The sequence below is a fragment of the Triticum aestivum genome, chromosome 1A (assembly GCF_018294505.1).
Source record: "Triticum aestivum cultivar Chinese Spring chromosome 1A, IWGSC CS RefSeq v2.1, whole genome shotgun sequence".
Classification (NCBI taxonomy): domain Eukaryota; kingdom Viridiplantae; phylum Streptophyta; class Magnoliopsida; order Poales; family Poaceae; genus Triticum; species Triticum aestivum.
This window is the reverse complement of record NC_057794.1, coordinates 235820898-235892986: the sequence shown is the minus strand read 5'-3', so window position 1 is coordinate 235892986 and position 72089 is coordinate 235820898.

Sequence of the window (72089 nt, the reverse complement as noted above, 5' to 3'; positions counted from 1 at the left end):
AGACATGCTAAATGGGTTGAATTCATTGAGACTTTCCCTTATGTCACTAAACACAAGAAGGGTACAGAAAATGTTATTGCTGATGCATTGTCTCATCGTTATACTATGCTTTCACAACTTGACTTTAAAATATTTGGTTTGGAGACCATCAAAGATCAATATGTGCATGATGCTGAATTTAAAGATGTATTGCAGAATTGTAAGGAAGGGAGAACTTGGAACAAGTTCGTTGTTAACGATGGATTTGTGTTTTGTGCTAACAAGCTATGCATTCCAGCTAGCTCCGTTCCTCTTTTGTTGTTGTAGGAGGCACATGGAGGAGGATTAATGGGACACTTTGGCGTAAAGAAGACGGAGGATATACTTGCTACACATTTCTTTTGGCCAAAGATGAGACGAGCTGTTGAGCGTTTTGTTGCTCGCTGCACTACATGTCAAAAAGCCAAGTCACGACTCAATCCTCATGGTATATATGCCCCTTTGCCTGTACCTAGTGTTCCTTGGGAGGATATATCTATGGACTTTTTTTAGGTTTACCTCGAACAAAGAAGGGGAGGGATAGCATATTTGTTGTCGTGGATAGCTTTTCGAAAATGGCACAGTTTATACCATGTCATAAAAGCGATGATGCTGTTAATGTTGCTGATTTGTTCTTTCGTGAAATTATTCGCTTGCATGGTGTGCCAAATACTATTGTTTCATATCGTGATACTAAATTTCTTAGCCACTTTTGGAGATGTTTATGGGCTAAGTTGGGGACTAAATTTCTTTTTAGCACTACTTGTCACCCCCAAACTGATGGACAAACTAAAGTAGTCAATAGAACATTGTCTACTATGCTTAGGGTGGTTTTGAAGAATAATAAGAAAATGTGGGAAGAATGCTTGCCTCATATTAAATTTGCTTATAATCGTTTATTGCATTCTACTACTAAGATATGCCCTTTTGAAATTGTGTATGGTTTCCTACCTTAAGCACCTGTTGATTTGTTGCCTCTTCCATCTTCGGAGAAGATTAATTTTGATGCTAAAGAATGTGCTGAATTGATTTTAAAAATGCATGAGTTAACTAAGGAAAACATTGAGCGTATGAATGCTAAATATAAACTTGCTGGAGATAAGGGTAGAAAACATGTTGTGTTTGCACCTGGAGATCTTGTTTGGTTACATTTGCGTCAGGATAGATTTCCTAATTTGCGTAAATCAAAGCTAATGCCACGTGCTGATGGTCCTTTTAAGGTGTTAGAGAAAATAAATGATAATGCATATAAACTTGAGCTGCCTGTAGATTTTGGGGTTAGTCCCACTTTAACATTGCAGGTTTGAAGCCTTATCTGGGTGAGGAAGATGAGCTTTCATCGAGGATGACTTCATTTCAAGATGGGGAGGATGATGAGGACATCAATACCATTGTTACACCCACAGCCCCTGCTGCTATACATACTGGACCAATTACTAGAGCTCACACACGCCAATTGAATTATCATGTACTTTCATTTCTTGGTAACAATTTTAATGTTCATGAGAATATGATGCTGCCTAAATTGGATACATTTGTTTTGCTTACAAATGAAGGGCCTAGCTTGGACAAGAAATATGAACCTTGGAGCAAGTTCAAGCATGGAGATGATGGCATGCACAAGGGGAACAAGAACGGAGTTACAAGTGATGATTTCGGGACTTTGAAGCCACCATAATGAGTGCATGAAGCCTTGGACGAAATATACAAGATTCCACTTCATAAATTTCATCCAGAGGCTATTCTAGGTGATGCTTCACCTTATTTTTGGGCCAGACCCATGTAATTTCGAAATACTTGATTATAGGCAGTTTTTAGAGTCCGTATGTGTGGGGAAACAAGAGTTAGGGTTGGTTGCGGACCCCTCCTCCAAGGGCCACGAAATTCCCCCCTCTCTCCTCCATATATACAGCCCTTAGGCATCGTTTAGACTTTGGGTTTTGTTTAGATTAAAAGTTCGCCATAGCTGCAACTACGCGTACTTCGTTTGTGTTCAACGACCAAACCAAGACGTCACAGAACCCCACCTTGATCAATAAAGCTTTCATCTTATATTCGCAATATCCAGATTGCAATCTCAGTTTCTTGCTTGTTCTTTGTTTGCTCGCAGGAAATAGACCCTTGTGGTCAGGTTGATCGTGCTCCGGCGTGGTCAATAACCCCTCGGAAGTTGGTTTAGCGATCGCTAAGGAGCGACGTCTCGCACGTTCGTAGTCAGATCATCAAGGTCGACTCCCACTGAAAACGATAGCCACCATCTCATCGAAACATCGGGACACCTTCACCTCTATCAATATCTCCATGTATTGCCTCTCTCAAGCTAGATGATTTGACATGTATCGAGTGCAACAATGATTTTAGTCTTGCTAATGAGATTGCCCCCATAGCATTCGCGCATATATTTGGAGATTTTGACATAGTACTTGTGAAGCATGCTTGTCTTACCTCTTTGCACCATATACCTAGTGCCATGAATATAGCCATTGTTGCATCATATTATTCATGCACTTGCGCTTCTAATGGTTATGTGCACGAGAAGAGAACCATCATGATGGATGATGTGTTTATCTACCATGCGCATACGTTCTTTGCTTTGTTTTGTGCATGTGTATGATACTTGGACTTTGTGTCGACTTCCACTTCACGTGAGTTGACCATTCGAGCTCTTGAGAGCGAGCCTCATACATTCGACCACAACTTGCTTCTACACTGCTTTTGCTTGCACTTCGGCATTGTGAAGGACGCACAAGGACATGCTTTCAAGGTGATATCATTCTCTTTTGAGATACCCCCAAACCATGGGCATGCATATGATGGATCATACAATTTGTGTTGCTTGCACTATGAGACTTATTGGCCATCTTGGACCACTTGCTTGCACACATGTTAGAGACCTTGCCTCGACTTGCCACTTTCACATTTCCATGCATCATGATATATATGCCTTGTATGTTGCATCCAATTCTTGGATTACTTGCTCCTATAATATGTTTGGTTGCAACAACATCATTTCTTCACATATGCCATGTCCCATTGCTTGTCACATGATTGACTTGATTGCCTCACACATGATGAACAATTGCTCTTTCTATTGTGTTGAGTGCCACACGATTTTCACTACACCCTATGCATGTTATGCTTGGATTGTCTTGCACTTGACCCATGTGTTTAGACATTTCATTTTATTTGGTGTCGTGAATGCTTGTTATGCATACCAGAGACCATTTGTTGAGCGTTTTATGCATGATTGCTATGAACTTGAGGTAGATGCTTCTTCTCTTATCACACATATTTGCATCACTACCTCACACTTACATGCTTCACCCCATGATTTCTTTGCTTATGCTCAATTTATGTGCTTACATGCCATGTCATAATCCTTTGTCAAACCATATGCTTTGCATGATGACGATACTTGTTGGGTGAATCACCACTTGAATGCTTGGTTTTGCACTAACGCTAACCACATTTGTTTTTCCAAGTGTTTGTTGTCCTTGCTTCTTTTGAAGTAATCACTAGACGGTGCGACATTGGAGAGTGCCCATTGCGATCTTGAAGATGATTAGTACTTGGTGAACGTCCACTTCTACACGGCGAAGCCATCTCTTTCCCATGGTGATTTGGTTTTTGATCCGAGGTTGGATCTTTCCCAAGGGGGGAAGATGATGCAGAGCATCCTATGGACATCACCATGTCAAGAGTCCGTTTGGCAAGTGACACATGCGACATCTACTTCACACACATAAAGGTGAATCATCTCCTTTACACGTGTTCACTTGACCCCTTCGAGGATGGTATACTACTTGACATTCCTCTCGTGTGCATGCATAGGTATTACCGGAGCTTCACGGATGACGAGGAGGAGTGCGGGCGCCAAGGAAAACCTACACCATCCGCAAGGGAAGCATGGAAGAGAAGATGGAAGAAACAGAGCTGCTACAAGCTATAGCCACCGGACATCCGGTACCTGACGCATCCCGAACGGCCAGAAGAACTACAGCTGACGCATGCTACAGCGACCGAGCGACCGACGCCCACTAGACGTCCAACAAGTCCCAGCGCCCGGACATCCGAAAACCTCCGGAAATCCGGTGCTTCTACACCCGAGAAGAATCAGCGGACTTCCGACGCACGCTGGACGTCCAGACCGTCCCGAGCCACCGGACGTCCGACCCCCACCGGTCGACCGATAACTGCCTGTGTGCAGCCGCGGGCCTTTGGCCTTGTATCCCTTCCCACTTACCCTTTCACCCACTTAGACTATAAATACCCCCTACCTCCTCCTAGCTAGGGTTAGCAAAGTGATTGTATGTGAGCTTTGCTCCTACCTACCTCTACTCTTGAGCGAGCGAGAGAGAGAGAGAGACTACTCCATTGGAGGCCAAGACCTTCCTCTAGGAGAAGATCCCGAGGGATTCAAGACCTCCTCACAGAGAAGATCCTTCTAGGATTCAAGCCCCCATCTCCTTTGGATTTGGGATGAACTTTACCTTGTATCTTTCGCTTTGTTGTTCGTGTACCTTGTGGATCTTGTGTGTTTGATTGTCTAGTGGATGTGTGATTGGACTTGTTCTTGACTGTTTCCCCTTGTGATTTCTCCCCGTTCTTCCCCGTGTTCTTCGAGGGAATCCACTCCAATCATGAAAGATCGGCCTACAGCGGGTTATAGCCCCGCATCAGCAGTCCAGATTGGTTTTGAACCACAGCTGCACAAAAACGTTGAGGCTTATATGGATGATATTGTGGTCAAGACCAAGGACAGATCAACCCTCATCCAGGATTTGGAAGAGAAATTTGCTAACCTGCTCAAGATCAACTTGAAACTAAATCCGGAGAAGTGTGTATTTGGCGTTCCATTCAGCAAGCTACTTGGGTTCTTCGTGTCCCATCGTGGGATTGACACCAACCCCAAGAAGATCAAAGCTATCGAGCAGATCCAGACACCCAGGACAGTCAAAGATGTGAGGCGTCTGACAGGGTGCACTGCTGCACTTAGCAGATTCATCTCCAAGTCTGCTGAGCGCACCCTGCCATTCATCAAAATTTTGAAGAAGGCAGGGCCCATGAAGTGGACCCCGGAAGCAGACACAACTTTACAAGATTTGAAGACCTACTTGTCCTCTGTGTCCACTCTGGTTGCCCCTAAATCACAAGAGCCATTGCTGCTGTACTTAGCGGCAACTAATCAAGTGGTTAGTGCTGCCATAGTGGCACAATGGGAAGTAGAGGAAACAGAGAGTGAGCAAAGCTCAGCAGGACCGGATGAGGATCAGGACAAAGAGGAGCACGGCAAGGATGCGACAAGGAAGAAATTAGTGTAGTGCCTAGTGTACTTCGTTAGTTCCCTGTTACAGGGGGCTAGGTTGAGGTACTCTAGTGTGCAAAAGTTGATTTTTGGCCTCATCATGGCCTCAAGGAAACTGCGCCACTACTTCCAAGCCCATGAGATCACGGTTGTCACCGGCTTCCCGCTGCAAAGGATACTCCGAAACCCTGAGGCTGCTGGCAGAATAGTGGAGTGGGCTTTGGAGTTATCTAGCTTTGGCCTGAAATTTGAGAGCACATCAACAATTCAGAGCAGGGCATTGGCAGAGTTTATTGCAGAATGGACGCCAACCCCTGATGAAGAAGTACTGCAAACAGTTACCCCCGGCAAGGAAGTGCCCCCAGAATGGATTATGTATTTCGATGGTGCCTTCTCCTTGCAAGGTGCAGGGGCTGACGTGCTTCTCGTTGCTCCCACGAGGGAGCACTTGAAGTACGTCGTCCAAATGCATTTTCCCCGGGAGGAGGCAACCAACAATACAGCAGAGTATGAAGGGCTCCTTGTCAGGCTCAGGATTGCCACATAATTGGGAATCGAGAAGCTGGTCATTCGAGGAGACTCACAACTTGTGGTGAGACAAGTCAACAAGGATTACCAAAGTCCATTGATGGAGGCATACATTGAGGAAGTGAGAAGATTGGAGGAGCGCTTTGACAGATTGCAAACATAGCACGTACCCCGTGCGGAAAACAGCATAGCTGATCATCAGTCAAAGTGCACTGTGCAAAAGCTTCCTATGGAACCAGGAACTTTTGTTCTCCATCTTACTCAGCCCTCTGTATCCCCGGCAACAATGGCCCGAAAGAGGAGGAAGTTGGACTCCGGTAAGCCTCTCCCGGTAGAGCCTCCCGGGGCTCCTGGTAGGGACCCTGCCAGAAACAACTCCCCATCGATTGTAGGGTTGTGCCCTCCTGCCGGGCCACTGGTCCCCAGGGTCGAGGAACACGCTCCTGCAGATGAGGAGGTGCCGCTAGTCCTTGTTTCCGAGTCCCAAGCTCCAACTTGGGCAAGACACATAGTCCATGTCCTCCAAATTGGAGAACTTCCCAATGAGCAAGATGAAGCTGAAAGAGTAGCCCGAAGGGCCAGTATGTATCAGTTTGTCGATGACACTCTATACAGAAGGTGGCCCAACGGTGTGAAATTGAAGTGCATCTGCCGGGAAGAAGGAAAGGAACTGCTGACAGAAATATACAAAGGCATGTGCGACTCCCACATTGGATCAAGGGCATTAGTTGGGAAAGCATTCCGGCAAGGATTCTATTGGCCCACTGCCCTCCAATAGGCGGTCGAGATAGCCACCAAGTGTGAAGCCTGCCAGTTCCATTCCAAGAACATCCATCTGCCTACACAAGCTGTTCAGACAATCCCTTTGTCATGGTCGTTTTCTGTCTAGGGGCTCGATATCCTCGGCCCTTTCCCCCGAGCTGCCGGGGGCTTTGAATTCTTGTTCGTTGCCATCGACAAGTTTTCAAAGTGGCCGTAAGTAGATGTCGTGAGGAAGGTGACTGCCCAGTCAGCTATCAAGTTCTTGAAAGGATTGGCGTACCGCTTCGGGGTCCCTGCACGGATCATCACCGACAACGGAAGGCAGACTCCCTTCTCCCTAGTTTATGGGGCAGAAGCAGTTATCCCCATGGAACTCATTTACAGGTCACCTCGAGTGCTTGCCTACGATGAAGTAGTGCGGGAATAGCACCGGTGTGACGATGTTGTGCTTCTCGAGGAGAAACGTCTCTGGGCTACTATGTGTGTTGCACGCTATCAGCAAGCCATGTGTCGCTATCACAACTGTAGGGTTCATGCCCAGTGTTTTCAGGAAGGCGGCCTTATCCTTAGGCACGTTCAGTCCGCCAATGGTACAAACAAGTTGACGCCAAAGTGGGAAGGCCCTTACTGGGTAGTTCGAGTCACCAGACCTGGCGCAGTCTGTCTGGAGACCGGAGATGGCATTCAATTGCAAAACTCATGGAATATTGAGCATCTCTGCAAGTTCTACCCATAAGGCACGGCTGTCGGGCCCTGCCCGGCAGCCACCCTTTTGTACATGCCTTGCCTCAGTTGCATGTAACCCCTTGTACAAAGCTAGGCGAAGACCTTGAGCAACAGAGAAATGAATGAAGCGCTGGGGGCGACAAGTTTCATGCATGCATAAGCATTTCATGAGCATTGCATGTGCATATAGATAAGATCGCATCTTGCATCACTCCATCTGCATAAAACTGCAGGTTCCTGCCGAGAGCTTGGCCTCTGAGGGAAGCTGGAAAGATGAACCAATACTGCGATCTCTGGCAAGCCAAATAGATGAGTTCTATCTCTTGTACATACGTGTTCTTTAAGCAAAGGCTTGTGCAGAAGAGAACCTCGCCGCTTTTTGAAACTTAGGTGCTCCCATTCCTCGGCTCGAACATTGCTTCGGTCAGGATGGTCGCAGTGGCCTTTGATGAAAAAAGATTGGCGGGGGGTTGGTCCCTCATTACAATTTGTGCCCGGTAAGCTCAGTTTCCCGGCAACAAAATAGAGGGTATCGGCAGGATAGCCTACCGGGGGGAACTCGTTTATTTAAAAATATAGAGGCATTCCACCTCTACATGGACATATACATGCACGAGTCACGGACAAGGTTCGTCTTTTTCATTAATATGCTGGTTAAACAAGTACAAACCTTATAGAACACAAACATGGATACAAGATATTACATTATTTGAACTAAAATTTGGCAAGTGCCTACAGATTTAAGATTGAAAAAAGATAAGTGCTCCATAAACTCCTCTCCTTGTCCCTCTTGTCCCAGGTATTGCGGTGGGAAGAGAAGAGGGCGGAAGGAGAGCATCAGCAAACATTGCTCCCATCCCGTCAGGGTCTGCCAGGTGTAGCCTGACAAGATTAGGGGTGGCAAGGCTGTGAAGGAGGAGGACAGAATGAGCAGCTCGGTGGTGTCCTGGTCATCGCCTCGAGGGCCCGTTAGAAGCCCTAGCACAAGCACCAGCAGGGAAGGCCGTCGGGGCTCGGTGGAAGACTGTTGGAGGAGGCGAAGGTACCAGGAGGGCGGCCCCTTCCCCAGCGATCAAGAGGCCAGTGATGACAGTGCTAGGGAAGGGAGGGGAAAGACGGGAACAAGAGGCAGCAGGTCGCCAGTACGAGATGAACGCGTCGGTGCTATCGTATGCCGACTGAATGGCCTGCCTCCCGCCTCCTCCGTCTCCCCTAGCTTCATCTTCATCAACACTGCTCTAGGAAAATGCCGACCTCACGGTCCGACGCCTTCCTCGGAGAAGCAGCCAAGGGCCAAGACAGCCAGGGGTCTTGGGGCACGCCGCTCCCCACTTTGGTGGGCAGGAAGGTGCACCACCCCTCAACATCAGCCCTAGGGCCTTAGGAAGGGGTAGTACTGGGATTGCCAATGATCCCCGGCCCTGCTTCCCGGGCGAACATCAAGGGCGCCGAGGACCTGGTCGTCAAGCTAACAAGTGGCAGCAGCTCGAGGCAAGATGCCACATTACCAAAAGGATGACCGACAGTGACAGACGAGACAAGCATTTCCCCACAATGGGGGAGCTTGATATCTCCCGCACCATAGACGACTCGTCCGCCGCGTCTTCTCAAGGCTTGGACCAGACTCACTCCCCAAGCAACAGCACAAGCATTCGGTGTTGCCAACCTCAAGCTACTGCCTGGGGCCTGGCCCTAGGCCCTACTCCTCAGCATGGCCAACAGAAAGCAGAGGATGGGGGAGAAGGGATGCGAGGGTGAATGCCTCCGCTCTTCCCCCGTCCCTCCTTTTATAGGCGGGTCGGGGAAGAGAGTTGATCCCTCAACGGATGACCGCCGTCCTCCTCCACCAATTCAAGAAGACCGGGCCCCCGCCTTGATGCTCTCCCACACCATGCGCCTCTGTTACCTACCCCGCACGATGCATGCAGCATACGTGGCTGAGTATAAGGGCGTGGTGGGAAGAGTGAATTGGCAGTTACTCCCGTGTGCATTAAAGTCATTCAAAGGCCATTACAAAAGTGGCCCCACCACGATTGGCTTTACACGACGCGCGGGAAAACCGGAAACTGGCCCGGACACAAGTTAATGAAGAAGCAAAGAAGATCCCAAGGGGCCAGCCACTTCCACGCCCATGCATGTGCACTTATTAGGGCCAACCCCGATGATGCCCGATAGCGCGCTTGGGACAGGCCCGGGGGCTTCTGTCGGTACAACAAACCTTGGGTTCGTTGTCCAGACTATGCACAGGCGCGAGATCAAATTATAGCACCAAGGTCAGACTGAAGCACAAGGGATTAGTTCTTCAAGGGACTAGCGTGCAGCACAAGAGGACCAAGACCAGCCAGATGAGCAAGATATTGCTAAGGGAGAAACCTCCCTTGACGGGCAGGCGAGCCTGGCAAGGATGGGGTCACCCCCGGAAGCAAGCCTTCAGGTCGTCCCGGCATGCCTGCCGAGGCTTGCGGAGCCAGAACCACCTCACCGCGCCACTCATCACAATGCACGTCGTCGATCGGTGCGGTGTCAAGCTCCGAAGTGACTAAGTGGCTGCTATTTGCCACATGGCAGCCACTTCCTGCAGAAAATCCCTACAAGCGACACTCGTCTTACGATGTGTCAAGCAAGCAGGTGCAAAGCTGGCAAAATAGCCCGGCAGAGCCTGCCGGGCAAGCTACGATGTGACATTGGGTGGCACATTTAATGCACCCTGTCAGCCTGCAGAGTTAGGTATGATAGCACTGTTTGCTATCTAGTCAGTGCATAATGACTGATTTGCCACTATGGTGACCCCTTTGTTTATAAAAGGAGGCCCAAGGCAACCGTGGAAAGGGTTGGACACTGGGTTGGCTAATCCATCCCCACACACACTCATACGCATGTAGACGTTTTTGCCCCAAGGCAACCCTGCCGGGCAAGCATGTTGCGCTCACCACCATTTTTCCACAATCAATCCACCAAAGCAGGAGTAGGGTTTTACGCCTTGCGGCGGCCCGAACCTGGGTGAAGACTGCCCATGTGATCTCTATCGTGCTGCTCCATGCTCCTCGGCTCTTTGTGCAACGTGCCATCCCCCCACCGAACCAGCAAGGGACCCTTGGTCCCATAGGTGGCCATGGTTTCCCGTGACAACCCCTAAAAATGAATGTCTTCATTTGAAGACTTTGGTTTTCTTGAAGATTTTGAAAATGAGGAAATTGGTGTGACCTTGAAGACTTTGATATTGATGCCAGGATTATGAAGCGTGAAGACTTTTGTTTTCATAGTTTCATTTTCTCTTTCTTGAGCCATAGGAAACACCATACTGTTAAAGGGGGTCGAGGTAAAACTAAGGAAACATTTCAAAGTGATGCTCATCTCATCCTACACATACCCAATCCTTTCGAGTGAAGCCATTGGAAATCTCATATAGTTCAATCAATTTCTTCAGTGACAGAGACGAAAATCTTCTGGTCTCTAAGGAATTTGTTCTGACTAAGGAGTTAGGAATTCACCAATGCGGATTGCCTACAAGTGAGGAACATGATAGCCCTCAGGAATTTGAAAGCTCAAATTTTCGACCGTTTTTGTGCTACACGCCAATTGTCCCAAAATATCTTATCCACCTAACAGTCATATCATTGAAAGGCATTTATGTCTTATCATGTCGGGCTGTGATAACCCACAAGTATAGGGGATTGCAACAGTTTTCGATAAGTAAGAGTGTCGAACCAAACGAGGAGCTAAAGGTAGAACAAATATTCCCTCAAGTTCTATCGACCACTGATACAACTCTACGCATGCTTGACATTCGCTTTACCTAGAACAAGTATGAAACTAGAAGTACTTTGTAGGTGTTGTTGGATAGGTTTGCAAGATAATAAAGAGAACGTAAATAAAAAGTAGGGGCTGTTTAGATAAAGAAACAACAAAGTAAATATAGCGAGTGTGGAAAAGTGGTGGTAGGAGTTGTGAAATTGCCCCTTAAGCAATTGACTACTTTACTAGACCGATAGCAAGTATTATGTGGGAGAGGCCACTGTAGCATGTCATCCCTGACTTGGAATTCTATGCGCTTACGATTGGAACTATTAGCAAGCATCCTCAACTACTAATGTTCATTAAGGTAAAACCCAACCATAGCATTAAGATATATTGGTCCCCCTTCAATCCCGTATGCATCAATTTCTATGCTAGGTTTAAGCTTCTGTCACTCTTGCCCTCCAATACATAGTCCTATCAACATACAACTAACCCTAGGGTGTGATCCACGCGCACAATCATATGATGGCCACCAAAGGACAACAACATAACCACAAGCAAATTAAATCAATCATAGCAATTCATCAACCACTGATAGGACAACGAAAATCTACTCAGACATCATAGGATGGCAACACATCATTGGATAATAATATGAAGCATAAAGCACCATGTTCAAGTAGAGGGTACAGCGGGTTGCGGGAGAGTGGACCGCTGTAGATAGAGGGGGGAAGGTGATGGAGATGTTGGTGAAGATGGCGGAGGTGTTAGTGTAGATCGCGGTGATGATGATGGCCCCCGGTGGCACTCCGGTGCCACCGGAAGCGAGGGGGAGAGAGCCCCCCTCCTTCTTCTTCTTCCTTGACCTTCTCCCTAGATGGGAGAAGGGTTTCCCCTCTGGTCCATGGCCTCCATGGCAAGGGAGGGGCGAGAGCCCCTCCGAGATTGGATCTATCTCTTTGTCTCTCTCGAACAAACAGGAACTGGCACTGGGCACTAGATCAATATGTTAGTCCCAAAAATAGTATAAAAAGTTGCCAAAAGTATATGAAAGTTGTAGAATAATGTCATGGAACAATCAAAAATTATAGATACGACGGAGACGTATCAAGCTGCTCCCCGGCTATAAATAGCCACCCCCTACAACCATTAGTTGGATGGTTGCTTCGAGAGAAACTGACTAATGAGTTATCTCTGGGCCCTCTTGGTAATGAACATCATATGAAGTCTTGCAAGCAAAGTGACTAATGAGTTAGTTACAAGATGATGTATTACAGAACGAGTAAAGAGACTTGCCGGTAATGAGATTGAACTAGGTATGTGGATACCGACGACCGAATCTTGGGCAAGTAACATATCGATGACAAAGGGAATAATGTATGTTGTCATAAAGATTCGACCGATAAAGATCTTCGTAGAATATGTAGGAGCCAATATGAGCATCTAGGTTCCACTATTGGTTATTGACCGGAGAGGTGTCTCGGTCATGTCTACATAGTTCTCGAACCCATAGCGTCCGCACGCTTAACGTTCGATGACGATTTAGTATTATATGAGTTATGTGATTTGGTGACCGAATGTTGTTCTGAGTCTCTAATGAGATCACAGACATGACGGGGAGTCTCGAAATGGTATAGAGGTAAAGATTAATATATAGGATAATAGTATTTGGACACTGGAAGTGTTCCGGGTAGTATCGGGTATTTATCGGAGTACCGTGGGGTTACCGGAACCCCTGGGGGAAAGATATGGGCCATATGGGCCATTGGAGGGGAGCACACCATCCTACAAGGGGTGACCCCCCCCCCCCAAGGAAGGAGGCCAAGTGGGGAAGGCAAAGAGGGGGTTCGCCCCCCCCCCTTTCCTTCTCCCCTTCCTCTTCCCTTTTCGCCCCTCCGGAAATAAGGAAAGGGGGGAGGCCGAATTGGGGAGGACCCCAAGTAGGATTCCTCCTACTTGGGGCGCCCCATGGATGCCTCTCCTCCCCTCCCACCTATATATACATGGAGAGGGGGCGCCTAGAACATACAACAACAATTGATAGCCGTGTGCCCCCCCCTCCATAGTTTACACCCCTGGTCATAGTTTTGCGGTGCTTAGGTGAAGCCTGATGCCGCTTGAAGCTACGTCTGTATTTCCCCAAAGAGGAAGGGATGATGCAGCATAGCGGCGGTAGGTATTTCCCTCAGATATGAAACCAAGGTTATCGAACCAGTAGGAGAACCAAGCAACACAACGTAAACAACCCCAGCACACAAATGACAACTTCTCGCAACCCAACGTGTTAAAGGGGTTGTCAATCCCTTTCAGGGTACGGCGCCTCAAGTGGCAAACGAACGTAAGATAAAATTCTAGTAAATTGATAGATCGAACGCCAAACAAAACAAATAAAGAAAAATTGCAGCAAGGTAATTTTAGGTTTTTCGATTAATAGATCTGAAAATAAAAGCAAATAAAATAGATCACAAAGGCAAATATATGAGAAAGAAGACCCAGGGCAGTAGGTTTCACTAGTGGCTTCTCTCGAGAAAAATAGCAAACGGTGGGTAAACAAATTACTGTTGGGCAATTGATATAACTTCAAATAATTATGACGATATCCAGGTAATGATCATTATATAGGCATCACGTCCAAGATTAGTAGACCGACTCCTGCCAGCATCTACTACTATTACTCCACACATCGACCGCTATCCAGCATGTGTATAGTGTATTAAGTTCATGGAGAAAGGGAGTAATGCAATAAGAATGATGACATGATGTAGACATATCTATCTATGTAGCGATAGACCCCATTATTTTATCCTTAGTAGCAATGATACATACATGTCGTTTCCCTTTCTGTCACTGGGATCAAGCACCGTAAGATCGAACCCACTACAAAGCACCTCTTCCCATTGCAAGATAAATAGATAAAGTTGGACAAACAAAACCCAAATATCGGAGTAGAAATACGAGGCTATAAGCAATCATGCATATAAGAGATCAAAGGAACTCAAATAACTTTCTTGGATATAAAAAGATAGAACTGATCATAAACTCAAAGTTCATCGGATCCCAACAAACACACAACAAAAGAGTTACATCATATGGATCTCCAAGAGACCATTGTATTGAGAATCAAGAGAGAGAGAGATGAAGCCATCTAGCTACTAACTACGGACCCGAAGGTCTACAAAGAACTACTCATGCATCATTGGAGAGGCACCAATGGAAGTGGTAAACCCCATCTGAGATGGTGTCTAGATTGGATCTGGTGGTTCTGGACTCTGCGGTGGCTGGATGAATATTTCGTCGACTCCCCTAGGGTTCTAGGATTTTTGGGGTATTTATAGAGCAAAGAGGCGGTCCGGGGGCACCCGAGGTGGGCACAACCCACCAGGGCACGCCTAGGCCTCCTGGCGCGCCCTGGTGGGTTGTGCCCCCCTCGGGGCACCCCCCAGGCGCAGCCAGGGCCTGTTATGTTCCTTCTGCCTCATAAAAATTCTCTGTAAAGTTCCGTGGCATTTGGACTCCGTTTGATATTGATTTTCTACGATGTAAAAAACACAGAAAAATCAGGAACTGGCAATTGGCACTATTGTCGGATTTCGGGTTCCGGCAAAACCCTCGAGGTTCGAACTCTGGGGTGCGCACGAAGATCTCTCCCCCTCCCAGCTCACGCCCTCACCACGATCTCAGAGCTAAGCACGTCGAACTCGCAGAACAAAGGACACAGAGTTTATACTGGTTCCGGCCACCGTTGTGGTGTAATACCCTACTCCAGTGTGGTGTGGTAGATTGCTCTTGGGCTGAGGATGAATGAGTACAAGGGAAGAACAACCTCCTGAGGAGAGGTGTTCTTGAGCTCGATGAGCTTGTGTGTTTGAGGATGGTTTGAATGTCCCTCCCCGCTATGGTGGTGGCTAGCCCTATTTATAGAGGCCCTGGTCCTCTTCCCAAATGTAGGCGGGAAGGGATCCAACAACGGCCAAATTTGAAGGGAGACAACTAGTACAAGTTATCCTGACAAAAGGTGGTCTTCGCCTACCAAAGGCTCTGGTGGTGACGCCGTACTGGGCTCCACGGTGACCTCCGTCCTGCCGTCCTGCTGGTCTTGGTCTTGTTGCACCAATATGGAAACCTTTGCCTGCTGCCTCGAGGCTCCTCGCCTGCGCCTGTCCCTTTAGCACCAAAGAGGAAACGAGGACACCGCACGTGCTGGCACCTACCTGGTGTCCACCTGGCCTTGGTCGTCATGGCTTGCGTCATAGGGACCTCGCGAGGTGCCCCCCGCCTTGATCTCTCCACCCCTCGCGAGCCATCCTGGTGAGGCCGCCCCCGAGGAGGTCTTGCGTCGTTCGCCTCGCGAGGCTTGGCCCCTCGCGAGGGTCTTCAGTGTTTGCTGCTGAAGATGTGTCGTACGGGGCCGCTGGTGGAGCCACGTCGTGGGCCGCAGGCAGGCAAATCTAGGGACCCCCGTTCCCAGGACGCCGACAACTATGTCAATAGGTTAGTACCTGATATAAAATGATTATAAAATATCCAAGATTGGTAATATAACAGCATGGGACAATCAAAAATTGTAGATACGTTGGACACGTATCAGCATCCCCAAGCTTAACTCCTGCTCGTCCTCGAGTAGGTAAGTGATAAAAACAGAAATTTTTGATGTGGAATGTTGCCTATCATGTCATATCATATTCTTTTCTTTATAGCATGGACAATTGGACTTTTAGTTGTTCAAAGCAACAGTCTAGTTTTGACATGATAATTTAGATACTCAAGCATATCAACAAGCAACCATGTCTTTCAAAATATCAATGCTAAAATAAGTTATCCCTAGCCCCATCATGCTCAAACATTGATCCATTCATGAAACACACTCGAATATTAGCTACACCCAACACTTAAGTACGATCATATTGCCTCCTAGTTGGTGCTTTTATAAGAGAAGATGGAGACTCAAAATAAAAATTGCATAAACTAAAAGAAAGGCCCTTCGCAGAGGGAAGTAGGGATTTGTAGAGGTGCCAGAGCTCAAAGCAAAAAACTTAGAGATAAAAACATTTTGGGAGGTGTATCCATCCCACCAACGAAAACGACTTAGAGTTCCCAATACTTTCCATGCATAGATATATCATAGGTGGTTCCCAAACAGAAAATAAAGTTTATTCCTTTCCACCATACTTTCACTTTCCATGGCTACTCGTATCCACGGTTGCCCTCCATACCAACACTTTCCAAGGAATTTATTATTTGACAACATAAAGTAAATTCAATTTTTTTGCATTTCAGGACTGGGCATCCCTAATACCTTTGCCTTACTCTCGTGCAATGACAAGTGAATAAACACTCATCTTGAGAATAACACATCTAGCATGGAAAATATTAGCCACCCCTCACCGCTTCGCGAGTGAAACGAACACACAAAAGAGAAGTTTATTTTGAAAATTAGAGATGGCACATACAAATTTGCTTAAAATGGCAAGAGAATATCGTATATAGGTAGAGATAGTTGACTCATATGGAAAAACTGGGTTAAAGGTTTTTGGATGCACAAGTAGTGATCATACTTAGTGCAAAATGAATGCTAGCAAAAGATTGGGAAGCGACCAACCAAGAAACAGATAATCTCATAAGGAAGCATTAAGAATAAATAACTCTAAATAATGCACCACAAGTAGGATATAATTTCATTGCATGACTATTGACTTTCGTACTTGCATAGGGAATCACAAACCTTAACACCAATATTCTTACTAAAGCATAATTACTCACCAACATAAATCACATATCACATCATCATATCTCAAAACTATTACTAAGAATCAAGTTTATTTTGTCCAATGATCTTCATGAAAGTTTTTATTATATCCTTCTTAGATATCTATCACTTTGGGACTAATTTTCATGTGTTGCTTTTGACAAGCTCCAACAAATATAAGTGAAGATCATGAGCATAATAAATTTTTCTTTCTCTCTAATTAGTTTAAGTGAAGCAAGAGAGAATGTCTTGAAAATTTTACTAACTCTCAAATAAACCTAAGTGAAGCAAGAGAGCATTTCTTCAAAAATACTAAAGCACACTGTGCTAAAAAAGATATAAGTGAAGCACTAGAGCAAGTCCATTGCTCATAAAAATTTATGTGAAGCATAGAGAACAATTCTAACAAGTCATGACATAATTTTGGCTCTCTCAAATAGGTGTGTCCAGCTAGGATTGATGACTTAAAACACAAAATAAAACAAACAAAGACTTATATCATACAAGATGCTTCGAGCAAAACACATATCATGTGACGAATAAAAATATAGTTTCGAGTAAAATACCGATGATTGTTGGAAGAAAGCGAGGATGCCACTCGGGGGCATCCCCAAGCTTAGTTGGTTGCTCATTTTGGATAATAGCTTGGGATGCCGGGGCATCCCCAAGCTTAGGCTCTTCCATCCTTCCTTCATCCATCGTAAGATAACCCAAAACTTGAAAACTTCAATCACACAAAACTCAACAAAACCTTCGTGAGATCCATTAGTATAAGAATAATAAATCACTACTATAAGCATTGTATCAAACCAATTCATATTTTTTCTATTATATCTACTGTACTCCAACTTTTCTATGGCAAAAACTCATCAAATAAAACCATAGACTCATCAAAATAAGCACACAACACAAAGAAAACAGAATATGTGAAAACAGAACAGTCTGTAGCAATCTGACTATTTCGAATACTTCTGTAACTCCAAAACTTCTATAAAATTAGGACGACCTAATAAATTTTTATATTGATCTACTTCAAGTGGAACGGGTATTTTATCGCTCTCTGGTAAAAAATGAAAATTAATTTCATGAGCATAAAAGATTTTGTTTTTCAGCAAGATCAAACAACTATCACCCAAGAAGATCCTAAAGGCTTTACTTGGCACAAACACTAATTAAAACATAAAAAACACAATTGTAACAGTAGAATAATTGTACTAACACTCAAGAACAGGAAGCAAAAAGCAAAAATAAAATTTATTCATTGGGTTGCCTCCCAAAAAGCGTTATAGTTTTACGCCCTTAACTAGACATAAAGCAAGGATCTAAGTATTGTCATCTTTGGTTCGAGATCCATAAGATGCCCTCATGATTGACTCATAAGGTGGATTAATTCTAGTTCTAGGAAAGTGTTCCATACCCTTCCTTAAAGTAAATTGGAACTTAATATTGCCTTCTTTCATATCAATCATGGCACCGGTAGTGCGTAAAAACAGTCTAACAAGAATAATTAGATAAGACGGATTGCAATCAATATCGAGAACAATAAAATCTATGGGCACATAATTCCTATTTGCAAGAATAAGAACATCATTAATTCTTCCCATAGGCTTTTTAATAGTAGAATCCGCCAAGTGTAAATTCAAAGAACATTCTTCAAGATTAGTAAGACCAAGCACATTACATAAAGATTTCGGAATTGTAGAAACACTAGCACCCAAGTCACACAAAGCAAAACACTCATAATTTTTTATATTGACTTTGATAGTAGGTTCCCAATCATCATGAATTTTCTAGGAATTGAAACTTCTAATTCCAATTTCTGTTCAAGAGCTTTCATCATAGCATCAACAATATGTTTAGTAAAAGCTTTATTTTGTTCATAAGCATGGGGTGAATTTATCATGGATTGCAACAAAGAAATACAATCAATCAAAGAGCAACTATCATAACTAAAGTCTTTGTAATCCAAAAGAGTGGGCACATCACTAGTTAAAGTTTTGACCTCTCCAAACCCACTTTCATCAATTTTCTCAACAAGATTTTTACCCTCTGAGATATTGGGACGCCTTCTACCTAAAGTTGACTCTTCTCCAGTCCCTTTTTCATCAATATTAACTTTACTAAACAAGGAATCAATAGAAGAAACACCAATCATTTTAAGATCTTCATCACTTTTTCCTTCTAACGAGATTGGTTTAGCGGCCATTTGATTTACTAAGGTAGCTTGTGCATCAAATATTTTTCCTAGCAAACTTTCGGCAAAAGCATACTTAGATTGGAGATTGCAAACTTCTCTACTGATATCATCAAGTTATTTTGTAATACCATCAAGCACAACGGGGTGCTCCTTAAGTTCTTTAGTAAAATACTTATTATGCTCAAATTGTGTAGTCATATATTCCTTAGTAGTTTTCTCAGTTTCAAGCAAAATATTTGGATAAGGAACATCATAATATTTTCTTTGAGGTATCATCACTACATAAACAAGAGTGCACACAAAAATAGATCCGGCAAGAAAACGGCAAACGGAAAAAGATAGGCGAATAAAACAGCAAATTTTTGTGAAGTGGGGGAGAGGAAAACAAGAGGCAAATGGCAAATAATGTAAATTGCAAGGAGATGATATTTGTGATTAGGAACCTGGAATATATTGAAGATCCTTCCCGGCAACGGTGCCAGAAATTCCTTTTGATGTCGCTTGAAGCCACATCGGTATTTCCCCTGCGGTGGTAGGTATTTCCCTCATATATGAAACCAAGGTTATCGAACCAGTAGGAGAACCAAGCAACACAAGGTAAACAGCACCTGCACACAAATAACAACTTCTCACAACCCGACGTGTTAAAGGGGTTGTTAATCCCTTTCGGGGTACGGCCACTCAAGTGGCAAACAAACGTAAGATAAATTTGTAGTAAATTCATATATCAAACGCCAAACAAAATAAATAAAGAAAAAATGCAGCAAGGTATTTTTGGGTTTTTGGATTAATATATCTGAAAATAAAAGCAAATAAAATAGATCACAACGGCAAATATATGAGAAAGAAGACCCGGGGCCGTAGGTTTCACTAGTGGCTTCTCTCGAGAAAAATAGCAAACGATGGGTAAACAAATTACTGTTAGGAAATTGATAGAACTTCAAATAATTATGACAATATCCAGGCAATGATCATTATATAGGCATCACTTCCAATATTAGTAGACCGACTCCTGCCGGCATCTACTACTATTACTCCACACATCGACCGCTATACAACATGCATCTAGTGTATTAAGTTCATGGAGAAACGGAGTAATGCAATAAGAACGATGACATGATGTAGACAAGATCTATCTATGTAGAGATAGACCCCATCGTTTTATCCTTAGTAGCAACGATACATACGTGTCGTTTCCCTTTCTGTCGATGGGATCAAGCACCGTAAGATCAAACCCACTACAAAGCACCTCTTCCCATTGCAAGATAAATAGATAAAGTTGGCCAAACAAAACCCAAACATCGGAGAAGAAATATGAGGCTATAAGCAATCATGCATATAAGAGCTCAAAGAAACTCAAATAACTTTCAAGGATATAAAAAGATAGATCTGATCATAAACTCAAAGTTCATCAGATCCCAACAAACACACCGCAAAAGAGTTACATCATATGGATCTCCAAGAGACCATTGTACTGAGAATCAAGACACAGAGAGAGAGAGATGATGCCATCTAGCTACTAACTATGGACCAGAAGGTCTACAAAGAACTACTCACGCATCATCGAAGAGGCACCAATGGAAATGGTGAACCCCATCTGAGATGGTGTCTAGATTGGATCTGGTGGTTCTAGACTCTACGGTGGCTGGAAGAATATTTCGTCGACTCCCCTAGGGTTCTGAGATTTTTGGGGTATTTATAGAGCAAAGAGGCGGTCCGGGGGGCACCTGAGGTGGGCACAACCTACCAGGGTGCGCCTAGGCCTCCTGGCGCACCCTGGTGGGTTGTGCCCCCTCGAGGCACCCCCCAGGCGTAGCCAGGGCCCGTTGTGTTCCTTCTGGCTCATAAAAATTCTCTGTAAAGTTTCGTGGCATTTGGACTCCGTTTGATATTGATTTTCTGCGATGTAAAAAACATGGAAAAGCAGGAACTGGCACTTGGCACTATGTCAATAGGTTAGTACCAAAAAATGATATAAAATGATTATAAAACATCCAAGATTGATAATATAATAGCATGGAACAATCAAAAATTAAAGATACGTTGGAGACATATCAAAGCCCTGCGAGAATCACTTCACCATCACCGTCACCACGCCGTCGTGCTGACAGAATTCATCTACTTACTCGACACCTTGATGTATCAAGAAGGCGAGGGACGTCATCGCGCTGAACGTGTGCAGAACTCGGAGGTGTCGTACATTCGGTGCTTGATTAGACGAAGCTAGAAGAAGTTCGACTACATCAACCGCATTGTCAAACGCTTCCGCTTTTGGTCTACGAGGGTACGTAGACACACTCTCCCCCTCTCGTTGCTATGAATCTCCTAGATAGATCTTGCGTGAGCGTAGGATTTTTTTTTTGAAATTCCATGCTATGTTTTCAACAGTGGCATCTGAGCCAGGTCTATGCGTAGATGATATGTACGAGTAGAACACAAAGAGTTGTGGGTGGTGATCGTCATACTGCTCACCAATTTCTTATTTTGATTCGGCGGTATTGTTGGATGAAGCAGCCCGGACCAACCTTACATGACCATGTTCATGAGACCGGTTCCACCGACAGGCATGCAACTAGTTTTGCATAAAGGTGGCTGGCGGGTGTCTGTTTCTCCTACTTTAGTTGAATCAAATTTGACTGTGGTCGGTCCTTGTTGAAGGTTAAAACAACAAACTTGATAAATCACTGTTGTGGTTTTGATGCGTAGGTAAGAACGGTTCTTGCTAGAAGCCCATAGCAGCCACGTAAAACTTGTAACAACAAAGTAGAGGACGTCTAACTTGTTTTTGCAGGGCATGTTGTGATGTGATATGGTCAAGACATGATGTGATAAACATTATTGTATGAGGTGATCATGTTTTGTAAGATATCTGACAACCGGCGGGAGCCTTATGGTTGTCTCTTTATTATATGAAATGCAAACGCCATGTAGTTGCTTTACTTTATCACTATGCATTAGCGATAGTTGTACAAGCAATAGTTGGCGAGATGACCACAACGCTACGATGGAGATCAAGGTGTCGAGCCGGTGATGATGGAGATCATGACGATGCTTTGGATATGGAGATCAAAAGCACAAGATGATGATGGCCATATCATGTCACATATTTTGATTGCATGTGATGTTTATCTTATTTACATATTATTTTGCTTAGTAGGGCAGTAGCATTATAAGATGATCCCTTAACTAAAATGTCAAGGTATAAGTGTTTTCCCTAAGTACGCACTGTTGTGAAAGTTCGTCGTGTTGAGACACCACGTGATGATCGGGTGTGATAGACTCTACGTTCACATACAACGGGTGCAAGACAGTTTTGCACATGCGGAATACTCAGGTTAAACTTGACGAGCCTTGCATGTATAGACATGGCCTTGGAACACTAGAGACCGAAAGGTCGAACGTGAATCATATAGTAGATATGATCAACATAGAGATGTTCACCATTGAAAACTACTCCATCTCACGTGATGATCGGGCATGGTTTAGTTGATTTGGATCACGTATCATTTAGATGACTTGAGGGATGTCTATCTAAGTGGCAGTTCTTAAGTAATTTGATTAATTGAACTTAATTTATCATGAACTTAGTCCTGATAGTTTTTGCATATCTATGTTGTAGATCGATGGCCCATGCTACTGTTCCCTTGAATTTTAATGCGTTCCTAGAGAAAGCTAAGTTGAAAGATGATGGTAGCAACTACACGGACTGGGTCCGTAACTTGAGGATTATCCTCATTGCTGCACAGAAGAATTATGTCTTTGATGCACTTCTAGGTGAAAAGGCCTGCTGCAGGAGTAGTTGCTGATGTTATGAATGCCATGCAAGCTCGATCTGATGACTACTTGGTAGTTCAGTGTGCCATGCTTTATGGCTTAGACTCGGGACTTCAAAGACGTTTTGAACGTCATGGACCATATGAGATGTTCCAGGAATTGAAGTTAATATTTCAAGCAAATGCCCGAGTTGAGAGATATGAAGTCTCTGACAAGTTCTATAGCTGCAAGATGGAGGAGAACAGTTCTGTCAGTGAACACATACTCAAAATGTCTGGGTATCATAATCACTTGACTCAGTTGAGAGTTAATCTTCCAGATGATAGTGTTATTGACAGAGTTCTCCAATCACTGCCACCAAGCTACAAAGGCTTCATGATGAACTATAATATGCAAGGGATGGAGAAGACAATTCCTGAGCCCTTCGCAATGCTCAAAGTTGCGGTGGTAGAAATCAAGAAGGAGCATCAAGTGTTTATGGTTAAAAAGACCACTAGTTTCAAGAAAAAGGGCAAGGGAAAGAAGGGGAACTTCAATAAGAATGGAAAGCAAGTTTCCACTCTCGGGAAGAAGCCCAAAGCTGGACCCAAGCCTGAAACTGAGTGCTTCTACTGCAAAGGGACTGCTCACTCGAAGCGAAACTGCCCCAAGTATTTGGTGGATAAGAAGGATGGCAAAGTGAACAAAGGTATATTTGATATACATGTTATTGATGTGTACCTTACTAATTCTCGTAGTAGCGCATGGGTATTTGATACTGGTTCGGTTGCTCATATGTGTAACTCGAAACATGGGCTACAAATTAAACGAAGATTGGCTAAGGACGAGGTGACGATGCGCGTCGAAAATGGTTCCAAGGTCGATGTGATCATCGTCGACATGCTACCTCTACATCTACCTTCGGGATTAGTTTTAGACCCGAATAATTGTTATTTGGTGCCAACGTTGAGCATGAACATTATGTCTGGATCTTGTTTAATGCGAGACAATTATTTATTTAAATCAGAGAATAATGGTTGTTCTATTTATATAAGTAATATCTTGTATGGTCATGCACCCTTGAAGACTGGTCTATTTTTATTGAATCTCGATTGTGGTGATACTAATACAGGAAAAGGTGTTCCGTATTTCGATGAGATAGTGGCTATCGTTTTGGAGGAAGTCGACTTTGACGATTCGACTACGAATGTGCGAAGACGTCGCGCCTTAGCAATTGCTAAACCAACTCCGAGAGGTTATTGATCACGCGGAGCACGATCAACCTGACCACGAAGGTCTGTTTCCTGCAGGCAAACAAAGAACAAGCAAGAAACTAAGATTGCAATCTGGATATTGCGAATATAAGAGGAAAGCTTTATTGATCAAGGTGGGGTTCTGTGACGCCTTTGTCTGCTCGTTGAACACAAACAAAGTACACGAAGTTGCAACTATGGCGAACTTTAATCTAAACAAAATCCAAAGTCTAAACGATGCCCTAAGGGCTGTATATATGGAGGAAAGAGGAGGAAATTTCGTGGCCCTTGGAGGAGGGGTCCGAAACCAACCCTAACTCATGTTTCCCCACACATACGGACTCTAAAAATAGCCTATACTTAAGTATTTCGAAAATACATGGGCCTGGCCCAATAATAAGGTGACGCAGCACCTAGAATAGCTTCTGGAGGAAATTTATGAAGTGGCATCTTGTATATTTCGTCCAAGGCTTCATGCACTCCTTATGGTGGCTTCAAAGTCCTGAAATCATCACTTGCAACCATGTTCTTGTTCCCCTTGCGCATGCCATCATCTCCATGATTGGTCTTGCTCCAGTGTTCATCCCTCTTATCCACTCCAGGCCCTTCATTTGTAAGCAAAACAAATGTATCCAATTTAGGCAGCATCATATTTTCATGAACATTAGAATCATTACCAAGAAACGAAAGTACCTGATAATTTAATTGGCGTGTGCGAGCTCTAGTAATTGGTCCAGTATATGTAGCAGTAGGGGCTGTGGGTGTAACAGTGGTATTGATGTCCTCATCAGATACACATATTCATAATATTGATGCCAAAAGATGCAAAGTTGATAATGATAGTGCAACATATTTGTGGCACTGCCGTTTAGGTCATATTGGTATAGAACGCATGAAGAAACTCCATGCATATGGGCTTTTGTAATCACTTGATTATGAATCATTTGATACTTGCAAACCATGCCTCATGGGCAAGATGACTAAAACTCCATTCCTCGGAACAATGGAGCAAGCTAATGACTTATTGGAAATAATACATACCGATGTATGCGGTCCGATGAGTGTTGAGGCTCGCGGCGGGTATCGTTATTTTCTGACCTTCACAGATGATTTAAGCAGATATGGGTATATCTACTTAATGAAACACAAGTCTGAAACATTTAAAAAGTTCAAAGAATTTCAGAGTGAAGTGGAGAATCATCATAACATCACGGAGGCGAATATTTGAGTTACGAGTTTGGCCTTCATTTAAAACAATGCGGAATAGTTTCACAACTCGCGCCACCTGGAACACCACAACTTAATGGTGTGTCCGAACGTCTTAACCGTACCATTGGTGTCAAAACCGGTGGATCTTGGGTAGGGGGTCCCAAACTATGCGTCTAAGGCGGATGGTAACAGGAGGCAGGGGACACGATGTTTACCCAGGTTCGGGCCCTCTTGATGGAGGTAATACCCTATGTCATGCTTGATTGTTCTTAATGATATGAGTATTACAAGAGTTGATCTACCACGAGATCGTAGAGGCTAAACCCTAGAAGCTAGCCTATGGTATGATTGTATGTTGTCCTATGGACTAAACCCTCTGGTTTATATAGACACCGGAGGGGGGCTAGGGTTACACAGAGTTGTTTACAAGGGAGGAGATCTACATATCGTATTGCCAAGCTTGCCTTCCACGCCAAGGAGAGTCCCATCCGGACACGGGACGAAGTCTTCAATCTTGTATCTTCATAGTCCAACAGTCCGACCAAAGGATATAGTTTGGCTGTCCGGAGACCCCCTAATCCAGGACTCCCTCGGTAGCCCCTGAACCAGGCTTCAATGACGATGAGTCTGGCGTGCAGTTTTGTCTTCGGCATTGCAAGGCGGGTTCCTCCTCTGAATACTCCATAGAAGATTTTGAACACAAGGATAGTGTCCGGCTCTGCAAAACAAGTTCCACATACCACCGTAGAGAGAATAATATTTCTACAAATCTAATATGCTGACACATTTTGACAGAATGACATCATGCCATGGCTCGGTCTTTATTTGAACCGTTTTTCTCAACCAGCGCTGCACATATTGCGAGGCGGTTTTCTTGACACGTCTTGTCAAAGCAGAGATCGTGTCCCCCTTATTACGGGATTCTCATCAATACGGACGTGGGTAACCCAATCGTGCATGTTAGTATGACTCCTCGATTTTAGGCAAGTCCCAAACGGCCACGAGGAGGACGCTTGATATGCATCCTCTTTATAAAGAGGCTGAGGCCTATCCTTTTTCCCTCTCGTGCTCAATCGAATCCTTCCCCCGCCTCGAGTTCCAACACCCAAGGGTCGGGTCAAGCGCTTCGGACCTTCAACCATGTCCGGACCCAACCTCCAAGGTCGGTGGATGCCTTCCTCTATCACAGAGGAAGACATCAAGAAGCTGAGAGAGGCGAGGTATCTGACCGCTGAAATCTCGCACAGAGTGTTGTGTTCATCTCTCACTTCCTCTGAGGGCTAGGCCTCGCTCTGGATCCCTTTGTTAGGGGGCTCATGTTCTATTATGGACTGTATTTCCATGATCTGGCCCCGGATTCCCTCCTTCACATCTCGTCGTTTATCGTCGTGTGTGAGGCCTTCCTCCGCATTACCCCACACTTCGGCCTGTGGCTCAAGACCTTCAATGTGAAGCCGAAGATGATCGAGGGGCGGCACTCAGAGTGCGGAGGTGCCGTAATAAGCAAAAGCGCTGATGCTCCATGGCCAGAAGGTTCCTTCCCAGAGGTGTCCAGTTTGTGGCAGCGGGAGTGGTTCTATATCACAGCTCCCTGGAGTTCCAAGTGGGTGGCCGCTCCTGCCTTTCTCTCAGGCCCCCCACCACAACTGACGTCATGGATCAACAAGGGGCTGAACTGGGGGGCAGTAAATGATGTGCCGGTATTGCAGAGTCGCATCCGAGATCTCCTTGAGAGAGATGTCAGCCTGGTCAAGGTAATGCAAGTCATGCTAGTTCGTCGACTCCAGCCTTGCAAACGTCGACCCCTCCGTATGTGGGAATTCAACCCGGAAGGACCGCAAACTATTCAACACTTCCTCGGCATGACGCTCGAAGAGATGTACAAATTGTTCTTCAGACCCCAAATAGAGTGTCCGGACACCACCGAGGATGCGGGCCTGAGCTGTAATCTCCTCGACACCCAAGTAAGTAATCTCATGGCCGAACACACTGTCTTTCTATTTATCATAACATCATTATGAGAAGTCGCTCTTTGACCAAGACTGGATAACAAAGGCGAAGATGATCAGGTGTTCGGCCCCCCTTCCCGAAGACTTGGCCAATCCAGTACTAGACAGAATGCTCGAGCTGGCGCCTTGTCAGACGCCCTCAGGGGAAGATGAAGGGGGATAAAGAGGCTGAAAGCAGGCCTCACACATCATTCATCCAAACTGGAGGAATTAGCACCTCCGCGAAGGAGGACAACCAGGGAGAAGGATCTGAAATCCCCTCTCCCCAAGGAAGGAAGAGGACCACCTCTGAAGACCCGGAAACAAAGGTTTCCAAATGGGGGAAGAAATCTTCACCAGAGGGTCCTGCCTCGGAGTCCTGCCTCGGAGGGTATCCTTGCCGCGCAGTGTCCACAAGGGGATCAGCCCTCTACCGAGCTGTAAGTGAAAAGGTACTTAATAGTAAAAATATCTCATTACTTTTGAAGATAATAACCGAAGCGTATATCTTGCAGTTCGGATCGTAGCCCTTCTCGACAGAGTTCGTCTTCAGGGGATCTTCTTCCGGAGATGATGGAGAGCGAAACACCTCCCCCAGCCACCCCGCCTCATGAGGCAGGCGACCCTGAAGTGTCGTCGCGGAGGGTTTCTCCTGATCCGCCAAGGCCAGAGGGTAATCCTTTGGCCACCCGAAGTCCTCAGTATTCGGCTCCTAAAGAGAGCAACAGAAAGAGTCCGGAACCGTACAGTGTGCGGTCGGACGCACTGAAGGATCTTCTGGAGCAAGTGGCCATCTCAGAAGCACATCGTACGCTAATGGGCACGGTGATTGAAAGGATTTCATCTGCCGAAAGCGGGTTACATGAAGCTTTTATGAGTCTGCTGAAAGGCTTTGAGGTACGTGAAATAGTGTATGTTTTTAACAGTATCGCACACGTTAGGTGTGCCCTATGCAAATAGTAGCCCTTGAGACTCTGGTTGCCGTCGAAAAACGATGGCAAACAGAGGATCATAGTCCCAGGAAATAATCAGATTGCCTTCATGTGCAGGTGGCTGAAGGTCTGATGGCTAGCCGGACTGATGAGTTTGCCGAGCTAAAGCGGCAACTTGATGTGGCAGATGCCGACATCGTGCTTGTCAACAAGCGTCTTGACGAGGCACAGGGTATGTGATTTCTCTGGTGATCAACACATAGTAAGAGGAGCGTGATGCCAGTATCGTTAATATGTTGTGCCTGCAGATGGAGCTGCCACCGTGGAGACCCTTCGGGCGGAACTTGCCCGAGCCAAGGGACAAGCCAGGAATAGCAATGCGGCCGCTCTAAAGGCGGTCGAAGAGCTAAGGGCCGAACAGGCCGCGCATTGCCAAAGCAAGGAAAGAATGGCCGAAATGGCCGTTGAGCCGAAAGATGCCGCCGACCGTTACCATCTTCTTGAAAAAGAAAGCCGAGTGAAGGCGACGAACCTGGAGAAGGCCATGGTAGCAGCCAAGGAAACCCGCTCCAAAATCAGAGCGACGAAGGAGGAACTGCGTCAAGCTGGAGATATCGCGGCTGGGAAGCCCTTTTTGTTGCGGAATAAGTTCGGAGATCCGAAGTATGCCCCTCTTAACCAACTATGGAGTTCTGCAGACGCATACGTGGATTTGGCAGCCAGTGCTGCTGATGCGGCCGAGTACTTCAAGGATCAGAAAGATCGTGAAGTGGAAAAGCTATTCTGGTCACAGTTCCATGCTCCAGTGCGTCCGCTGCTGTTGAATGAGCGAATGGCCGAGTGGGCCGAGCTCCATAGGTTGTCCGGACTTGCCATGAGGTCTGTTGTGGATCATCTGTGGCCGGAAGGGCCATGGCCGAATAGTTACTTTAGTTTAGTGCAACAATTCCTTGGTGCTGTGTCGCACATCGACGCTATGAAGAGGTCGGCATGCATAGAGGGTGCGCAGATGGCACATGCCCGTGTCAAGACATACTGGGCAGATATGGAGGCCATCTCTATCGCAACACAGGGTTCGGCCGTGGGCCGAGTAGCTGCCGAGCACTACTTTGAAGAGGTCCTTGAAGGCGCTCGTTCGATAGAGGCGCGGTTCTCAAAGAATATTATGTTCTAGTGACATGTATTCCCATTGTAAAAACAATATTTTATTGAAGTATGAAGGCTGTGTTTATACTTTTGCCTGAAAGTATTATGATGCCTCCTATGTGGCCGTTTATGTATATATGTATATAACCTGAAAGTTTGCAGTCGTCGGCTTCAGCCCCCATGCATATAATACGGGGGTGTTCGCAAAAAACGCGTATTCACACTTGATCCAACGTCTTGGTCCGTTAAGGAGGTGGTAGCGCGGCGAACGAGGCAATCAGACTATATTGCTTTAACACTTTCACTTAGCCATAGGAGTTTGACTGCGGGACTAGTAGATAGCTCCTGGTACCTCCATGCTCATCCGAATACGGGGCGCGTACGTACATGACTGGGAAACGGCCCTTCGTTAATGTGGAGGAATCCCGAAGATTCCGCTAGGTCATCGAGTGGTTGACCAGTCTCGCGTTGTATCGTGACAATCAGTTTTCGGCTTTCTCTACTGAGGTGCTCATCCGGATGAACCAGGGCACAATCGCAGTAGTTCTCCCAGTGCTACCTTAGCCGATATAGCGGAACGTAAGGTACCAAAACATGGGAGCCGGGCAAACCCAACATTTGACCAAAGACATGATTCGGAGCTAATGCATATAAGGCCAAACCCGGGATGCCGAACACTCCCTAAGGTATTCGGTCTTTATAACATATGTTGGGCTGAACAATGCCCTTAATAATAAACCCCGAATGTCCAGGTACGTGCAATATCCTAATGTGGCCACATGCCAATAACGTCAGCACCTTCTCGGTTGTATTGAGTATCCGGAGGATGTGAACGACAAGAGACAGTAAAAAAGGTTTACGCAGGGTCTTAATCTGAAAAGAAACCTTTGAGCAGGTCCCTGCTGCACGTCTGCGCCTGTGTCTCCGTTGTGCCGTGTCCTGGACGGGTGTAGCACGGTTGTCATCTGTAAAAGAGAAGAACTTAGGTGAAAGTTGTCGTGCAAGAAAATTGGTTATTATCAATTAAACCATTAAAATTCAAGATAAGTCAAGTTGAGCCGAGCTAGCCCTGATTACACGCGGGAAGCCCCTGGTACCATTTATGAGGGTTTAACCATCAAACCAATCTCATGTATTTGTAGTGATGCACCGGACTCATCTAACCGTGTCCGTGGTCTTGACGACCTGTCATTTATTCTGGTTGGTGAGGCCGTCTAGTGCTCGGCTGTTAAAACCGCCGCACATTCTTCCGCGCCTAGAGAACGCTCAATATTTCCACTAACTGTGATGGTGCCAGGTGGACCGGGCATCTTAAGCTTGAGAGAAGCGTAATGCGGTACTGCATTAAAACGAGCGAAAGCCACTCTTCCGAGTAGTGCTTGATAGCCACTTCGGAAAGGAGCAATGTAGAAAGTTAACTTTTTTGCTTCGGAAGTTGTCGGAAGAACTGAATACAACCTCTAGTAATAGGGAGCCCGTACAGCGGGCCTCTTTGCCTGGTATTACTCCCTTGAAGGTAGTATTGCTACGACTGATTTTTGTCGGGTGTATCCCCATTTTGCAGACTGTGTCCTGATATATCATATTTAGACCACTGCCGTCGTCCATATGGACTCGTGCGAGATAGTATCCGTTTATTATTGGGTCAAACACCAACGCGGCCAATCCTCCATGTTGGATGCTTGTCGCGTGATCCCTGCGATCAAAGGTGATCGGGCAGGCCAACCAGGGGTTGAACTTAGGGGTGACGGGATCTACGGCGCGTGTGTTTGCATGTTTGCCTCTCCTCTTCGTCACATGGATCATGTTTACTGTTTTAACCTCTGGTGGGAATTTTTTCTGTCCTCTAGTGCTTTGCTGGCGAGGTTCGTCCTCGTCTTCGCTTGGTGTCTCCCCCTCCCCCTTGTGTTCGTCGTTTAGCTTACTGGCCTGCTTGAAGACCCAGCATTCTCTGTGGGTGTGATTTGCAAGTTCATCGGGGGTGCCATCAATCTGACATAGTTTGTCGAGAATCCTGTTTAGGCCAGACGGTCCATCTCTGCTGTCTTTGGAAGCCTTTTTCCGCTGACCTGGTCGAGAGCCCCTGAATCCGGCGTTTACCGCTGTATTATCCGGGCTATCTTCTTTATTTTGACGCTTGTTTTTATTGCGTCGTGGTTTTCCATTGCCATCCCAGACTTCGGATGTGCTTGGGTCGCTGGTGCTACTGCGGGCTAACCAGCTATCTTCGCCCGCCCAAAAGCAGGTCACGAGGCTTGTCAGGGCTGCCATTGTTCTCGGCTTTTCTTGGCCGAGGTGTTTGGCGAGCCATTCGTCTCGGACGCTGTGTTTGAAAGCTGCTAAGGCTTTGGCGTCCGGACAGTCAACGATTTGGTTCTTCTTAGTGAGAAACCTGTTCCAAAGCTTTTGGGCTGACTCTCCGGGCTGTTGAATTATATGACTTAAATCGTCTGCATCCGGAGGTCGGACATAGGTCCCTTGGAAATTAGCCCGAAAAGTGTCCTCGAGCTCCTCCCAACTTCCAATTGAGTTTTTAGGGAGGCTTTTCAGCCAGTGCCAAGCTGGTCCTTTAAGCTTGAGGGGCAAGTACTTGATGGCATGGAGATCATCTCCGCGAGCCATATGGATATGGAGGATAAAATCCTCAATCCAGACCCCAGGGTCTGTGGTCCCATCATACGCTTCTATGTTCACTGGTTTGAATCCTTCTCGAAATTCGTGGTCCAGCACCTCATCGGTGAAACATAGGGGGTGTATGGCACCCCTGTATTTGGGTGTATCATGGTGTTCGGACGGTTGTAGTATTCGGTTTTGATTTTGTGCCGGAGCACGCTTCCTAGATCCATAGATGGATCTGGTCATACTGGTTTTTTGGCGCAAGTCCTCACGTAGATCGTGTGTTGACTTATGTGCGAATTTGGTAGCCGCTCTATCGCAGTCACCAGGTGGTTGATCCGGCCGATTGGCCGTGTTATTTTTCGGCCGTATGGGCTCTAAGGCCTCACCGTCGAATTCGGGTAATAGCTTGCGCTTTGGATAGCTCTTTGTGTGGTAACTTCCACCATACTTTTCTTCCTTGTCGAGCACTTTGTTCCACCTGTTGTTGAGCGTATTTTGTGCAACCTTAAGCCTTTGCTTCTGCTTCTTCAGACTCCTCGCTGTGGCAATAAGCCTTCTGCGGAGGTTCTCTTGCTCCAAGTGCTTTTCCGGGATGATGTGTGCATCTTCGTCTGGACTGTTTTCCTCCCCAGAGGGGGTTTGATGAGGTTTATCCTCGGCGTCGCCGTGTTCGGACGTCGGGTCCGTACTATGTTCGCTGTTTGCAGCGTCATCGTGCTCTGCCGCTAGGGTAATGTGGTCGTCGTTTCCTCTGGAGTCGACTGGAGTGTTATTTTCTCTTGCGATGTTATCGCTGTTTTTGCCGAGGCGGGATTTGGAGCGGCGCCTACGCCGATGCTTTGTTTGCTTCTTGGAGGGGTCATCCTCCGCTGTCTCCTCCCGTTCCCCGTCATCGTTTTCTTTGGGTGTATCCACCATGTGTATGTCATGTGATGAAGTGGTTGTCCAGTGCCCTGTGGGCACTAGTTCCTGTTCCTCTCCTGCATCGTCGTCCATGCTGTCGATGTCTGTGTAGTCGAAATCAAGCATGTCGGTTAAATCGTCGACAATGGCTACAAAGTGGGTGGTGGGTGGGCGGCGAATTTCTTCGTCGTCCGCATCCCGTTCTAGATGGACATAGTTCGGCCAAGGTTCTCCCGTCAAGGAGAGAGACCTTAATGAATTTAGCACATCGCTGAAGGGCGAGTGCTGAAAGATATCCGCGGAGGTGAACTCCATGATCAGCGCCCAATCGGATTCCATAGGCACGGATGCAGGCGGCTCGGAGTCCGTGGCCGGAGACGAATCTAGTGGTTCGGCGACACGGCTCTCATAAAGGGTGAAGTCAGTATCCGGCTCCGTCGCCGCTAAGAGTGCGGCCTCCATGGCGGGGTCTATCCCTCCGTCCTCGGATGGCACAATTTGCTCCGGATTGAAGGCCGAAATAGTTGCAGACGCGATCTCCCAAGCACTGTCCGACAGCAGAGTTACGTCTTGCTCGTCGTGATTGTGGAGCGCACATGACATGGGCTCAAATCCATCGAAGATCAAGTCTCCGCGGATGTCGGCAGTGTAGTTTAAGTTTCCGAACCTGACCTGATGGCCAGGGGCATAGATCTCGATCTGCTCCAGATGGCCAATCGAATTGGCCCGCAGTGCGAAGCCGCCGAATATGAAGATCTGTCCGGGGAGGAAAACCTCACCTTGGACTGCATCGTTATCGATGATCGAAGGGGCCATCGAGCCTTATGGTGATGACACAGTGGAACTCTCAATGAAAGCACCAATGTCGGTGTCAAAACCGGCGGATCTCGGGTAGGGGGCCCCGAACTGTGCGTCTAAGGCGGATGGTAACAGGAGGCGGGGGACACGATGTTTACCCAGGTTCGGGCCCTCTTGATGGAGGTAATACCCTACATCCTGCTTGATTGTTCTTGATGATATGAGTATTACAAGAGTTGATCTACCACGAGATCGTAGAGGCTAAACCCTAGAAGATAGCCTATGGTATGATTGTATGTTGTCCTACGGACTAAACCCTCCAGTTTATATAGACACTGGAGGGGGCTAGGGTTACACAGAGTTGGTTACAAGGGAGGAGATCTACATATCGTATTGCCAAGCTTGCCTTCCATGCCAAGGAGAGTCCCATCTGGACACGAGATGAAGTCTTCAATCTTGTATCTTCATAGTCCAACAATCCGGCCAAAGGATATAGTTCGGCTGTCCGGAGACCCCCTAATCCATGACTCCCTCATGTACTTTATTAGATATGGTGTGATCTATGATGTCTCTTACCGATTTACCACTATCGTTTTGGGGTTATGCATTAGAGACAGCTGCATTCACGTTAAATAGGGCACCGTCTAAATCCATTGAGACAACAGCGTATGAACTGTGGTTTGGCAAGAAACCTAAGCTGTCGTTTCTTAAAGTTTGGGGTTGTGACACTTATGTCAAAAGGCTTCAGCCTGATAAGCTCGAACCGAAATCAGAGAAGCGTGTCTTCATAGGATACCCTAAGGAAACAATTGGGTACACCTTCTACCACATATCCAAAGGCAAGATCTTTGTTGCCAAGAATGGAAACTTTCTAGAGAAGGAGTTTCTCTCGAAAGAAGTGAGTGGGAGGAATAGAACTTGATGAGGTAATTGTACATTCTCTCGAATTGGAAAGTAGCTCATCACAGAAAATCGTTCCTGTGATGCCTACACCAACTAGAGAGGAAGCTAATGATGATAATCATGAAACTTCAGATCAAGTTACTACCGAATCAAACCTTGTAGGTCAACCAGAGCACGTTCCGCACTAGAGTGGTACAGTAATCCTGTTCTAGAAGTCATGTTACTAGACCATGACGAACCTATGAACTATGAAGAAGCTATGATGAGCCCAAATTCCGATATATTGCTTGAGGCCATGAAATCTGAGATATGATCCATGTATGAGAACAAAGTGTGGACTTTGGTTGACTTGCCCGATGATCAGCGAGCCATAGAGATAAATGGATCTTTAAGAAGAAGACTGGCGTTGATGGTAATGTTACTGTCTACAAAGCTCGACTTGTCGCGAAAGGTTTTCGACAAGTTCAAGGAGTTGACTACTATGAGACTTTCTCACACATAGCAATACTTAAGTCTGTCCGAATCATGTTAGCAATTGCCACATTTTATGATTAGGAAATCTGGCAAATGGACGTCAAAACTGCATTCCTTAATGGATTTCTTAAAGAAGAGTTGTATATGATGCAACCAGAAGGTTTTGTCAATCCTAAGGGTGCTAACAAAGTGTGCAAGCTCCAGAGATCCATCTATGTACTGGTGCAAGCATCTCGGAGTTGGAATGTATGCTTTGATGAGGTGATCAAAGCATATGGTTTTATACAGACTTTCAGAGAAGCCTGTATTTACAAGAAAGTGAGTGGGAGCTCTGTAGCATTTCTAATATTATATGTGGATGACATATTGTTGATTGGAAATGATGTAGAATTTCTACATAGCATAAAAGGATACTTGAATAAAAGTTTTTCAATGGAAGACCTCGGTGAAGCTGCTTATATATTGGGCATCAAGATCTATAGAGATAGAGCAAGACGCTTAATAGGACTTTCACAAAGCACATACCTTGATAAAGTTTTGAAGAAGTTCAAAATGGATCAATCAAAGAAAGGGTTCTTGCCTGTGTTACAAGGTGAGAAATTGAGTCAGACTCAATGTTGATACGTCTCCAACGTATCTATAATTTTTTATTGTTCCATGCTATTATATTATCTGTTTTCGATGTTAATGGGCTTATTTATACACTTATATATTATTTTTGGTACTAACCTACTAACCCAAGGCCGAGTGCAAATTGTTTTTTTTTTGCCTATTTCAGTGTTTCAGAGAAAAGAATATCAAACGGAATCCAAATAGAATGAAACCTTCGAGAGAGTTATTTTTGGAACAAACGTGATCCAGGAGACTTGGAGTTGACGTCAAGAAAGAAGCGAGGAGGCCATGAGGCAGGTAGGTGCGCCCCAGGGGAGGTAGGCGCACCTCCACCCTCGTGGGCCCCTCGCAGCTCCACCGACGTACTTGTTCCTCCTATATATACCCATATACCCGAAAACATCCAGGAGCACCACGAAACCCTATTTCCACCGCCGCAACCTTCTGTACCCGTGAGATCCCATCTTGGGGCCTTTTCCGGCGCTCTGCCAGAGGGGGGTCGATCACGGAGGGCTTCTACATCAACACCATAGCCTCTCCGATGATGTGTGAGTAGTTTACCACAGATCTTCGGGTCCATAGTTATTAGCTAGATGGCTTCTTCTCTCTCTTGGATCTCAATACAAAGTTCTCCTCGATTCTCTTGGAGATCTATTCGATGTAATCTTTTTGCGGTGTGTTTGTCGAGATCCGATGAATTGTGGGTTTATGATCAAGATTATCTATGAACAATATTTGATTCTTCTCTGAATCTTTTATGCATGATTTAATATCTTTGCAAATTTCTTCGAGTTATCAGTTTGGTTTGGCCTACTAGATTGATCTTTCTTGCAATGGGAGAAGTGCTTAGCTTTGGGTTCAATCTTGCGGTGTCCTTTCCCAGTGACAGCAGGGGCAGCAAGGCACGTATTGTATTGTTGCCATCGAGGATAAAAAGATGGGGTTTATATCATATTGCTTGAGTTTATCCCTCTACATCATGTCATCTTGCCTAATGCGTTACTCTATTCTTATGAACTTAATACTCTAGATGCATGCTGGATAGCGGTCGATGTGTGGAGTAATAGTAGTAGATGCAGAATCGTTTCGGTCTACTTGTCGCGGACGTGATGCCTATATACATGATCATGCCTAGATATTCTCATAACTATGCGCTTTTCTATCAATTTCTCGACAGTAATTTGTTCACCCACCGTAGAATTTGCTATCTTGAGAGAAGCCACTAGTGAAACCTATGGCCCCCGGGTCTATCTTCCATCATATAATTTTCCTATCAACTTGCTATTTCTATTTTTGCAATCTTTACTATCCAATCTATACAACAAAAATACCAAAAATATTTATCTTATTATTTTTATCAGATCTCACTTTCATAAGTGACCGTGAAGGGATTGACAACCCCTTTATCGCGTTGGTTGCGAGGTTCTTGTTTGTTTGTGCAGGTACGAGGGACTTGTGTGTAGTCTCCTACTGGATTGATACCTTGGTTCTCAAAAACTGAGGGAAATACTGATGCTACTATGCTGCATCACCCTTTCCTCTTCAAGGGAAAGCCAACACAAGCTCAAGAGGTAGGAAGAAGGATTTCTGGCGCCGTTGTCGGGGAGGTTGCACCAAGTAAAGTCAAGATTTGATCTCCCAGCAACTAGCCATTTCTGGCGCCGTTGCCGGGGAGATCTACGCACAAGTCAAGAGATACCACGTACCCACCACAAACTATTATCCCTTGCATTAAATTATTTGCCATTTGCCTCTCATTTTCCTCTCCCCCACTTCACCTGCCGATTTATTCGCCCTTTTTTCCGTCCGCCTCTTTTCCGTTCGCCTCTTTTTTTTGCCTCTTGCTTTGCTTGTGTGTTGATGATTGTTTGTCACGATGCCTCAAGATAATACTAAATTGTGTGACTTTTCCAATACCAACAATATTGATTTTATTAGCACTTCGATTGCTCCCCTTACCAATGTTGAATCTTGTGAGATTAATACTGCTTTGCTGGATCTTGTCATGAAAGATCCGTTTTCCGGCCTTCCTAGTGAAGATGCCGCTACCCATATAAATAGCTTTGTTGATTTGTGTGATATGCAAAAGAAGAAAGATGTGGATAATGATATTGTTACATTGAAGCTATTCCCGTTTTCGCTTAGAGATCGTGCTAAAACATGGTTTGCGTCTTTGCCTAAAAATAGCATTGATTCTTGGAATAAGTGCAAAGATGCTTTTACCTCTAAGTATTTTCCTCCCGCTAAGATCATCTCTCTTAGAAACGATGTTATGAACTTTAAGCAACTAGATCATGAGCATGTTGCACAATCTTTGGAAAGTATGAAATTAATGATTCGCAATTGCCCTACACATGGTTTGAATCTTTGGATGATTATACAAAAAATTTATGCCGGATTGAATTTTCCTTCTAGAAATCTTTTAGATTCGGCCGCGGGAGGCACTTTTATGGAAATCATTTTAGGAGAAGCTACCAAACTCCTAGATAATATTATGGTTAATTATTATCAATGGCACACCGAAAGATCTACTAGTAAAAAGGTTCATGCTATAGAAGAAATTAATGTTTTGAGTGGAAAGATGGATGAACTTATGAAATTGTTTGCTAATAAGAGTGTTTCTTCTTATCCTAATGATATGCCTTTGTCTACTTTGATTGAGAATAATAATGAATCTATGGATGTGAATTTTTTCGTAGGAACAATTTTGGTAACAACGCGTATAGAGGAAACTTTAATTCTGGGCCTTTTCCTGGTAATTCCTCTAATAATTATGGTAATTCCTACAACAATTCTTATGGAAATTATAATAAGATGCCCTCTGATTTTGAATCTAGTATTAAAGAATTTATTAGTTCGCAAAAGAGTTTCAATGCTTTGATTGAACAAAAATTGTCTAAGATTGATGAGTTCGCTAGGAACGTGGATAGAATTTCTATTTATGTTGATTCTTTGAAACTTAGATCTATTCCACCTAAGCATGATATCAATGAGTCTCTCAAAGCCATGAGAATTTCCATTGATGAGTGCAAAGAAAGAAACTGTAGCGACCAGACCTCAAAAGGTCCAATCTCTGTGCTCCAGTGTCATCCCTGGATCAGTAATGCTGACACCACACAGTACTTGAAGGATTTATAACAGAGTAGCAATCACACACTTATTACATCGGGTGTCTCAAAATAGAGCTTATTACAATAAATATGGCTTAAGGCCATCTAATAACGATAACAACGGAAGGCTTGGAAGATAAGTGAGTCCATCAACTCCAACGGCATCACTGAGTATAGAACCACGACCTAAAAGCACCTTACTCGTCGTCTAAAAAAATCTGCAACATGAACATTGCAGCCCGAATGGGTCAGCACATGGAATATGCTGGCAATGTAACACATAGAGAGCAATGAAGGAATAAGACTATACTATATACATATTTGGCTGGTGGAAAGCTCTATGGTTACAGTTTTGCGTAAAGCCAAAATTTCCCTACTGCAAAGGAATAAACTTTATTTAAGTATCATGGTGGTTGTTAAACATTGAGAATGGTTGACAACATCCTCAATCCCAATTAAGAAACGTCAATAAACCCAACAATATTAATTTAGAGTAACATGATGAGATTCACATGATAATCCAAGTACTAGATACTCAAGTTGTCCATAACCGGGGACACGGCTAATCATGATTAGTTTATACACTCTGCAGAGGTTTGCACACTTTTCCCCACAAGACTCGATCTCCTCCATTGGGGTTCTCGCACTACATGGTGTTTGAGAAACGGATGACCGAGACATAGTCTTTCAGAAGCGCTAGCACCTTACGATCGGGTAGACCGTTACACCTACTTTCCCCTACATCTGCTAGTCTACCACTGTAAGAGTTCGCACAACTTAGTCAACTATGCTAGAGCCCATAGTAGCTTGTGGCTGCACACGGAAGTTTCTAGCATGAATAATATCATGATCCCTTTGAGCCTGGGTGGCGGTCCAAAAGAAAAACAGGCAATCACTAGAATACCCAGGTGCCTCAATCCACCCAGATGTGTATTTAAGTTGCCACCTTAGATAAACCATTAATTTAACAAACTCACATATGTCATGGATTTCACTCACCCAATCCACGTCTACTAGCATAGCATGGCATAATAAGCAAACGTAGAAGTAACTCCCAAGGGTTTGATAATAAAACAGGTGATAGGTACTACCTCAACTACTTCCCAAAACCCATAGTTTAATTAGATCCTAAACATGCAATGTGTGAGGATTGATCTAATGCAATAAAAACTGGGTAAAAGGAAGTATGATCAAAGTGTTACTTGCCTTGCTGATGATCCGTGAAACCTAGCGATTCGAAGTAGCAAGCGGCGCACTCCGGGTACTCTATCACAAAAAAACAAGCATACAATAAGTACTCAACTAATGCACAGGTAAAACTCAAATAAGAGATCTAACCAGAAAGTTCAACTTAAGAACTCCGGTTGGCAAAAGAACCAAATCGAACGAAGCAACGAAAGACAAACGGCAAAAGAAACAGGCTTCGTTTACTATTCTGGATCTAGGGCAATTTTTACAGAGGCAAAAACTTGTTTGAGTTGGTTAAACGGAAAGAGGGTTTCGAGACGAAACTCCAGGCGCTTGAATCGCCTGATTCTGATAAACGAGCGAAAAGTTATACTAGAACGAAAATAGGATCAGGAATCGCGATCAGAAAAATCGCGGATTTAATCCGAGAAAAAGAAAAGCGACGAAGAGATTAACGAACGAACGTTCGTTATCTAGATCTAAATGATGAACGCATTCGTTAAAACGAACGAACGAGCGAACGCTCGGTAAATAACTAAACCGAGAAAAAAACGATCTATCTAAAAAAATCGAATCTGAAAAAAAACTGAAAAAAACTCGATGAAAACCTAACGGTTTTCTAAAAAAACCGGGGCGGCTTGACCTCGTCGGTGGCGAACTCCGGCGGCGGCGCGGCGGCAGGCGGCGGCAGCGGCGGCTGGTGGCGGCGGCTAGGTTTGCGGTCGGGGCGGCGCGGCTAGGCTGGGGTCGGGGCGGCGGCTATATAAAGCCCCGGCCAGGCGGAGTCCTAGCCGGTTACGGCCCAAAGTCGGTTCGGATTTTTTTAATAATTACGCTCAGAAAAAGAACAAAAGGAATACTAAACGGACTCCAAAAATTCCAAAATAAATTTTCCCTGGCTTCTAAAATCAAGCCGCACATGATGAACATTTATTTGGGGTCTAAATGCAATTTTGAAAAACACACATTTTTCCTAAATTCAAATAAAATAGCAAATAAAACCAAAATAAAATCTTATTTGATTTTATTATTAAATCCTCAATATTTCTTTATTTTGGCAAAGTCATTTTATTCCCTCTCTCATACTTTTATAATAGAAATAATTGAAGATAAAATAAATAAAATCAAATTATCCTATTTTCAAAATTTGAGAAAACTTAAATATGAAAATAACAAAATCCCCAACTCTCTCCGAGGGTCCTTGAGTTGCGTGAAATTTCTATGATCAACAAAAATGCAATAAAATACGATATGCAATGATGATCTATTGTATAACAGTCCAAATTGAAAATTTGGGATGTTACAGAAACGTTAGGATGCGTGCTAAAAAGGATTGCTTCATAAAAGCGTGTTCTTCTAGTTTTGATGATAATAAGGATGAAGATCTAAAAGTGATTGATGTGTCTCCTATTAAATCTTTATTTTGCAATATGAATCTTGATAATGATGGGACTGGAGATGAGTCAACTTTAGTTAAAAGGCGTCCCAATGATTCAGAGTTTTTAGATCTTAATGCTAAAATTGGTAAAAGTGGGATTGATGAGGTCAAAACTTTACATAGCAATGAACCCACGATCTTGGATTTCAAGAAATTTAATTATGATAATTGTTCTTTAATAGATTGTATTTCCTTGTTGTAATCGGTGCTAAATTCTCCGCATGCTTATAATCAAAATAAAGCCTTTACTAAACATATCGTTGATGTGTTAATGCAATCTTATGAAGAAAAGCTTGAATTGGAAGTTTCTATCCCTAGAAAACTTTATGATGAGTGGGAACCCACTATTAAAATTAAAATTAAATATCATGAATGCTATGCTTTATGTGATTTGGGTGCTAGCGTTTCCACGATTAAAAAAACTTTGTGTGATGTGTTAGGTTTCCGTGAATTTGATGATTGTTCTTTAAATTTGCATCTCGCGGATTCCACTACTATTAAACCTCTGAGAAGGATTAATGATGTTATTATTGTTGCAAATAGGAATTATGTGCCCATAGATTTCATTGTTCTTTATATTGATCGCAATCCTACATGTCCCATTATTCTTGGTAGACCTTTCCTTAAAACGATTGGTGCAATTATTGATATGAAAGAAAGGAATATTAGATTCCAATTTCCATTAAGGAAAGGCATGGAACACTTTCCTAGAAATAAAATTAAATTAACTTACGAATCTATTATGAGAGCCACTTATGGATTGCATTCCAAAGATGATAATACCTAGATCTATTCTTGCTTTTATGCCTAGCTAGGGGCGTTAAACGATAGCGCTTGTAGGGAGGCAACCCAATTTTATTTTTGTTTCTTGATTTTTGGTTCTGTTTAGTAATAAATAATTCATATAGCCTCTGTTTAGATGTGGTTTTATGCTTTTAATTGGTGTTTCTGCCAAGTAGAACCTTTGGGAAGACTTGGGGGAAAGTCTTTGCGATCTTGATGTAAAAAATAAAAACTTTAGCTCTCATGAGATTTGCTGCCATTTTTTACTGGAGAGTGCGATTAGGTTGATTCTTTTTTCAGATGATTAATAGATAAATTACTCATGTCCAGAAATTTATTTTAGAATTTGTGGTGTTACATAAGTATTCTAAACCTACATATTACTAAAGACTGTTCTGTTTTTGACAGATTCTGTTTTTCGTGTGTTGTTTGCTTATTTTGATGAATCTATGGCTAGTATCGGAGGTTATAAACCATAGAGAAGTTGGAATACATTAGTTTTAACACAAAAATAAATAAAGAATGAGTTCATTACAGTACCTTAAGTGGTGGTTTGTTTTCTTATACTAACAGAGCTCATGAGATTTTCTGTTTAAGTTTTGTGTTGTGAAGTTTTCAAGTTTTGGGTAAGATTTGATGGATTATGGAATAAGGAGTGGCAAGAGGCTAAGCTTGGGGATGCCCAAGGCATCCCAAGGTAAAATTCAAGGACAACCAACAGCCTAAGCTTGGGAATCACCCGGAAGGCATCCCCTCTTTCGTCTTCTTCTATCGGTAACTTTACTTGAGGCTATATTTTTATTCACCACATGATATGTGTTTTGCTTGGAGCGTCTTGTATGATTTGAGTCTTTGCTTTTTAGTTTACCACAATCATACGTGCTGTACACACCTTTTGGGAGAGACACACATGAATTGGAATTTATTAGAATACTCTATGTGCTTCACTTATATCTTTTGAGCTAGATAATTTTGCAATAGTGCTTCACTTATATCTTTTAGAGCACGGTGGTGGTTTTATTTTATAGAAATTATTGATCTCTCATGCTTCACTTATATTATTTTGAGAGTCCTTTAGAACAGCATGGTAATTTTCTTTGGTTATAAAATTGGTCCTAATATGATAGGCATCCAAGATGGGTATAATAAAAACTATCATAAAAAGGTGCATTGAATAGTATGAGAAGTTTGATACTTGATGATTGTTTTGAGATATGGAGATGGTGATATTAGAGTCATGCTAGTTGAGTAGTTGTGAATTTAAGAAATACTTGTGTTGAAGTTTGTGATTCCCGTAGCATGCACGTATGGTGAACCGTTATGTGATGAAGTCGGAGCACGACTTATTTATTGATTGTCTTCCTTATGAGTGGCGGTCGGGGACGAGTGATGGTCTTTTCCTACCAATCTATCCCCTAGGAGCATGCGCGTAGTACTTTGTTTCGATAACTAATAAATTTTTGCAATAAGTATGTGAGTTCTTTATGACTATTGTTGAGTCCATGGATTATACGCACTCTCACCCTTCCACCATTGCTAGCCTCTCTAGTACCACGCAACTTTCGCTGGTACCTTAAACCCACCATATACCTTCCTCAAAACAGCCACCATACCTACCTATTATGGCATTTCCATAGCCATTCCGAGACATATTGTCATGCAACTTTCCATCGTTCCGTTATTATGACACGCTTCATAATTGTCATATTGTTTTGCATGATAATGTAGTTGACATCGTATTTGTGGCAAAGCCGCCGTTCATAATTCTTTCATACATGTCACTCATGATTCATTGCACATCCCGGTACACCGCCGGAGGCATTCACATAGAGTCATATTTTGTTCTAGGTATTGAGTTGTAATCTTTGAGTTGTAAGTAAATAAAAGTGTGATGATCATCATTATTAGAGCATTGTCCCAAGTGAGGAAAGGATGATGGAGACTATGATTCCCCCACAAGTCGGGATGAGACTCCGAATGAAAAAAAAAGAAAAAGAAAAAGAGGCCATAAAAAAGAAAAAAGAGAGTAAAGGCCCAAATAAAAAATGAGAGAAAAAGAGAGAAGGGGCAATGTTACTATCCTTTTACCACACTTGTGCTTCAAAGTAGCACCATGATCTTCATGATAGAGAGTCTCCTATATTGTCACTTTCATATACTAGTGTAAATTCTACATTATAGAACTTGGCTTGTATATTCCAATGATGGGCTTCCTCAAAATGCCCTAGGTCTTCGTGAGCAAGCGAGTTGGATGCACACCCACTTAGTTTCTTTTTAAGCTTTCATACACTTATAGCTCTAGTGCATCCGTTGCATGGCAATCCCTACTCACTCACATTGATATCTATAGATGGGCATCTCCATAGCCCGTTGATACACCTAGTTGATGTGAGACTATCTTCTCCTTTTTATCTTCTCCACAACTACCATTCTATTCCACCTATAGTGCTATGTCCATGGCTCATGCTCATGTATTGCGTGAAGATTGAAAAAGTTTGAGAACACCAAAAGTATGAAACAATTGCTTGGCTTGTCATTGGGGTTGTGCATGATTAAATACTTTGTGATATGAATATAGAGCATAGCCAGACTATATGATTTTGTAGGGATAACTTTCTTTGGCCATGTTATTTTGAGAAGACACGATTGCTTTGTTAGTATGCTTGAAGTATTATTATTTGTATGTCAATATTAAACTTTTGTCTTGAATCTTTCGGATCTGAACATTCATGCCACAACAAAGAAAATTACGTTGAGAAATATGCTAGGTAGCATTCCACAGCAAAAATTCTGTTTTTATCATTTACCTACTCGAGGACAAGCAGGAATTAAGCTTGGGGATGCTTGATACGTCTCCAATGTATCTATAATTAATTATTGTTCCATACTATTATATTATCTGTTTTGGATGTTAATGGGCTTATTTATACACTTTTATATTATTTTTGGGACTAACCTACTAACCCAAGGCCCAGTGCAAATTGCTGTTTTTTTTGTCTATTTCAGTGTTTCGCAGAAAAGGAATATCAAATGGAATCCGAACGGAATGAAACCTTCGGGGCAGTTATTTTTGGAACAAACGTGATCAAGAGGACTTAGAGTGGACATCAAGAAATCAACGAGGAGGCCACGAGGCAGGGAGGCGCGCCCCCAACCCTCGTGGGCCCCTCGTGGCTCCACCAACCTACTTATTCCTCCTATATATATCCATATACCCCGAAAACATCCAGGAGCACCATGAAACCCTATTTCCACCACCGCAACCTTCTGTACCCAAGAGATCCCATCTTGGGGCCTTTTCTGGAGCTCCGCCGGAGGGGGAATCAATCACGGAGGGCTTCTACATCAACACTGTAGCCTCTCCGATGACGTGTGAGTAGTTTACCTCAGACCTTTGGGTCCATAGTTATTAGCTAGATGGCTTCTTCTCTCTCTTTGGATCTCAATACAAAGTTCTCCTCAATCTTCTTGGAGATCTATTCGATGTAACTCTTTTTGTGGTGTGTTTGTCGAGATCCGATGAATTGTGGGTTTATGATCAAGTTTATCTATGAAAAATGTTTGATTCTTCTCTGAAATCTTATATGTATGATTGGTTATCTATGCAAGTCTCTTTGAATTATCAGTTTGGTTTGGCCTACTAGATTGATCTTTCTTGCAATGGGAGAAGTGCTTAGCTTTGGGTTCAATCTTGTGGTGTCCTTTCCCAGCGACAGCAGGGGAAGCAAGGCACGTATTGTATTGTTGCCATCGAGGATAAAAAGATGGGGTTTATATCACATTGCTTGAGTTTATCCCTCTACATCATGTCATCTTGCCTAATGTGTTACTCTGTTCTTATGAACTTAATACTCTAGATGCATGCTGGATAGCGGTCGATGTGTGGAGTAATAGTAGTAGATGCAGAATCGTTTCGGTCTACTTGTCGCGGACGTGATGCCTATATACATGATCATGCCTAGATATTCTCATAATTATGCACTTTTCTATCAATTGCTCGATAGTAATTTGTTCACCCACCGTGATACTTATGCTATCTTGAGAGAAGCCACTAGTGAAACCTATGGCCCCCGGGTCTATTCTCTATTATATTAATCTCCCGTCAACTAACTATTTCTGGCGCCATTTATTTTGCATTCTTTACTTTCAATCTATATCATAAAAATACCAAAAATATTTATCTTATTATTATTATTTCTATCAGATCTCACTCTCGTAAGTGACCGTGAAGGTATTGACAACCCCTTTATCGCGTTGGTTGCGAGGTTCTTATTTGTTTGTGTAGGTATGAGGGACTTGCGTGTAGTCTCCTAGTGGATTGATACCTTGGTTCTCAAAAACTAAGGGAAATACTTACGCTACTTTGCTGCATCACCCTTTCCTCTTCAAGGGAAAACCAACACAATGCTCAAGAGGTAGCAAATGCCCGACCACTGCAGAAGATAGAGAGAAAATGAAAGTCATTCTCTATGCCTCGGCCATAGGTTCTATCATGTATGTTATGTTGTTTACCAAACCTGATGTGTGCCTTGCTATATGTTTAGCAGGGAGGTACCAAAGTAATCCAGGAGTGGATCACTGGACAGCGGTCAAGAACATCCTGAAGTACCTGAAAAGGACTAAGGATATGTTTCTCGTTTATGGAGGTGACAAAGAGCTTGTCGTAAATGGTTAAGTCGATGGTAGTTTTGACATTGATCCGGATGACTCTAAGTCACAAACCAGATACGTATTTATATTGAATGGTGGAGCTATCTGTTGATGCAGTTCCAACTAGAGCGTTGTGGTGGGATCTACGTGTGAAGTGGAATACATAGCAGCTTCAGAAGCAGCAAATAAAGGAGTCTGGATGAAGGATTTCATATCCAATCTAGGTGTAATGCCTAGTGCATCGGGTCCAATGAAAATCTTTTGTGACAATATGATAACCCACAAGTATAGGGGATCGCAACAGTTTTCGAGGGTAGAGTATTCAACCCAAATTTATTGATTCGACACAAGGGGAGCCAAAGAATATTCTCAAGTATTAGCAGCTGAGTTGTCAATTCAACCACACCTGGAAACTTAATATCTGCAGCAAAGTATTTAGTAGCAAGTAATATGATAGTAGTGGTAATGATAGTAAAAGGTAACGGTAGCAGAAGTAATGTTTTTGGTATTTTGTAGTGATGATAGCAATAGCAACGGAAAAGTAAATAAGCGAAGAACAATATATGGAAAGCTCATAGGCAATGGATCAGTGATGGAGAATTATGCCGGATGCGGTTCATCATGTAACAGTCATAACCTAGGGTGACACAGAACTAGCTCCAATTCATCAATGTAATGTAGGCATGTATTCCGAATATAGTCATACGTGCTTATGGAAAAGAACTTGCATGACATATTTTGTCCTACCCTCCCGTGGCAGCGGGGTCCTAGCAGAAACTAAGGGATATTAAGGCCTCCTTTTAATAGAGTACCGGACCAAAGCATTAACACATAGTGAATACATGAACTCCTCAAATTACGGTCATCACCGGTAAGTATCCCGATTATTGTCACTTCGGGGTTAACGGATCATAACACATAATAGGTGACTATAGACTTGCAAGATAGGATCAAGAACTCTCATATATTGATGAAAACATAATAGGTTCGGATCTGAAATCATGGCACTCGGGCCCTAGTGACAAGCATTAAGCATAGCAAAGTCATAGCAACATCAATCTCAGAACATACTGGATACTAGGGATCAAACCCTAACAAAACTAACTCGATTACATGATAAATCTCATCCAAACCATCACCGTCCAGCAAGCCTACGATGGAATTACTCACGCACGGCGGTGAGCATAATGAAATTGGTGATGGAGGAAGGTTGATGATGACGATGGCGACGGATTCCCCTCTCCGGAGCCCCGAACGGACTCCAGATCAGCCCTCCCGAGAGGTTTTAGGGCTTGGCGGCGGCTCCGTATCGTAAAACGTGATGAATCCTTCTCCTTTATTTTTTTCTCCTAGAAAGCAAATATATAGAGTTGGAGTCGAGGTCGGAGGAGCTCCAGGGGGGCCACGAGGTAGGGGCGCGCCCCCCACCCTCGTGGCTAGGGTGTGGGCCCCCTGGTCTTCATCTTTTTCAAGGATTTTTTATTATTTCCGAGAAGATGTTCCGTGAAGTTTCAGGTCATTCCGAGAACTTTCGTTTCTGCACATAAATAACACCATGGTAATTCTGCTGAAAACAGCGTCAGTCCGGGTTAGTTCCATTCAAATCATGCAAGTTAGAGTCCAAAACAAGGGCAAAAGTGTTTGGAAAAGTAGATACGACGGAACGTATCAAGTCCCCCAAGCTTAAACATTTGCTTGTCCTCAAGCAATTCAGTTGATAAACTGAAAGTGATAAAAGAAAAACTTTTACAAACTCTATTTGCTCTTGTTGTTGTAAATATGTAAAGCCAGCATTCAAGTTTTCAGCAAAGATTATGAACTAATCATATTCACAATAACGCATAGGTCTCATGTCTACTCATATCAATGGCATAATCAACTAGCGAGCAATAATAATAAATCTCAGGTGACAACACTTTCTCAAAACAATCATAATATGATATAACAAGATGGTATCTCGCTAGCCCTTTCTGAGACCGCAAAACATAAATGCAGAGCACCTTTAAAGATCAAGGACTGACTAGACATTGTAATTCATGGTAAAAGAGATCCAGTCAAGTCATACTCAATGTAAACTAACAGTAATGAATGCAAATGACAGCGGTGCTCTCCAACTGGTGCTTTTTAATAAGAGGATGATGACTCAACATGAAAGTAAATAGATAGGCCCTTCGCAGAGGGAAGCAGGGATTTGTAGAGGTGCCAGAGCTCGGTTTTGAAATAGAGGTGAATAATATTTTGAGCGGTATACTTTCATTGTCAACATAACAACCAAGAGATGGCGATATCTTCCATGCTACACACATTATAGGCGGTTCCCAAACAGAATGGTAAAGTTTATACTCCCCCTCCACCAACAAGCATCAATCCATGGCTTGCTCGAAACAACGAGTGCCTCCAACTAACAAGAGTCCCAGGGGGAGTTTTGTTTGCAATTATTTTGATTTAGTTTGCATAAAGCATGGGACTGGGCATCCCGGTGACCAGCCATTTTCTCGTGAGTGAGGAGCGGAGTCCACTCCTCTTGAGAATAACCCGCCTAACATGGAAGATACGGACAGCCCTAGTTGATACATGAGCTATTCGAGCATACAAAACAGGATATTTATTTGAAGGTTTAGAGTTTGGCACATACAAATTTACTTGGAACGGCAGGTAGATACCGTATATAGGTAGGTATGGTGGACTCATATGGAACAACTTTGGGGTTTATGGAGTTGGATGCACAAGCAGTATTCCCGCTTAGTACAGGTGAAGGCTAGCAAAAGACTGGGAAGCGACCAGCTAGAGAGCGACAACAGTCATGAACATGCATTAAAATTAATCAACACCGAATGCAAGCATGAGTAGGATATAATCCACCATGAACATAAATATCGTGAAGGCTATGTTGATTTTGTTTCAACTACATGCGTGAACATGCGCCAAGTCAAGTCACTTAAATCATTCAGAGGATGATACCACCCTATCATACCACATCACAACCATTTTAATAGCATGTTGGCACGCAATGTAAACCATTATAAGCTCCTAGCTAATCAAGCATGGCACAAGAAACTATGATCTCTAGTTGTCATTGCAAACATGTTTATTCATAATAGGCTGAATCAGGAACGATGAACTAATCATATTTACAAAAACAAGAGAGGTCGAGTTCATACCAGCTTTTCTCATCTCAATCAGTCCATCATATATCATCATAATTGCCTTTCACTTGCACGACCGAATGATGTGGATAATAATAAGAGTGCACGTGCATTGGACTAAGCTGGAATCTGCAAGCATTCAATAAACAGGAGAAGACAAGGCAATATGGGCTCTTTTGTCAGATCAACAATAATGCATATAAGAGCCACTTCAACAATTTAATTATGGTCTTCTCCTATCGACCCCCAAAGAAAAGAAAAGAACGGGAAAGCTCCCAACAAGCAAAAGAAGAACAGGAAATCTTTTTGGGTTTTATTTTTAATTACTACTACAAGCATGGAAAGTAAACTAATTAAAAGCTACAACTATTTTTTTGGTTTTTCTTAAGGTTTATTAAAAACACAAGAAAAAGCATAAAAAGGAAAATAAACTAGCATGGATGATACAATGAAAAAGTATGAGCACCGACATCTAGCAATGAGTGTGTGAACATGAATGTAATGTCGGTGGGAAATACGTACTCCCCCAAGCTTAGGCTTTTGGCCTAAGTTGGTCTATGGCCACGGCTGGGCTGGCGGATATCCATAGTAATAGTTGGGGTCGTACTGCAATGAAGAAGACTCTGATTGCCACTTGTTGGCAATCATCTCCAGATCCCAACGGTAATTAGACTGTCGTGGAGGATCAACTTGTGGTTCTGACTCTGGCTCTGTGGCTGATGTAGGGTTCCGGTAGGCGTGAATAGCCTCTAACGAAACAAGGTACTGGCCTTAAGATAAATCAAACAATGAAGGAGCAGGCAGGGTAATAGTCTCAGGATGATGTTTATGAAAGAACAATTTGTATTTAAGCTCCCCTTCCCTATTCTTAACAATAAAATCGTGTGCCACCATACTCTTATAATCTAAATAAACAGTGGGCAGCAATTTTTCTTCCTTCTCATAATGCCTAATAGGTATGTTAAAATGTGCAGCTAGGCGTGAAGCATAGATGCCTCCAAAGATGGGGCCCTTTGTACGGTTCAGACTTAACCGTTTATCAATAATACCGCCCATACTAACAGAGTTATCACTGAATAAACCGTGGAACAAAATAATAATATCAGGAACACTAAGGTTTCCATAGTTTCCATGACCAATTAAGCAACGACTAGCAAATATTGCAAAGTAGCGTAAAACAGGAAAATGTATGCTAGTGATTCGTGCATCGGAAACCTTCCTCGTTTCCCCTACAGCAATGGTATCAATAAACCCATCCACATCGCCGCGATGTGGTTCCTCTGTCGTGCCCTCGAAAGGGACCAAACAAACCCGACAAAAATCATAAAGTGACACCTCCTTATGCTCATCATATAAATAGAACTCCACCGTAGGTGGTGAGCTCCTAGAATGGAAATAAAAGTTTTGCACAAAGATATTGGTGAGTAAGAGATATTGGTCGCGTTGGTCGTGGAGGAAGGCGGTGAGGCCTGCATTCTCAGCCAATTCATAAAAATCATCATAAATCCCGGCTTCTCTCAGGAAATCATCGGAAGGCCATTCACACGGCCGAACCTCCGTGGTGCGAGGCAGATTATATTTGGGCCTCTCTGCTTTTTCATTTTTTGCTTTTCCTTCGAGCTTTGGCTCGATGAGCCCCTCAAAAATCTCTTCATTATTTTCTGAAAAAATCTGAATTTTTTAGTAATTTCAAATAAAAGTGAACCAAGCTCAACAAAATTGATAGCAACAACTCCTACAAGTGCCTAGAGCCTATATCATGCATTAGAACTACTTTTGACCATATAAATTTGACATGCAAGCTCAAGAACATGGTCACCTAGGCAGCACAAATTTGCAATGAATAAAGCACTAGAACAAAAACTAATTGGACCAATGGAGGAGTCACATACCAAGGAACAATCTCCCCAAGCAGTTTTGTGAGAGGTGCTTTGAGCAAGGAGATTGAAAATGGCAGCAAAATGAGCTTGGACTCGGGTTTGAGCTGGATATTCGTGTTTGTGGGAGGAAGGAGCGTGTGGGTGCAGGAGTAAGTGGAGGAGGGCCACCATGGGCCCACGAGGTAGGGGGCGTGCCCAAGGGGGTAGGGCGTGCCCTCCACCCTCGTGGCCAGGTGGATGCCCTTCCTGCTGTGTTCTCAGTGCCAAATATTCTCAAATATTCCAGAAAAATCATATTTAAATTTCAGGGCATTTGGAGAACTTTTATTTTTGAGGTATTTTTATATTGCATGGATAATTCAGATAACAGACGGAAAATACTTATTTTTATTTTATTTAATATAAATAATAGGAAGTAAAAGGAGGGTACAGAGAGTTGTGTCTTCTAGTTCCATCCATCTCATGCTCATCAAAAGGAATCCACTAACAAGGTTGATCAAGTCTTGTTAACAAACTCATTCCGAATAACATGGAACCGAAGAAATTTCGAATAACACTATGTTATCTCAACAAGGATATGCACATCCCCAATAATAAGAATATCATATTTCTTCTTGACAGTAGGAAGAGGAAATTCAAAACCTCCAAATATAATCGATGGAATTTTTCCAATAGAGTTGATACTATGAACTTGAGGTTGTTTCCTCGGAAAGTGTACCATATGCTCATTACCATTAACATGAAAAGTGACATTGCCTTTAGTGCAATCAATAACAGCCCCTGCAGTATTCAAAAAGGGTCTTCCAAGAATAATAGACATACTATCGTCCTCGGGAATATCAAGAATAACAAAGTCCGTTAAAATAGTAACGTTTGCAACCACAACAGGCACATCCTCACAAATACCGACAGGTATAGCAGTTGATTTATCAGCCATTTGCAAAGATATTTCAGTAGGTGTCAACTTATTCAAATCAAGTCTACGATATAAAGAGAGAGGCATAACACTAACACCGGCTCCAAGATCACATAAAGCAGTTTTAACATAGTTTCTTTTAATGGAGCATGGTATAGTGGGTACTCCTGGATCTCCAAGTTTCTTTGGTATTCCACCCTTAAAAGTATAATTAGCAAGCATGGTGGAAATTTCAGCTTCCGGTATCTTTCTCTTATTTGTAACAATTTCTTTCATGTACTTAGCATAAGGGTTCATTTTAAGCATATCAGTTAATCGCATACGCAAAAAGATAGGTCTAATCATTTCAGCAAAGCGCTCAAAATCCTCATCATCCTTTTTCTTGGATGGTTTGGGAGGAAAAGGCATGGGTTTCTGAACCCATGGTTCTCTTTCTTTACCATGTTTCCTAGCAACAAAGTCTTTCTTATCATAATGTTAATTCTTTGATTGTGGGTTATCAAGATCAATAGCAGGTTCAATTTCTATATCATTATCATTGCTAGGTTGAGTATCATCATGAACATTATTATTAACATTATCACTTGTTTCAGGTTCATTACCAGATTGTGTTTCAGCATCAGAAATAGAAATATCATTTGGATTCTCAGGTGTTTCAGTAATAGGTTCACTAGAAGCATGCAAAGTCCTATCATTTTTCTTTTTCTTCCTTTTAGAAGGACTAGGTGCATCTATATTATTTCTCTGAGAATCTTGCTCAATTCTCTTAGGATGGCCTTTAGGATACAAAGGTTCCTGAGTCATTTTACCACCTCTAGTCATAACTCTAACAACATTATCATTATTCTTAGTATTCAATTCATTGAGCAAATCATTTTGAGCCTTAAGTACTTGTTCTACTTGAGTGGTAACCATAGAAGCATGTTTACTAATAAGTTTAAGTTCACCTTTGACATTAGCCATATAATCACCCAAGTGTTCAAGCATATTTGAATTGTATTTCAATTGTCTACCAAAATAAGCATTGAAGTCTTCTTGCTTAACCATAAATTTATCAAACTCATCTAAGCATGGGCTAGCAAACTTAGTAAATGGGATTTCAGCTTTATCATATCTATAGAGAGAATTTACCTTTACTACCTGTGTCGGGTTATCAAGACCATGAGTTTCTTCAATAGGTAATGGATTAAGATCATATGTTTCTTCAACAGGCGGTAAATTAAGACCATGTATTTCTTCAATAGGAGGTAAATTCTTAACATCTTCAGCTTTAATACCTTTTTCTTTCATAGATTTCTTTGCCTCTTGCATATCTTCAGGACTGAGAAATAGAACACCTCTCTTCTTCGGAGTTGGTTTAGGAATAGGCTCAGGAAGTGTCCAATTATTTTCATTTGTCAACATATTATTCAATAGAATTTGAGCTTCATCTGGTGTTCTTTCCCTGAAAACAGAACCGGCACAACTATCCAGGTAATCTCTGGAAGCATCGGTTAGTCCATTATAAAAGATATCAAGTATTTCATTTTTCTTAAGAGGATGATCAGGCAAAGCATTAAGTAACTTGAGAAGCCTCCCCAAGCTTGTGGGAGACTCTCTTCTTCAATTTGCACAAAATTATATATATCCCTTAAGGCAGCTTGTTTCTTATGAGCAGGGAAATATTTAGCAGAGAAGTAATAAATCATATCCTGGGGACTACGCACACAACCAGGATCAAGAGAATTAAACCATATCTTAGCATCACCCTTTAATGAGAACGGAAATATTTTAAGGATATAAAAGTAACGAGTTCTCTCATCATTAGTGAACAGGGTGGCTATATCATTTAATTTAGTAAGATGTGCCACAACAGTTTCAGATTCATAGCCATGAAAAGGATCAGATTCAACCAAAGTAATTATATCAGGATCAACAGAGAATTCATAATCCTTATCGGTAACACAGATAGGTGAAGTAGCAAAAGCAGGGTCAGGTTTCATTCTAGCATTAAGAGATTGCTGCTTCCATTTAGCTAATAACCTCTTGAGTTCGTATCTATCTTTGCAAGCTAAAATAGCTAAAGCAGCTTCTTTTTCAAAAACATAACCCTCAGGAATAACAGGTGATTCATATTCATTAGAGGGAGAGTCTTCATCATCACTTTCATCAATATTATCAGATTCAATATTTCATTCTCTCTAACCCTAGCAAGTTGTTCATCAAGAAATTCACCAAGTGGCACAGTAGTATCAAGCATAGAAGTAGTTTCATCATAAGTATCATGCATAGCAGAAGTGGCATCATCAATAACATGCGACATATCAGAACGAATAGCAGAAGCAGGTTTAGGTGTCGCAAACTTACTCAAAACATAAGGTGAATCAAGTGCAGAGCTAGATGGCAGTTCCTTACCTCCCCTCGTAGTTGAGGGGTAAATCTTGGTTTTTGGATCTCTCAAGTTCTTCATAATGATAAGCAGATATAAATCCCAAGTGACTCAAAGAATAGAGCTATGCTCCCCGGCAACGGCGCCAGAAAATAGTCTTGATAACCCACAAGTATAGGGTATCGCAACAGTTTTCGAGGGTAGAGTATTCAACCCAAATTTATTTATTCGACACAAGGGGAGCCAAAGAATATTCTCACGTATTAGCAGCTAAGTTGTCAATTCAACCACACCTAGAAACTTAATATCTGCAGCAAAGTATTTAGTAGCAAAGTAATATGATAGTAGTGGTAACGATAGTAAAAGGTAACGGTAGCAGAAGTAATGTTTTTGGTATTTTGTAGTGATGATAGCAATAGCAACGGAAAAGTAAATAAGCGAAGAACAATATATGGAAAGCCCGTAGGCAATGGATCAGTGATGGAGAATTATGCCGGATGCGGTTCATCATGTAACAGTCATAACCTAGGGTGACACAGAACTAGCTCCAATTCATCAATGTAATGTAGGCATGTATTCCGAATATAGTCATACGTGCTTATGGAAAAGAACTTGCATGACATATTTTGTCCTACCCTCCCGTGGCAGCGGGGTCCTAGCAGAAACTAAGGGATATTAAGGCCTCCTTTTAATAGAGTACCGGACCAAAGCATTAACACATAGTGAATACATGAACTCCTCAAACTACGGTCATCACCGGTAAGTATCCCGATTATTGTCACTTCGGGGTTAACGGATCATAACACATAATAGGTGACTATAGACTTGCAAGATAGGATCAAGAACTCTCATATATTGATGAAAACATAATAGGTTCAGATCTGAAATCATGGCACTCGGGCCCTAGTGACAAGCATTAAGCATAGCAAAGTCATAGCAACATCAATCTCAGAACATAGTGGATACTAGGGATCAAACCCTAACAAAACTAACTCGATTACATGATAAATCTCATCCAACCCATCACCGTCCAGCAAGCCTACGATGGAATTACTCACGCACGGCGGTGAGCATAATGAAATTGGTGATGGAGGAAGGTTGATGATGACGATGGCGACGGATTCCCCTCTCCGGAGCCCCGAACGGACTCCAGATCAGCCCTCCCGAGAGGTTTTAGGGCTTGGCGGCGGCTCCGTATCGTAAAACGCGATGAATCATTCTCCTTTATTTTTTTCTCCCCGAAAGCAAATATATAGAGTTGGAGTCGAGGTCGGAGGAGCTCCAGGGGGGCCACGAGGTAGGGGCGCGCCCCCCACCCTCGTGGCTAGGGTGTGGGCCCCTGGTCTTCATCTTTTGCAAGGATTTTTTATTATTTCCAAGAAGATGTTCCGTGAAGTTTCAGGTCATTCCGAGAACTTTTGTTTTGCACATAAATAACACCATGGTAATTCTGCTGAAAACAACGTTAGTCCGGGTTAGTTCCATTCAAATCATGCAAGTTAGAGTCCAAAACAAGGGCAAAAGTGTTTGGAAAAGTAGATACGACAGAGACATACCACAATACTGGAGAAATTGCCTTAGCAAAGGAATCCAGATTTCACAAAAGAACCAAACACATCAAGAGACGCTTCAGCTCCATCTGTGATCAAGTCAAGGAGGGAGACATAGAGATTTGCAAAATACATACGGATTTGAACGTAGCAGGCCCGTTGACTAAGCCTCTTCCACGAGCAAAACATGATCAGCACCAAGACTCCATGAGTGTTAGAATCATTACAATGTAATCTAGATTATTGACTCTAGTGCAAGTGGGAGACTGAAGGAAATATGCCCTAGAGGCAATAATAAAGTTGTTATTTTATATTTCCTTATGCATGATAAATGTTTATTATTCATGCTAGAATTGTATTGATCGTAAACACAAATACATGTGTGAATACATAGACAAACATTGTGTCCCTAGTGAGCCTCTACTTGACTAGCTCGTTGATCAATGATGGTTAAGGTTTCCTGACCATGGACATGAGTTGTCATTTGATAAATGGGATCACATCATTAAGAGAATGATGTGATGGACAAGACCCATCTGTTCGCTTAGCATATTGATCATTCATTTTTATTTCTATTGCTTTCTTCATATCATATACATATTCCTTTGACTATGAGATTATGTAACTCCCGAATACTAGAGGAATACCTTATGTGCTATCAAACGTCACAATGTAACTAGGTGATTATAAAGATGATCTACATGTATCTCCGAAGGTGTTTGCTGGGTTGGCATAGATCGAGATTAGGATTTGTCACTCCGAGTATCAGAGAGGTATCACTGGGCCCTCTCGGTAATGCACGTCATATGAAGCCTTGCAAGCAAAGTGACTAATGAGTTAGCTACAAGATGATGTATTACAGAACGAGTAAAGATACTTGCCAGTAACGAGATTGAACTAGGTATGTGGATACCGATGATCGAATCTTGGGCAAGTAACATACCGATGACAAAGGGAATAATGTATGTTGTCATAATAGTTCGACCAATAAAGATCTTCGTAGAATATGTAGGAGCCAATATGAGCATCCAGGTTCCCCTATTGGTTATTCACCGGAGAGGTGTCTCGGTCATGTCTACATAGTTCTCAAACCCGTAGGGTCCGCACGCTTAACGTTTGATGACGATTTAGTATTATATGAGTTGTGTGATTGGGTGACCGAATCTTGTTTGGAGTCTCGGATGAGATCACGGACATGACGAGGAGTCTTGAAATGGTCGAGTGGTAAATATTAATATATATAGGATGATAGTATTCGTACACCAGAAGTGTTCCGGATAGTATCGGGTATTTATCGAAGTACCGGGGGGTTACCGGAACCCACGGGGGAAAGATATAGGCCATATGGGCCATAGGATGGGAGCACACCATCCCACAAGGGGTGGCTCCCCACCCCCAGGAAGGAGGCTGAGTGGGGAAGGGAAAGAGGGGTCCCCCCCCCTCTTTTCCTTCTCTCCTTCCTCTTCCCTTTCCCCCCTCTGAAAATAAGGAAAGGGGGGAGGCCGAATTGGGGAGGACCCCAAATAGGATTCCTCTTACTTGGGGCACCCCATGTCTACCTCTCCTCCCCTCCCACCTATATATACATGGGGAGGGGACGCCTAGAACACACAACAACAATCGTTAGCCATGTGTGGCACCCCCCCCCCTCCATAGTTTACACCCCTGGTCATAGTTTTGCGGTGCTTAGGCGAAGCCCTGCGAGAATCACTTCACCATCACCGTCACCATGCCGTCATGCTGACGGAACTCATCTACTTCCTCGACACCTTGCTAGATCAAGAAGGCGAGGGACGTCATCACGCTGAACGTGTGTAGAACTTGGAGGTACCGTACGTTCGGTGCTTGATCGGTCGAAGCTAGAAGAAGTTCGACTACATCAACCACGTTGTCAAACGCTTCCGCTTTTGGTCTACGAGGGTAAGTAGACACACTCTCCCCCTCTCGTTGCTATGCATCTCCTAGATAGATCTTACATGAGCGTAGGGAATTTTTTGAAATTACATGCTACATTTTCCAACACAAGTGACCAAATCTGTGAAGGTTTGGAAGTCATGTGTGAAGACTTACCATGAGTGATTGGGCGAGGTCTGTGTGACCTTGGCTCAAGGAGAATACGGTGAGGACTGTGTGTCCTTTGGTTTAAATACCTAGACGCTCCAACCAGACGTACAACTGTCATAGCAGTTGAAACTGGTCTACCAAATCATTGTCTTCACCGAGCTACTGGTTCTATTTGCTCAACCCTTTCATTTCCTCGCTCAAGTTGATGATATTGATTGTTATTGTTTGAAGACTTTGACTGAAGACTTCCCCAATTTCCTTAATCTTATTTCTTCAGTCACTTTGTCCTCAGCCTGCTTATCCTATTTTACTCACTACCTGTGCCTTGTGTATGTTTCATTTCATCATGATGACTATGCTACTGCCCTGTTATGCATGCACCTGAGTACTTATTTCGCTTCTTGTAGTTCATCACTTAGCAAATTCCTCAAGTAGTATTTCCTTAGTGACCAATTTGTCAAAATCGCCTATTCACCCCACCCCCTCTAGTTGATATAATGCACTTTCACTCCTCGCGAACCTTAGGCAGTGAGAGCAACACTGGCTCCACAAAGCTCGCAAGACCCGATGGTGACCTCTACCGACCTCCGAAAAGCTCGTGCTAGCCGCGGGCACCTCCTGGTACGGCAAAAGGATCACAAAGGAGGAAGGGGTTGGCGGTGCATGGTGGTTCGCTAGCTTCTTCCTCATACGTGGTGATCTGTGATGTAACAATGTCACAAACCCACAAAGAAAGGACATACACAAGTACCACACAAGACGGTGTGCCTGGATACGGGCTTCCGAGATCCAACCTTGTACCGCTGCAGAGGAATCACAGAACCAAGGGCTACAAGGGCATGTGACGTCACCACCTCCGCTCGCATCACCGACAAGTTGCCGTTGTATCCTTCCCGGCTTCCGTTGTATGCCCGTATCAACTTCGCCCCAACCTTCCGTGTGGAGAGATATTTGGTGCAAGACAATTGTATTCACCTCATGGGTGCCCATATATAACACGTACAGGGTTAATTCCGTCCATGGTTAGTACTCTAATTACGGAATACAGACTTGGGAGACAAGAGGGACAACTACACCTAATACATGTGTGTGCATATACAGAACAAACACAACCATCCGTCAACACCCCCCACCACCACCACCACCGCGCGCGCAGTCATAGCGTCTTGGAATACAGATGCAATATATAATTCCAATGAATGCGACAAGGGCGAACATTGAGGAGCAAAGATGTTGTAGCTAGGGCGTCAGGCCAAAATCAAGGAGGGATGTTGGCATGGAATAAAAGAGTGCGGGCATAGTCATTTAGGGTGCGAAGAATGAGTCGGCACGACCATTTTGCTAGGAGGTGTATGGACACGTGAGGCGGAAGATGGTGCCATGGGAGCTGAGGAGGGAGTGAATGGCAAGGTTGTCGAATTCCTTTCTATTGTGAGTCTGTAGTGCATGAATGGAGTGACCAAACTGGATGGACACATAAGAGAAGAACACAACGAGAGAGTGTGTAGCAAAGGACTTATGTCATAGGGGAAAGTCCAAAAAAAGTGCAAAAAACATCTAAGATCACAATATAATATAGGTAACCAGTATTACTTGCAATAGGAGATGTCCAAACATCACTATGAATTAACTCAAAAGGAAATGGCGTATAGTGGATGACGAGCTAAATGGAAGTTGGACATGTTTACCCACATGACAAGCATGACATGTGTAAGCATCGGTTTTATTATGAAAATGAATATCCCTTAAGGAGATGACTGGGAGAGGCGGAGCTGGGGTGACCAAGAAGAGTGTGCCACACGCCGGCTGATAGGGCGGCCGGCGTAGGTGCGCAAGACGACGATGATGACTTGGTAGGATAGAGATCACTGGGGTTGTCACATCGGTGTAGAACCATCCGGTTACATGCATCCTTAACAGAAAAAATGAACATGTCAAACTCAACAGTGACAGGATTATCATGAGTTAAAGTACGAACAAAATAAGGTTTTTAATGAGGTGTGGAGACACAACAATATTGTTAAGTGATAAGGATGCGAATGATGAAGGGAACCAGTATGAATGATGTGTGTAATGGGAAGAGTGGACCCATCGCCAACAATAATGCGGGTGGAAGTGATGGTGGGTCGAGAGGTGATAAGGATACTGTTGGGGAACATAGTAATTTCAAAATTTTCCTACGCACACGCAAGATCATGGTGATGCATAGCAATGAGAGGGGAGAGTGTGTCCACGTACCCTCATAGACCGAAAGCGAAAGCGTTAGCACAACGCGGTTGATGTAGTCGTACGTCTTCACGATCCGACCAATCAAGTACCGAACACACGGCACCTCCGAGTTCTGCACACGTTCAACTCGATGACGTCCCTCGAACTCCGATCCAGCCAAGCTTTGAGGGAGAGTTCTGTCAGCACAACGGCGTGGTGACGATGTTGATGTTCTACTGTCGTAGGGATTCCCCTAAGCACCACTACGATATTATCGAGGTGGACTATGGTGGAGAGGGGCACCGCACACGGCTAAAAGATCCAAGAGATCAATTGTTATGTCTGGAGGTGCCCCGTATATAAAGGAGGGAGGGAGAGGCCGGCCCTAGAAGGGGCGCGCCAAGTGTGGGGAGTCCTACTAGGACTCCCAAGTCCTAGTAGGATTCCCCTTTCCTTTCCGGAGTAGGAGAGAAGGAAAGAGGGGGAGAGGGAGAAGAAAAAGGGGGTTGCACCCCTTGTCCAATTCGGACTAGAGGGGGGCGTGCGCCTCCTTCCTTTTGGCCTCTCTCCTCTATTCACGTATGGCCCAATAAGGCCCAATACTTCACCCGGTGAATTCCCGTAACTCCTCGGTACTCCGAAAATACCCGAATCACTCGGAACATTTCCGATGTCCGAATATAGTCGTCCAATATATCGATCTTTACGTCTCAACCATTTCGAGACTCCTCGTCATGTCCCCGATCTCATCCGGGGCTCTGAACTACCTTTGGTACATCAAATAACATAAACTCATAATATAACCATCATCAAACTTTAAGCGTGCGGACCCTACGGGTTCGAGAACTATGTAGACATGACCGAGATACGTCTCTGGTCAATAACCAATAGCGGAACCTGGATGCTCATATTGGCTCCCACATATTCTATGAAGATCTTTATCGGTCAAACCGCATAACAACATACGTTGTTCCTTTTGTCATCGGTATGTCACTTGCCCGAGATTAGATCGTCGGTATCTCAATACCTAGTTCAATCTCGTTACCGGCAAGTCTCTTTACTCGTTCCGTAATACATCGTTCCGCAACTAACTCATTAGTTACAATGCTTGCAAGGCTTATAGTGATGTGCATTACCGAGTGGTCCCAGAGATACCTCTCCGACAATCGGAGTGACAAATCCTAATCTCGAAATACGCCAACTCAACAAGTACCTTCGGAGACACCTGTAGAGAACCTTTATAATCACCCAGTTATGTTGTGACGTTTGATAGCATACAAAGTGTTCCTCCGGTATACAGGAGTTGCATAATCTCATAGTCATAGGAACATGTATAAGTCATGAAGAAAGCAATAGCAACAAACTAAACGATCATTGTGCTAAGCTAACGGATGGGTCAAGTCAATCACATCATTCTCTAATGATGTGATCCCGTTAATCATATGACAACTCATGTCTATGGTTAGGAAACATAACCATCATTGATTAAACGAGCTAGTCAAGTAGAGGCATACTAGTGAGACTATGTTTGTCTATGTATTCACACATGTATTATGTTACCGGTTAATACAATTCTAGCATGAATAATAAACATTTATCATGAAATAAGGAAATAAATAATAACTTTATTATTGCCTCTAGGGCATATTTCCTTCAGTCTCCCACTTGCACTAGAGTCAATAATCTAGTTCACATTGCCATGTGATTTAACACCAATAGTTCACATCACCATGTGATTAACACCCATAGTTCACATCGTCATGTGACCAACACCCAAAGGGTTTACTAGAGTCATAATCTAGTTCACATCATTATGTGATTAACACCCAAAGAGTACTAAGGTGTGATCATGTTTTGCTTGTGAGAGAAGTTTAGTCTACGGGTCTGCCACATTCAGATCCGTGTGTATTTTGCAAATTTCTATATCAACAATGCTCTACACGGAGCTACTCTAGCTAATTGCTCCCACTTTCAAAATGTATCCAGACTGAGACTTAGAGTCATCTGTATCAGTGTCAAAATTTGCATCAACATAACCCTTTACGACGAACCTTTTGTCACCTCCATAATCGATAAACATATCCTTATTCCACTAAGGATAATTTTGACCGTTGTCCAGTGATCTACTCCTAGATCACTATTGTACTCCCTTGCCAAAATTAGTGTAGGGTATACAATAGATCTGGTACACAGCATGGCATACTTTATAGAACCTATGGCTAAGGCATAGGGAATGACTTTCATTCTCTTTCTATCTTCTGTCGTGGTCGGGCTTTGAGTCTTACTCAATTTCACACCTTGTAACACAGGCAAGAACTCTTTCTTTGTCTGTTCCATTTTGAACTACTTCAAAATCTTGTCAAGGTATGTATTCATTGAAAAAACTTATCAAGCGTCTTGATCTATCTCTATAGATCTTGATGCTCAATATGTAAGCAGCTTCACCGAGGTCTTTATTTGAAAAAAAATCCTTTCAAACACTCCTTTATGCTTTGTAGAATAATTCTACATTATTTCCGATCAACAATATGTCATTCACATATATTTATCAGAAATGTTGTAGTGCTCCCACTCACTTTCTTGTAAATACAGGCTTCACTGCAAGTCTGTATAAAACTATATATGATTTGATCAACTTATCAAAGCGTATATTCCAACTCTGAGATGCTTGCACCAGTGCATAGATGGATCACTGGAGCTTGCACATTTTGTTAGCACCTTTAGGACTGACAAAAACTTCTGGTTGCATCATATATAACTCTTCTTTAAGAAATCCATTAAGGAATGTAGTTTTGACATCCATTTGCCAGATTTCATAAAATATGGCAATTTGCTAACATGATTCAGATATATTTAAGCATCGCTACGAGTGAGAAAATCTCATCATAGTCAACACCTTGAACTTTGTCAAAAAACCTTTTTTGACATGTCTAGCTTTGTAGATAGTAACACTACTATCAGCGTCCGTCTTCCTCTTGAAGATCCATTTATTTTCCATGGCTTGCTGATCATCGGGCAAGTCAACCAGAGTCCACACTTTGTTCTCATACATGGATCTCATCTTAGATTTCATGGCCTCAAGACATTTCGCAGAATCTGGGCTCATCATCGCTTCCTCATAGTTTGTAGGTTCATCATGGTCAAGTAACATGACCTCCAGAACATGATTACCATACCACTTTGGTGCGGATCTCACTCTGGTTTACCTACGAGGTTCGGTAGTAACTTGATCTGAAGTTACATGATCATCATCATTAGCTTCCTCACTAATTGGTGTAGTAGTCACAGGAATAGATTTCTGTGATGAACTACTTTCCAATAAGGGAGTAGGTACAGTTACCTCATCAAGTTCTACTTTCCTCCCACTCACTTATTTCGACAGAAACTCCTTCTCTAGAAAGAATCCATTCTTAGCAACAAATAGCCTTTGGATCTATGATTAGAAGGTGTACCCAATAGTCTCCTTTGGGTATCCTATGAAGACGCATTTCTCTGATTTGGGTTCAAGCTTACGAGGTGGAAACCTTTTCACATAAGCATTGCAACTCCAAACTTTAAGAAACGACAACTTTGGTTTCTTGCCAAACCATAGTTCATATAGTGTCGTCTCAACGGATTTAGATGGTGCCCTATTTAACGTGAATGCAGCTGTCTCTAATGCATAACCCCAAAACGATAGTGGTAAATCAGTAAGAGACATCATAGATTGCACCATATCTAATAAAGTACGGTTACGATGTTCGGACACACCATTATGTTGTGGTGTTCCATGTGGTGTGAGTTGCAAAACTATTCCGCATTGTTTCAAATGAAGACCAAACTCGTAACTCAAATATTCTCCTCCACGATCAGATCGTAGAAACTTTATTTTTCTTGTTACGATGATTTTCCACTTCACTCTGAAATTATATGAACTTTTGAAATGTTTCAAACTTATGTTTCATCAAGTAGATATACCCATATCTGCTCAAATCATTCTGTGAAGGTCAAAAATAATGATACTCGCCGCGAGCCTCAACACTCATTGGATCGCATACATCAGTATGTATTATTTCCAAAAAGTCAGTTGCTTGCTCCATTGTTCCGGAGAACGGAGTTTTAGTCATCTTGCCCATAAGGCATGGTTTGCAAGCATCAAGTGATTCATAATCAAGTGATTCCAAAATCCCATCAGCATGGAGTTTCTTCATGCGCTTTACACCAATATGACCTAAACGGCAGTGCCACAAATAAGTTGCACTATCATTATTAACTTTGCATCTTTTGGCTTCAATATTATGAATATGTGTATTACTACGATCGAGATCCAACAATTCATTTTCGTTGGTGTGTATGACCAAAGAAGGTTTTATTCATGTAAACAGAACAACAATTGTTCTCTAACTTAAATGAATAACCGTATTGCAATAAACATGATCAAATCATATTCATGCTCAACACAAACACCAAATAACATTTATTTAGGTTCAACACTAATCCCGCGTAACGCCCCGAGACCGATGCGCTAGGTGTCTTCCAGTTATTTGTTGTTGTTGCCTTGTCATTTGCTTGTGTGTTGCATGTTGCCATGTCAACATCCGCATTGCATCATCATGTTTTCAAAACTTGCTTCCATACGGGTTCCCCCAGTTCCGTCCGTTATCCGTTCTGAGCCCAGACACACTTGCACACGCCCACGGCACGTCCAAAATAGTATTTTATAAGTGGCCGAAAAATGTTCTCGGAATGGGTTGAAAGTTGGCATGCGGTGTTTTTATGTTGTAGGTAGGCCGTCTGCCAAGTTTTGTCGCATTTGGAGTTCGTTTGACGCCCCAACAGATAACTATAGCGGCAGTATAGGCGGTCTAGCGTCGGACGTTTCCGGTCTCCGAAAACGGTTGTCGGGTTGCATTCCCCCTCTCTCTTCTCAGTCCAACCACACACTTGACCTCGTTCGCCTAACCCCTCTTTGCACAGTGTATCAACCCCTCGCGCGTGTCCGAAACTTACCCGAACCTGACCCGGGCAGTCGTTACCGTTGGGTCCAGATCATCCCCAAACGTCTATAAAACATCATCGTTTTCTTATTTGGACTCCCTAACCTATTCATCTCCGACCGTCTAATTTTGATCGGATGATCCAAAATACTCCTTCCTATCTACATTCTAGTATATATAGCAGTCCAACCCTAAAATCTAGGTCCATTGTCCCTCACCCGCCGCCACCTTCCAAAAATCCTCCTAGGGATCCCTCCCGATCCACCCACCTACCCCCATCGTATTCCCCAATGGCCCAACCAGCACTCGAGGCCTCCCCTCGATCCAACTCCACCTCACTCGCCGTGCCTCCTCTTCCCTCCCCTGCTCGATCCCGAGTGGATCGTGAGCACCAGCACCTCCCGAGCGGGAACGCTCGCGCCCGAGGCCCCAGCTGGCCCAAGCTCCTTCGCCTGTAGCATCGGGGCAGCAGGACCGCCCCTTCCTCACCTCGCATCGCGCCGTCGTCGGTGACCATGAGATAAGCTCCCATTCCTGGCGCCGCATCGACCACGGCCAAGGCTGTGCCCTTGCTTCTTTCTCCTTCTCTGCTATCTTCTTCTCTGAATGTCCCCTCCCTGTCTTTCTTCCACAGGGAACTGCTGCCGCCCATGGCCTCGTCTTTGGCCAGAATGAGTCGTCCCCGACCTCCCCTCGTCGCCCGTCCGTCGGTCGCAGTGCCAAGTTCCTCTTCGACCCCCCCCCCTACGGACCCCGACGCCACCTCATTCTGTCGCCGCCGGCGACCAGCATGTCGTGTCGCCATGCCCTGCCTCCTCTTCTTCGCGTTCTGCTTCTTCCTGTTGTCTTCTCTCTGCTTCTCTCGCTCAACTCTCTCTGTTGTTTTTCTTCAGGTAGCAGCAACCTACATGGCCTCGTCGCCGGGAACCAGCGCCCCGACCCTCGTATTGCCCGAATCCGCTGCGCCCACTGGTCCCCGCCCTTGTATCACGCCTCTGCTTCCATCCCCGTCACTGCCGGCTGCATCGAGCAGCATCAACGAGCGCGTCGCTCAACCGGGTTATGCCCGCGTTGACCGTGCCTCGGCCCGGCACTCCAACCGGCCCAGTTGCACACCCCCCCCCCCCACCGGGCCTCAGCCCACTAGGTGAGGCCACCTCTAGCGCCCACGCTCCTATCGGGCCAGCCAGTTTCAGCCTGCTATGGTTTTTTCCTGTTCTGTGATTTTCCTAATTTCCAGGGAATTGGCAGTTTTACAGAAAACCCCTTGAGTTCATGCATATAATAACTAATTAGCCATACATCATATTTAAACAAACTTTATATGTAAAATGCTTAGAATTTTGTGTAGATTAATAATATGCCACTTTCATCCATGTTTAAAATGTTGTTTGTGTTTATTTCGCATAATGCCATGCTAAAATGCTTTATTTCATAACTAAATAACCGTAGCTCCAAATTTAATAAACTTTATATGTAAATGGGGTAGAAAAAATGCCTAGTTTAACTTGGTGCACTTCTATTTGCATGTTTAACAACTCTAAAATATGGTTTAGGGCAGAACAGTACCAAACCTAAAATATGCACATGAGGAGTTTCCGGACTTGTTGTTTGTTGTTCCGGCCTCATTTAAACTTGCCTAGATGGGTAGTTTTCATTTGTTTCACCTCTTGCCATGTTTAACAACATTTAATATTGTTGGGTACATAAACGAGAGAGAACTAAATAATTGATGTGGTGTTCTGTCAATATGCAACTCATTGCATATTGAGCTCCACTTAACTTGTAGTTTTGTTTGTGCCCTTTGCCATGCCATGCATATTTAAATCGGACATGCATCATACTTGGTTGTGCATCATGCCATGTTTATGTGATGGTTGTTTACTTTGTTGCTTGCTTCTTTCCGGGTTGCTTCTCTCGTTAGCTTCGGTTTCGTTCCGGAGTTGTGAGGATTCGTTCGACTACGTCCGTTTGTCTTCTTCATGGACTTGCTCTTCTTCCTTGCGGGGTCTCAGGCAAGATGACCATACCCTCAAAATCACTTCTATCTTTGCTTGCTAGTTGTTCTCTCTTTTGCTATGCCGTGATACCTACCACCTGCTATATCATGCCTCCCATAATGCCATGTCAAGCCTCTAGCCCACCTTTCCCAGCAAACCGTTGTTTGGCTATGTTACCACTTAGCTCAGCCTATCTTATAGCGTTGTTAGTTGCAGGTGGAGATGAAGTTTGTTCCATGTTGGAACATGGATATTGTTGGGGTATCATTATTATATCTTGTTTACTTTAATGTACATATATACTTGGTAAAGGGTGGAAGGGTCGGCCTTATGCCTAGTGTTTTGTTCCACTCTTGCCGCCCTAGTTTCCGTCATACCGGTGTTATGTTCCTTGATTTTTGCGTTCCTTACGCAGTTGGGTGTTATGGGAACCCCTTGACAGTTCGCTTTGAATAAAACTCCTCCAGCAAGGCCCAACCTTGGTTTTACCATTTGCCTACCTACCACCATATACCTTCCCTTGGGTTCTGCAGACTCAAGGGTCATCTTTATTTTAGGCCCCCCGGGCCAGTGCTCCTTCGAGTGTTGGTCCGAACTAGAGTCCTTTGCAGCGCCACCTCGGGGAAACTCGAGGTTTGGTTTTAGTTGTATGGAGCGCTCATCCGGTGTGCCCTGAGAACGAGATACGTGCGACTCCTATCGGGATTTGTCGGCACATCGGGCGGCTTTGCTGGTCTTGGTTTACCATTGTCGAAATGTCTTGTAACCGGGATTCCGAGACTGATCGGGTCTTCCCGGGAGAAGGAATATCCTTCGTTGACCGTGAGATCTTGTGATGGGCTAAGTTGGGACACCCCTGCAGGGTTTTGAACTTTCAAAAGTCATGCCCGCGGTTATGGGCAGATGGGAATTTGTTAATGTCCAGTTGTAGAGAACTTGACACTTAACTTAATTAAAATGCATCAACTGCGTGTGTAGCCGTGATGGTCTCTTTCCGGCGGAGTCCGGGAAGTGAACACAGTTTTGGAGTTATGTTTGAACGTAAGTAGTTTCAGGATCACTTCTTGATCACTTTTAGTTCACGACTATTGCTTCGCTTCTCTTCTCGCTCTTATTTGCATATGTTAGCCACTATATATGCTAGTGTTTGCTGCAGCTCCACCTCACCACCCCTTTCCTACCCTTAAGCTTAAATAGTCTTGATCGCGAGGGTGTGAGATTGCTGAGTCCTCGTGACTCACAGGTACTTCCAAACAGTTGCAGGTGTCGATGATACCAGTGCAGGTGACGCAACCCAGCTCAAGGAGGAGCTCGATGAAGTTTGTGTTCGTTGTGTTGTTTCGTTTCCAGTTGATCAGTAGTGGAGCCCAGTCGGGACAATCGGGGATCTAGCATTTGGGGTTGTCTTTGCTTTATTTGGTTTCGTAGTCGGACCTTGATTATATTCTGGATGATGTATGCTATATTCATGTATTGTGTGAAGTGGCGATTGTAAGCGAACTCTTTATCCCTTCCTTATTCAGTACATGGGGTGTGTAAAGATTACCCCTCTTGCGACATGCCTACTATGCGGTTATGCCTCTAAGTCGTGCTCCGACACGTGGGAGGTATAGCCGCATCATGGGTGTTACATCCCGAAAGTATAGGGAGTGTGCGATGATGATCATATCAAGCTTGGAACTGCTTCCAACACACATCGTCACTTCACCCTTAACTAGTTTCTGTTCATTCTGCAACTCCCGTTTCGAGTTACTACTCTTAGCTACTGAACTAATATCAAATACTATGGGGTTACTATAAACACTAGTAAAGTACTCATCAATAATATGTATATCAAATATACCTTTGTTCACTTTGCCATCCTTCTTATCCGCCAAATACTTGGGGCAGTTCTGCTTCCAGTGACTAGTCCCTTTGCAGTAGAAGCACTTAGTCTCAGGCTTAGGTCCAGACTTGGGCTTCTTCACTTGAGCAGCAACTTGCTTGCCGTTCTTCTTGAAGTTCCCCTTTTTCCCTTTGCCATTTTCTTGAAACTAGTGGTCTTGTTAACCATCAACACTTGATGCTTTTCTTGATTTCTACCTTCATCGATTTCAGCATCACGAAGAGCTTGGGAATCATTTCCGTTATCCCTTGCATATTATAGTTCATCATGAAGTTCTAGCAACTTGGTGATAGTGACTAGAGAACTCTGTCAATCACTATCTTATCTGGAAGATTAACTCCCACTTGATTCAAGTGATTGTAGTACTCAGACAATCTGAGCACATGCTTACTAGTTGAGCTATTCGCCTCCATCTTGTAGGCAAAGTAATGTCAGAGGTCTCATACCTCTCGACACGGGCATGAGTATGAAATACCAATTTCAACTCTTGGAACATCTTATATGCTCTGTGGCGTTCAAAACATTTTTGAAGTCCCGGTTATAAGCCGTAAAGCATGGTGCACTAAACTATCAAGTAGTTATCATACCGAGCTTTTGTCAAAACGTTCAAAATGTCTGCATCTACTCCTGCAATAGTTCTGTCACCTAGCGGTGCATCAAGGACATAATACTTCTGTGCAGCAATGAGGATAATCCTCAGATCACGGAGCTAGTCCGCATCTTTGCTACTAACATCTTTCAACTTATTTTTCTCTAGGAACATATCAAAAATAAAAACAGGGGAGCTAAACGCGAGCTATTGATCTACAACATAGATATGCTAATACTATCAGGACTAAGTTCATGATAAATAAAGTTCAATTAATCATATTACTTAAGAACTCCCACTTAGATAGGCATCCCTCTGATCATCTAAGTGATCACGTGATCCAAATCAACTAAACCATGTTCGATCATCACGTGAGATGGAATAGTTTTCAATGGCGAACATCACTATATTAATCATATCTACTATACAATTCACGCTCGGCCTTTCGGTCTCAGTGTTCCGAGGCCATTCTGCATATGCTAGGCTCGTCAAGTTTAACCTGAGTATTCTGCGTGTGCAAAACTGGCTTGCACCCGTTGTAGATGGACGTAGAGCTTATCACACCCGATCATCATGTGGTGTCTGGGCACGACGAACTTTGGCAACGGTGCATACTCAGGGAGAACACTTTTATGTTGAAATTTAGTGAGAGATCATCTTATAATGCTACCGTCAATCAAAGCAAAATAAGATGCATAAAAGATAAACATCACATGCAATCAATATAAGTGATATGATATGGCCATCATCATCTTGTGCTTGTGATCTCCATCTCCGAAGCACCGTCATGATCACCATTGTCACCGGCGCGACACCTTGATCTCCATCGTAGCATCGTTGTCGTCTCGCCAACTATTGCTTCTACGGCTATCGCTACCGCATAGTGATAAAGTAAAGCAATTACAGGGTGATTGCATTGCATACAATAAAGCGACAATCATATGGCTCCTGTCATTTGCCGATAACTCGGTTACAAAACATGATCATCTCATACAATAAAATATAGCATCATGTCTTAACCATATCACATCACAACATGCCCTGCAAAAACAAGTTAGACGTCCTCTACTTTGTTATTGCAAGTTTTACGTGGCTGCTATGGGCTGAGCAAGAACCGTTCTTACCTACGCATCAAAACCACAACGATAGTTCGTCAAGTTAGTGCTCTTTTAACCTTCCCAAGGACCGGGCGTAGCCACACTCGGTTCAACTAAAGTTGGAGAAACTAACACCCGCCAGTCACGTGTGTGCAAAGCACGTCGGTAGAACCAGTCTCGCGTAAGCGTACGCGTAATGTCGGTCCAGGCCGCTTCATCCAAAAATACCGCCGAACCAAAGTATGACATGCTGGTAAGCAGTATGACTTGTATCGCCCACAACTCACTTGTGTTCTACTCATGCATATAATATCTACGCATAAAACCTGGCTCTGATACCACTGTTGGGGAACGTAGTAATTTCAAAATTTTCCTACGCACACGCAAGATCATGGTGATGCATAGCAACAAAAGGGGAGAGTGTGTCCACGTACCCTCGTAGACCAAAAGCGGAAGCATTAGCACAACACAGTTGATGTAGTCATGCGTCTTCACGATCTGACCGATCAAGTACCGAACGCACGGCACCTCCGAGTTCTACACACGTTCAACTCGATGACGTCCCTCGAACTCTGATCCAGCCGAGCTTTGAGGAAGAGTTCTGTCGGCACGACAGCGTGGTGACGATGTT